Raw genomic sequence first — 60047 nt, 5'->3', positions numbered from 1 at the left:
AGAATGGCTGAGGGGGGTGGGGTGGGGGAGGGGGGTTCCCGTGGAGGCCAAAGTCAGGGGTTCCTTTCCAGGGAGATCATGGCCTGGGTACCCTTCTGGCATGGAGTGCCCTGGACAGGTAGGTGGTCACAATAGAGATGAGAGGAAAGACAGGAAATCAGGGGCCCCAGGGTTTTTGACAGATCCATTTTGGAGCAGTTCACATTCGTTTCCTCTTACCCAGACAGCATGGGTTGCACAGGGAGCAAAAAAGAGAGCCTGAAACTGAGCCAGCCGCCTGCAGGCCTCTGGAGCTGCTTAGGTGTCTACATCACTGCCCGGGTCAGGCGGGGGACCGTGTCACCTGCCAGGAGCCAAGCTGGGGTCTCCCTGCCTCGGACAACTCAGGAAATGAGGCTGGTTGGATGCAGAGTGTGTTAAAGGTCAGGTCAGTGATGCTGGGCCCATGGAGCTGCTTCTGGGGTGTCCCCTAGTGTCCCTGCGAGGGGTGCCAAGAGGACAGTCCTCGATGCCGCTGGGCTTTGTCTCTGAGTCTGGGTGCTATGCCCGTAGCTCACCCCTGCGTGACTTTCATGAGCAGAAATGACCTCTGCATTCTTGTTCTATCATGGCGCAGCTGGGGACTCGAGATGTTTCTTCGGATAACTGGTTGGAACTAGGCCTCTTTCACATCTGATGACACCCCCTTAAAGAAGTCAGAGGTTCCATGGGATTGGTGGGGACCCGACTTGGGGTGGGCATGGCCTTCTCCACACTCCAGAAAGCCCACTGGCTGGGCCAAAGCTCTCACTTCCCAGAGGTTCCTCCAGTCTAGCTCTCGGCCCAGCTGGAGGTTCAGCCAAAGAAGGCTGGACTCTCCTTTCAACGCCCTGGTCTGGGAGGTGCTGGGAAGGTGCCCTGGAGCCTGGAAAAGCACTGACAGCCAGGGACTCCCACAGAGGAGCGGGATGGCCCACTCAGGCGCTGGCTTCTCAAGTTCTTCCAGGGACACTTCTCTCTGGCCTCAGCTTGGATCCATGCTGTGACTTTGCTCCTGTATGTTCAGCCTGCTGTACCCAGGGGCCTTCGTCATCTACAAACGTCCCCATCCATGTTGGACATTTTAGAACTGCACAGGTCAGGTCCTGAACACCCTGAACAGACCTGTAACAACTAAAACAGAGCTGACTGCAGTGGGGGGACCACACACCAGGGCAAGCACCTTTTCATCCTTTTTGGGGCTATGTGTGGGGCTGACTATTCCTCTCCAAAGCCCATTTTCTGTACTGAGTTTCGGCTGGGCTCTTAAACAGGGTGGAATCCTGTGTGCTGGCACCCAAGGCCTCCCTTGTGTGGGGAGGGGGAAGTGTGTCCTCTCTCCTGGCTGAGCCTGGACGCCTGTGTGGACCTAACAGAACAAGGGGCTCTTTGAGGATGAAAGTCACACCCACACCAGCTTATTTCCCCTCAGGGCTGGATGCACAGGAGACTGAAAGTGAACTGCAGGCTCACTCAGGGCCTGGTGGAGGAGTTTCCTAGCACGTGACTTGTGTGTGTTGCAACAAGTTAGTCTACCATGTAGTTTCCAGTTTAAACAGACGAGTTACACCCCATTTCCAGGAATTGTTTTGAGGAGTAAATGAAATGCTGTAAAAAAAAGATGGACACGAAGTAAAGGTTCAGTCACAGTTAATAAAACAAATGGTCTCGCTCAGGCAAGGGTTATTGGGGCTCCTCTTAGATTCAACCATATCCATTCAGTCTCAGATCTCCCCTTGTAGACAGGTCACCACTTCTCATAATATGCGGGCCCCACCCAGTCCTCTGATTCTTTTTCTCCCTCCGAGACTGTATGAAAGGCACAAGTGCCGTGCGGTGAACACACTCGTGTGTTTTCAACAAGCTTGCTCCATCCAGCTCCATATTCATCATCCCCAAATCACAATGAGGCTGCCTGGATTCCAGCGATTAGACCGCATCCGCCTGGGAGGCGGGGTGTTCCCGGGGGGCGGGGACCGGGCGGGACTAGGACACAAGGCCCCGCCCCTCTCCGGCCACGCCCCTCCGCGGCCCCGCCCCTTCCCAGAGACTGCGCAGCCGCTGCAGGGAGGATATCGGAACCCAGCTGCCTGGGCTCCAGTTTCCGCCCGGGCATCTTCCTGCAGGCTCTCTCTCGTGCGCCCCGCGGCTTCCGGTCCATTGTGGGTCTCACCCAGAGACATGGGGAAAGTGAGGGGGCTGCGGGCCCGCGTGCACCAGGCTGCCGTGAGGCTTTCGGCCGAGTCCGTGCCCGGCCTCGCGCCTCCGGTCCAGGAGGGGGCTCCTCCGCAGGCTTCGGCTGGCGGAGTCGGGAGAAAGGTAAACTGGGAGCCAGGAGGCGGCCCTGGGCGGTTGGGGTGGGGGTAGGGTCTGCGGGGGTTGGTTGGGGCGCCACACTGTGTAGCTTTGGGGGTCCCGTGCTGGCTTCGGCCCTGTGGTTCCCCAGGCCGGTCACTTGCGACCCGGGGACTGCCCTCGCGGTGTTTGCTGTGTGACCTCCGACGGCGAGGTGTGGGGCCTCCAGGCTCTTCCCACGTGGCTGGTAGGGTTGACTTGCCCCAGCCTTGAGGTGTGCGAGAACCAGGCACCTCCCACTGAGACAGGCCAGTAAGCCAGGGCAAGTGGAACAGGAAAACGGAGACAGTTAGCACTTTGCAGCCATCTAGAAAGTCAAGGTGCCAAGCAGTTTCAGCTATCTAGTAAATTCTGTCTTCCCTCAACCAGGACACACTTATGAATAAACTAGAGGCCCAGTGTATGAAATTTGTGCACGGGTAGGGACCCCAGCAGCTGCCTGCTGCCACCTCCCTTCCTGCAGTTGGCTGGCCAGCCCAGCCTACCCCCTGGTGGAACTCCCTCTCAACTCCAGGGGACAATTTGCATATTAGGCTTTTATTATATGGGATTAGAGGCGCAAGTGCACGAAAATCGTGCACTTGGGGGGGGGGTCCCTCAGGCTGGCCTGCATCAGTCCGGGAGCCCTTGGGATGGCTAACTGATGGCTGGGCCCGCTCCCCACAGGGAGCCAGCCTAAGCCAGCAGTTGGACATCCTTAGTGCTGCTGGCTTCTGGCTGAGCCTGGCTTCTGGCTGAGCAGCGCTCCAACTGTGGGAGTGCATTGACCACCAGGGAGCAGCTCCTGCGTTGAGCGTCTGCCCCCTGATGGTCAGTGTGCGTCATAGCGACTGGTCGTTCCCCAGTTCGGTCAATTTGCATATTAACCTTTTATTATATAGGATAGGATGGTTTGCACTTCTCCCCAAGCAGAGGTAACTAGCTTAAATCACCTTAATCAGGGATACAGGTAACAGAAATCCAGTTAGTGCCATTAATGCCAACCATACCTAAGGACAGATGAAGTTAAGAGAATAAACCTCATTTTGGTATATCAGCATAAAACTGATGAATATTCTATTGAAATTCTCCTCTAAATTCCCAGTCTTAAAATCCCCTCAAAACAAAGGTCCCAGTGCCATGCTTTCCCTCTCAGGAACACACCCCCCCCCCCCCCCCCCCCCGTTTTTTTTACTCACAGGCGTGCATATCCTTAACTCTAAGGGACCCCATAAGGCTTGCAACCAGGGCGGCAATGGGCAGTGGCAGTTCATCTCAGGCAAACCCCCTGAACCTGTCCCCATGGCCCCCTTTCTCTTACTTCTTAGTAAGCCAAAGCAGACCAGCCTAGGCTCATTTCCCCAGTCCTTCCTTTGTTTCATTGTCCCCAGCTTTAATAAATGTCTTCTGAAATTCACCTGGACTCGTGTTGTGAAACTTTTCTTGCACGAAGTTAAGAACCCGCACACTACAGGCTGGCCCTAGGCAGACCTGCTCAGGACCAGGCCACTTCCTGGTAACACCACCACAACATAAATGCCACACAAATATGGCAGAACTTTTTTTTTAAGTCCCTACTGAGCTGGGAATAGGAAGGAAATTTCCAAAGTTAATGAAAAAGTGAGGAGGGGACTGAAAAGAGTCCCTTTGACATGTAGCAGTCACCCCTCCCCTCCCACTCTGCCCTGAGCAGCCACTGATCTACTTTCTGTCTCCTGTGAACATTTCACATGGATGGAGTCATCGATGTGGTTTTTGTGTTTGGGTTCTTGGACTTCTCATGTTTTCAATGTTTATCCAGATTGTACCTTGGGTATATGAGTGCGTCATCCTTTTGTGGCAGGATGACCCTCTATGGTATGGGTAGACTACATTTTGTTTATCAGTGGCTGACCCTTGGGCTGCCGTGGAAACATTTAGTGTGCAACCAAGGGGCTGGCAGGGGGAAAGCGACAAGACCAGGTGGACCAAGACTTTGAGACCAGCCATGTTTATTGAGCACTTTAGGTGCCAGTCACTATATCTTCCCCACTTCCCTAACCCTTGTTTTGCAGATGAAAAAGCTGAGTGTTTAAACTAACAAGGACATTCAACTGTTGATGGAGTAGCTGATGTTTGAACCTAGGGTCTGGTACCAGTGTTCTGGATTTTATAACAACTATTGATATATAATTAACATGTCATGAAATTCACCCATTTAAAGTGGACTATTCACTGGGTATTTTTTGGTATATTCACAGAGTTGTGATTTTTACAAATTTCAGAACATTTTCATCACCCTAAAAAGCAATCCCTATTATCAATAATTGAGGCAACCACGTTTCTACTTTCTGTCTCAATAGATTACCTGTTCTGCACATGTCATATAAATGGAATCCTATATAATAAAAGGCTAATATGCAAATCAACTGAACGTCAGAATGACGGGTCACTATGATGTGCACTGACCACCAGGGGGCAGACGCTCAATGCAGGAGCTGCCCTCTGGTGGTCAATGTGCTCCCACAGGGGGAGCATTGCTTAGCCAGAAGCTGGGCTCACGGCTGGCGAGCACAGTGGTGGTGGCAGGAGCCTCTCCTGCCTCCACTGTAGGTGAGTGGTGAGGAGCGAGGGGTTCCAGAGTGCGAGAGCCCTGGACTGCGAGAGGGATGTCTGACTGCCAGCTTGGGCCTGATCCCTGGGAGTTTCGGGCCTAAGCCAGCAGGTGGTCATCCCCCAAGGGGTCCTGGATTGCGAGAGGGCGCAGGCCGGGCTGAGGGGGCCCCCCCCCCTCCGTGCATGAATTTCGTGCACCGGACCTCTAGTATACAATATGTGGCCTTTTATATCTGGGTCTTTTCACTTAGCATATTTTTGAGGTGCCTCATAGTATTATTTTTGTAGCATTCATTTCTTTGTCTTTTTTTTTTAATGGCTGGAAAACATTCCATTGTATGGGTGTAGTGTACCATACCCACCACATTTTGTTTGTCCATTCATAAGTTGATGGATACTTAGGTTGTTTCTAAATGTTGGCTATTGGGAATAATGCTGTGAACATTCCTGTGCAGAGCTTTCAGTGGATTTATGGATTGGAATTGCTGGGTGGTACGGAATGTTGAGTTTTACTTTTAAAAGAATTGCTTGACTATTTCCCACAGTGACTGTACCGTTTTACATTCCCACCAGCAATACATGAGGGTTCCAATTCTTCCACCTCCTCACCAACTCTTGTTATTGTCCTTTTTTTATTATAGTCATCCTAGTGGGTGTGACGTGGTATTTCATTGATTTGCATTTGATGTTGAGTATCTTTTCATGAGCTTGTTGGTTATTTGTATATCTTTAGAGAAATGTGTGTTCATGTCCTTTGCCCATATTTAAATTGTGTTTATCTTTTTGTTGAGTTTTAACAGTTCTTTATATATTCTGGATGGCAAGCCCTTATCAGTTATGTATGGTTTGCAAATATTTTTTCAAATTTTGTGAATTGTCTTTTTACTTTCTTGATATTGTCCTTGGAAGCACAAAGGTTTTAATTTTGATGAGGTCTAATTTATCCTGTTTTCTTTGTTGCTTGTGCTTTTGCTGTTATGAAAGGTTGAGGAAATCGCAGGGGAGCTTGAGCAGTGTTTGGTCATGGAGAGACTCTTTGACAATGGTTATCCTTTAGGGGTTGATGTAGGGCCCTCGATATATTTCAGTATTTACATCTTAATTCCAGTAAAAGATAGAATCTGTACAGCTCCATTCCCTGTCACCCCTTGTCCTACTATATTGTTATGCAAATTGTATCTGTACAGGGGTGGAAAAAAGTAGGTTTACAGTTGTGAATACAGGGAACACAGTTATTCTTGTATTACTTATTTGTTAATTGTTGTATTATTTATTTGTATTATTTGTCTTCTTGATTTTATTTCGTATCCTTACTTATGATGCCTGGCAATTTAACCTACTTGTGCCCACTCCTCTATATGTGACAGCCCAGCCTGAAGTTATGATTATTCTTTTATAATTAGCTACGTGTTTACCTTTTCTAGACTCCCTGTTTTGTTTTTGTGGATTTGAACTGTTTGGTATCATTTGCTTTCAGCCTAAAAATCGTCCTTAGTATTTCTTAGAAGGCAAGTCTATGAACAACGCATTCTCTCAGCGTTGATTTATTTGGGACTGTATTTGTTTTACTTTCATTCTGGAAAGATAGTTTGAACACTTTGCCTATGCCATACCACTGCTCCTGACCTCTATTGTTCCTGATGAGGAGTCGGCTGTTAATCATATAGGGGTGCACTCCATTGTGATGAATCATCTTCTTCTGTTTTTGTTTGTTTGTTTGTTTTACTGCTTTCAAGGTTAGTATTTTGACTGTACTGTGCTTTGATGTAGATCTTTTTGTGTTTATTCTGTCTGGAGTTTGTTATCCATTTGGAGTTTATTGAGCTTCTTGGATGTGTAGGTTAGTGTTTTCCATCAAATTTGGCAAGTTTTCCACCATTGTTTCTATGAATATTTTATCTCCCTCTCTGTCCTTCATCTGGAACTGCCATTACTTATGTTGGCATGCTTAAAGGTACTCTAAGAAGCCATTCATTTTTCCACATTGCCCTTAAATATAAAAGTTATCTTACTGGCAAAAATCGTTTAATTTGGGAACAGCAAAAAATTGCAATTTGGAAAGCTAGCTACAGCAAAAACTGCAGGCAAGTCTAACAAAGTGGAAGAGTTATTTTATGGAGAAAAAGGAGAAAGCTAGAAGGGTTGTTTTGAACGAAAGGCCATGAGAGAAAAGGGGGAGTTCAGGGAGGTGACGTTTCTCATGGGCTGAGATGCTGGGGAGTCAGTTTAAGTTGACAATTTTGATGTTATAAATATCCAAATGACCCTTGGCAGAAAAAAGGTTCCCCACCCCTGTTGTAGGAGATGCCGTGTTCAGCGTGTACAGCGTTTCTTGTTGGGCCTGTAATTGGTGATTCCTTCCTGTGGAGGATTCTTCTGTTGGAGTCTGTAATTGACTATTTTCCTGTAATTGATGTCAGGTGGGTACTGGCTGGATCTCCCCTCCTGGCCTGGTCACTCCATTTCAGTCAGGTTTGCCTTTGTTTTCACTTCTGCAAGCCTATTCTATAAATTTGTTTCTATTGATTTTTCTGTCATGCTCTGTTCTTTTCCACTCTTTTCTTCAGATGGCATCATCCCTATCAATCTCTCTTTAAATTTGCTGATCCTTTCCTTTGCCAGCTCAAATCTAGTTTTGAATCTCTTGAGTGAAATTATTCATTTTGATCACTACTTTTTGACTCCAGGATTTTATTTTATGTTTTAATAGTTTCTCTCTTCCTGATAGTCTGTTTGATGAGATGTCATTGTACTCTCCTGTAGTTCTGTAGGCACGGTCTCTTTCAGTTCTGTGGCCTTACTTGCAATGGCTGCTTTGAAGTCTTAAGTCCAACATGTGGCCCCTCACTGCAGCTGCCACTACCTGGACCACACTTTTCTCTGCATGTATCAGACTTTGTTGTGGAAAACAGGATGTTTGGGAAGTGCATTGTAGCACCCCAGAGGGTTGATGTTTGCATTGGCCTAGCTCTCAACTAATTATGTGAAGTCTATTCTACTCTCCCTCTGGTGTGCAGCCTCGGATCTCTCTCTCTCTCTCTCTCTCTGTCTCTCTCTGTCTTTCTCTCTCTGTCTCTCTCTGTTTCTCTCTCTCTCTCTCTATACACACACACACACACACACACACACACACACTAGAGGCCCGGTGCACAACATTCGTGCACTGGGGGGTGTGGGAGTCCCTCAGCCTGACCTGTACCCTCCAATCTGGGAGCTCTCAGGGGAGCCCTCTCCAATGCGGGAATTTCTCTCTGTCTTTGCAATCATATGAGCGAATTTTCTGAGACCCCAACTCAGTTTGGTTTGTTGCTCACAGAATAATAGAGGCTTTTTTTTTTCTTTGCTTCTGGTGGAGATCTGATGAGTATAGACTGATGTTGACTTATTGTTTTCATTTTGGATGTTTTTCTCTTTTTTGCTGTTAGGATTTTCCTTTTATCCTTGCTGTTCCGACGTGTTATGGTCATGGGTTACGTGAGGTTTGTGGTGTTTTAATTCATTGTGCTGGACACTGCGTGCACATTTTCAGTCTAAGCATTAAGTCCTTTAGTTCCAGACAATGTCATGATGTCTTTGACGCTTCCCCTGCTATTTGCCTCTGGGTCAGCTGTTGAATGCTCCTGCGTTGACCCTCTGCATTGCTTTCTCACGCTTTCCATCTTGCTGTGTTTCTGTCTACTTCTGAAAAATCTCCCAGGTCTAATTTCCCAACTTTTCTATTGGGCTAATTTCTATTCTAACAAACAGGTCATTAACTGTCTAGGACAGTGATGGTGAACCTTTTGAGCTCGGCGTGTCAGCATTTTGAAAAACCCTAACTTAACTCTGGTGCCGTGTCACATATAGAAATTTTTTGATATTTGCAACCATAGTAAAACAAAGACTTATATTTTTGGTATTTATTTTATATATTTAAATGCCATTTAACAAAGAAAAATCAACCAAAAAAATGAGTGTCATAGGTTCACCATCACTGGTCTCTGAGATCCGTCTGCCACCAGAACTACCATTTCCAGCGTTCCTGGTGCTCCCTGTGCTCTGGGGTTCCACTTCCGGTCCTGGGGCTACCACCAGAACTACTATTCCCAGAATTCCTGGTGCTCCCGCGCCCTTGGTTTTCCCTTCCTGCTCTGTCTCCATCCCATGGCCTCCCACTCTGCCAAGTCCTCCAAGCTGCTGGCTCTCCCACTCTGCTCTCCACCCGGCACCTGTAGATGCAAATTAACCCACCATCTTTGTCGGGTTAATTTGTGTACTCACTCCTGATTGGCTGGTGACTGGAAAGACGGTCAATTTACATGTTTCTCTTTTATTATATAGGAGATACACACACACACACACACACACACACACACACACACACACACACACATATTGTTTTAATCTTTTTGCCTGGCTACCTGGATCAGCATAAATCACTTACTAGTCAGATTGTGTGAAAGCCCTTTTGGTCCCATTAGGTTTTGGCCCATCTCCACTGGATGTGCGTGGGGCCCATAGCTGCTATTACCTTTGGGAGTTTACATTTTTGACACCTTCAGTCAGGGACTAGCAGCTTTGAGTTTCCCTCTGATCGGTCCTGAACCATCATGGCCTAGAGCCCCTTGGCCTGCAGACTGCCATGGATGCACTCCTGGGGGTGCTCCTGGTCTAGAGCAGGTGACGTTCAGCCAGTGCTAGCTCAGAGCTGTACCTAAGCCCTTGCGCCCAGGGCCTTCCGCCCTGCATTGTGTTTGCTTGGGGCATGCTTTCCATCGTGCCCATCCAGAGGTGGTTGTGATGGGGAAGGGCTCGCAGTAGATTGCTACTGAGGGGGTTCAGTCTGGACCCCAGGGTTGACTCTGATCCCAGGAGGGCTCTTGGCTGTCTTTGTGGTGTTCTCTCTGTTACACTCTGCTTGCTCTGACGTATTGCTGCCAGTATTGTGGCACTATGAGCTGCACAGCTGCACAGATCCCTAGTGTCCCACTGCTAGGGCACAGCCAGAGCCCTGCACGGTGCTCTGAGTTGTTCTGAGTGGCTGTGAATCCATGTATTCTTCTAAATTCTCCTATCCAACTATGCCAGGGCTGGTTCTTCTCAAACCCTGCCCACTATACTAACTGTTGGGAACTTAGTCCAAGTTCCTCCTTTATCCTCTGCTCACTAGTCACAGGTGTTGGGTCTGAGCCCCTCTGCCTGGGGCTGGACCTCCTAGAATGCCGGGTCGTAGATGGAGAAACCATGAGAGGTTGTGAGTATATAAGAATGAGTCTTTATTGCTGAAGCCAGTGGCCATATACCCACCAGACAAGAACAGTCCTCACGGCCCTACCCAGTTTGGCTCAGCGGATAGAGCGTCGGCCTGAGGACTGAGGGGTCCTGGGTTCGATTCTGGTCAAGGGCATGTACCTTGGTTGCGGGCACATCCCCAGTGGGGGGTGTGCAGGAGGCAGCTGATCGATGTTTCTCTCTCATCAATGTTTCTAACTCTCTATCTATCTCCCTTCCTCTCTGTAAAAAATCAATAAAATATTAAAAAAAAAAAAGAACAGTCCTCGCTGCAAAGTCCATACAGGCATGCAGCCGGACACTGGCTGGGGAACATATATCTTTCCCATAAAGCAGCATCAGTCTCTGTACCCACAGCTATTATCTGAGCAGCCGCACGCTGCCTCCTAGACTCACTGTCTAACATCATAGCGGTACCTGAGCTCTCTGGCTCAGCAGCTTCTCCTGTCTCTTCTGCCCAGCTGCTCTCTCTAGCAGACTTCTTCACTCTCCATCCCAGCTGCTCTCTCTTCATCCTCCAACAGACTTCTTCTCACTCCCGCCTCAGCCGACTAGACTGGTCAGTAACCTACTTTTATGCCATTTAGACAAAGAAGGCTTCATGCCAATAGTTACATCAATCATATTGGCTACTGAAGGGCACAGTGTACCATGTGTACTTACACCCATCATGGCATCTTGGTCTGATTAGGATTCCCAGGCTCAGAGTCCTTGAACATTCCGTTTAGGCACATGCCCAGAGCGGCATTCGGTCATTCTGATGTACTGATAACAAGGCTTCTGTGCTCCCACTGGCCTTGACTATCCGGGGACCTGGCATGGTTCTCATGCCCACAACACCCTTAGGCATGGGCTTCTCATTCTGTCCTGATAGAGTCAGTCCCCTCCTGGAGCCTGACCCTCTGCGTGGTAGGACCTCTGTGCCCACACTAGAGAAGGGGGCAGGGACAATGCGGCTTCTCCCTGGTGACAGCCCCTCCGCGAGTGCAGCTGGAGGGTGGCCCCTAATCTCCTTGGCTTGTAAGTAGCTCCACCCTGCAGAGCTGGGTCAGGACCCAGTATTCTAGACCAAGCATGTCAAACTTGTGGCCCACGGGCCGCATGTGGCCCACAACGAGTATTTTTGTGGCCCAGCCAATATAATGGTATGTAAGAAACGTTTTAATAAAGATTTCATAACTTAATTTTTATAATAACCTGTTATACATAATTATTAATAATGAATTACAACGTTCGCTAATGACTGATTACTATAAGCGTGTTGCATTCATTACGCGCCTTACAAGCAGGCACACCATTTCTCTCCACTAATACTAGCAGCGAATATTTTAGCAGCCGATGGCCATGTCGTTAGTCTTGTACTGATTTGTTTGATGTGTGCAACAGGAAATATTTCGCTTTCGGAGAACAAGAAAGATAGGTTTATTTGCATTACCCTTATTAATTTGTGCAGTTATGTAGTGTCTGGTAAGTTAATGTTCAAGGAAAAAATATTAACTTTTATTAAAATGTTCTATTTTATGTTAACGATTACTCATTTATTTCAGCCCTTTGTATTCGGCATGTCTCTGTCGAAATAAATCTTTTATGAAAATTGAGGCTTTTGGTTTTTTTGCGGCCCACATAAACTTAAGCCTTGTTTATTTGGCCCGTGTTAGCCTTTGAGTTTGACATGGGTGTTCTAGACCTTCCCTGCTCTGCCCAGGGTGGAGTGTCTACCCAACAAGAGGGGTTGGGGGGCAGGGGAAGGAAGTCCTGGTTTTCTGCCCTCACCTTCTTGGAAGGTGGGGTGGGGTGGGGTGGGGGGAACTTGCTGGCAGCCTGCCTCCCCTCCCCTTTCCCCTGACCCCGGTGAAACCCTAGTCATGGACTGGGAGCTGGGGGAAGGGATAAAGCTTCTTTGGTAGTTTCTGATATGCCGTAAATTCTTTCTGTTCTTAATGAGACTTAAACTTTTCTCCAGTTAAATGGTTTTTGGGGAGATGGTCTGCCACACCCTCACTCTGCCCTGTGTTGGCCAGGTCTGGGATTCCCTCAGCAGATAAAATCCTGCCAGACTCAGACTGCAGCTGACATCATAAGGAAACAACCCACCAGAAGTGAGAGTCAGCAGACAGTGCAAGCATCAAAATCAGACTGCTGTGAAGTCAGAAAACGGAATTGTTAGAGACTACAAGATAGGTGTGCCTGAAATATGAAAGGCATGAAGGAACCAAATAGGAGAAAAGAGAATAAGACTCGCAATAAAAGCAGTACATAGACCTTGTATTAATAAGGGGGGCAGGGGAAGGAAGTCCTGGTTTTCTGCCCTCACCTTCTTGGAAGATGGGGTGGGGTGGGGGGTATGGTCATTGAACTTTAACATGGAATAGACAAACAATTCTGATTTCTAGTCACATAATGACATGGTTATTTGTGGAAAACAGTCAGTGTGTCATCAGTACCTTTTATATTAAGCTCCAAAATGTGAAGTTATGAGAGATAAGTTACCACTGCAGAAAATGTCCAAGTGACAGAGTAGAGAGAAGTTGAGCATCAGTGTGTACAGATTTATGTATGTGACCTGGGCTCCCCTTTGCTGGGAGGTGTCAGCTGATATGGCCTTCCTCGCCCGCCCTGCGTCCCCCATGCTCCAGCGCTGTTCCCCCGTTGGGTTCTCGGAGGTCTCTTGTTTACTGTTCCTGAGAAGTCCCGGAGAGCCAGCCAGAGCTTCTTTGTCAGGTGCTAGGTGGGCGCACTCAGCCCGACACCTTCTTGGCACTTAGACGAGTTTCTGCATCATCCCCATTCTGTCCTTTGGTGTGTGACTCCCCAGGAGTGGGTGCTGAGGTCCCTCCCGAGGCCCCTGTCCTGGAGATTGGCCCTGGAATGAGCCAGATGGGCATGGGGAGTGTGTGCTGGGTGAGCACGGTGTGATGGGCAGAGTGACGTGGAGGGTTTTAAAACTTTGATGTAGGGATGAATGCAGGTCAGAAACAGACCTAGGAGAGACAGTGTGAGGTGCAGGAAGGGATGTGACACAGGAGAGGGCTGTACAAGTAAGAAGGTGTGAGGTTTGGAAGGAGATCCTGAATCTGGTCCAAGATGGTTCTTAAACCAGGAGCACGGCCCACCTGGTGATGTGAGGCGGGCAGGGAGGTGCTGCCGTAGCGCTCTGGAGTCTGAGCTCCCGAGGGTCCTGGGGCCTCCTCGCTGGGGAGCGAGGCTGGTTTCTCCAGGTCCTCCTTCGTGGTACCAATCTTGTGCATCTGGAGGCTCTCACCCAGAGCTCTCCCTGCCGTGTGACGGGCCTTGCATTTCACCACAAAGCCATGGCGCAAGTCTTACCTGGTCTTCTTTCTTTCCTTCTTAGGAGTGGGCTTTTGTGAACACGGACATCTTTGCCAGGACCAAGATAGACCCCAGTGCCTTGGTGCAGAAGCTGGATTTGGACACAAGGAGTGTTGCTTCCGTCAGGAGAGGTGAGAGACCTTAGGGTTTGCATGCTCCAGTGCCTGGCTGGCTTTGAGTTGTTCAGATGCGTTGGCAAGAGCACATTTCAGTTAACTACTTGTTGTTGTTCTTTTTTTAATCCTCACTTGAGGATATTTTTCCATTGATTTTTAGGGAGAGTGGAAGAGAGAGGGAAAGACAGAAAGAAACATCGATGTGAGAGAAACACATCGATTGGTTGCCTCCTGCATGAGCCTGACCAGGGCCTGGGCCAGGGAGGAGCCTGCAACCAAGGTACACACACCCTTGACGGGAATCAAACCCGGGACCCTTTGGTCCGCAGGCCGACGCTCTATCCATTGAGCCAAACTGGCTATGGCTAACTATATTTTAAAAAGGTTTTTACTAATGGAAAAATTTAAAATATACTATAATAGAACGGTATAAAGAAATTCCCTGTGCCCAGCATCCATCTTCAACACACACATACTGCATTATTTTGAAGCAAACAGGTTCCCTCATGAATTCTTTAGTATCTATTCCTAAGGGCTCTTTTTTAAATAGCATATCTACAATGCTGTTATCACATCTAAACAGATTAGCAGTAATTTCTTATCAAATATACACGCAGTGCTCACACCTTTTTGATCGCCTCATCAAGTTGTTTGTAAGAATCAGGGTGCAAACAAGTGCCCCCTCCCAACCTTTTCCCTCATGTTTTTATGATGTGGGGAGGGCATTTTTCTGACTGCACTTCCCCCATTTTGGATTTTGCTGGTTGCCTTCTCCTGGTGTCTTTACCATGTTTCTCTGACCCAGCCCAGTTCTTGGCCAGAGCTTTTTGGCTGAGCTTCCCTGGAAGAGGAGAGCAGCTCTGGTCCCCGTCACACTGCCCTGGAGGTGGAGTGAGCTCCCAAGGCCTGGGTGGGTGCACCACCACCGTGCCTGGAGAGAAAATCCTACAAGAGTTTTTTGTATGAAATGACAAACAGCTAACCTCTATAACAGGTAAAGCACTCATCCAAGGTTAAGAAAGGTGATCAGAACTGCCCCAAATACACAGACGAGCCTTAAGAGAATTGGTGAGCTGCACATATGCAGCCGAGCATGTGAAATAAGAGAGGTGTGTAACCTTGTTAAGAGCACTCAGGCCTCAGTCTCTGTACTGTTTGCCTCAGTCTCTGTAATCCTACTGTACTTTACCTGCACAGCGATTTCCATTGGTTTAATTGACTGTACGTTCTCATCTTTAAAGTTGTAAGTAGCTGTCCTTTTTGTCTTACTGCTTTAACAGTCTTGGTGTTCCTGGGGCTCTCTAGTGAACTGATGTATGGATTTTTCTTAATTATTTCTTGTTGGAGGATTCAGCAGCATCCGGGTTTTTAGTATCATTTGCCAGGTTTCCGTCTGTCGTTTGCAAACAGCTCAGAGTTGTAAGATGTGATTATTTCACAGGTATGACATATCAAGCATCTTCTGTGGGGTTATGTTGTTTGCATCATTGCTCTGGATTTTTTCATGTCACTGGGGAGATACACGTGCTTCTCCTTGCCATTCTTTGTGCATTGAAACTGCAGGGAGCAAACACTTTCCCTCTCCCCTCCTAGGGATCCTGCAAATTAGATTCACTAAGGACAGATCAAGGGAAAGCAGTTTATTAATGTGTGCAGTGACTTCACCCAGGAGAAACGGGTGTGATGAGAAACTCAAAGGAGTGGTGAGAACTTGGCTTCTATAGCATCTTAGCAACAAACAGTATGTTTATAGCCTTGCAGGGCACAAACCGTGGGAAGGTAAATCATGGGGGAATGAATGAGGAAGGTGTTTGTGAGGCTCCATCTAGGCTGTGACCTTCCCTCACCTTCACAATCACAGAGTTTCCTCTGAGAGGGGATTCCTAGCAGTCCTCGTTTTTCAGAAGTTTCTTTTTTTAAAAAATAATTATTTATTGTTGAAAGTATTACATACGTCCCTTTTTTCCCCTCACTGACCCTCTCCAGCCCGACCCTGCCCCCCTGTTCAGAAATTTCTTTGGTGACCAATTCGATCAAGGGTTTTGTATGTTCACCAATTCTCTTAAGGCTCGTCTGTGTATTTGGGGCAGTTCTGATCACCTTTCTTAACCTTGGATGAGTGCTTTACCTGTTATAGAGGTTAGTTGTTTGCCATTTCATACAAAAAACTCTTCTAGGATTTAAAAAATCGCTGAGGAAGTTATTTCCCTAGAGAGCTGACAGTGCTGTTTCCTGACAGTTCCCTGTGGCGGCTATTCTTGCCCCTCCTGCCTGTCACCTCTGCGACCTTTCTCTCCTTGGTTGTAGGGCCAAGTTTGCTTTCTTTCCATAGAACGGGCTCTGCCTTCTTGGTCCAGGTTGGCATGCTGCCCTGGCTGTTGGTGGTGCATACACTCTGAAGGAGAAGCCATCTGTGCTACAGCCGGTATCCCCGAGCAGTTTGGAGGGAGTGGAGGGGACAAAGCATTAGCTTGCAGTCAAAGGAGCCAAGCTGAGGTCCCGATGCTCTGCTTTGTTGGCCGTTGGATTTGGGGGCATCTGTGTGGCTTCCCAGGACCGTTAATTCCTCATGCATCAAATGAGCATGGCATCTGCTGGGCAGTGTGCTTCGTGGGCCTGCCTGGAAGTCCTACTGGCCTTCAGTCATGCCCACTACTGGTGGTAGCTGGGGGTCATCTCCAGGGAGAGCTGGGCTGGTGGTGGCTGGGGTCATCCCAGCGGTACTCCCATGTCAGTGAGGGGCTGGCCCACTCTGTCCCCTTTCACAGACAAGGATGCAGTGCAGAAGGAGGCCAAGCCCCATCGTAGGTGCCGGCCCCTCCCTTTGCTGAGCTCAGAGCTTTGAAGCCCATCTGGGAATGGGGGTCCTGGTGGCCCTCCCTCCAGCACTGCTGGATGGTTCTCTGCGAGACATTGTCACAGCTGTTGCAGCTCCCGATGGAGCCCCCAAGGAGTCAAGATGCCCCAGGTTCCTGGTGGCAGGTGACTGACTGTCTCAGCCTCTCCCCTACCCGAGCCTCCCTCTTCAGCATCTCTTCCGATTTAGGTTGTTCCTCAGCCTTGCTTCCTCCTTATTGGCCAGTGCCTGGATCCTACGGGGGAACAGTGGGTCTTGTAGTCTCTAGGCCTGAGCTGGGCTGGTGGCCTGGGCAGGTGCAGGTCATGTGGAAAGGGGTATCGATGATCCATACCCTGGCTGCTCAGTGGCCTGCTGGGCTGTGAAGGTGAGGGCACCTGTCTGCCTGGATTAGCTCAGAGGCGTCCTTCCTTTGCATCTTTCCCTGGGCTGAGTCACAAATAGAACTATGCCTGTGTCTCGGCTGCTGTACAAGGCCACTGCCTTGTAGCCGGTATGGACTGGAAGAGGCTGAGCCCACTCACGTGAGCCTGGCCTGGTTGTGGGTCCATCACCCTGATGGGTGAATGTCCCTTGTGCGGCTCCCGTGTGCTTGTGTGTGTTCCTCTCCTTCAGGCAGATGTGCTCACACACTCCCTGCAGCCTTAGGACCCGGTGGACCTGCTTTGCTGGTGGCATTGTGCCAGGGTTTCTGCACAGAGCCTTGCGGCCTTTGGAGCCCAGTCTGCCCCCGGTTTCCCTTCTATCCCCCTTGCAGGCAGGGGCTCCATACTTCCTGTGGGGGAACCACTAAGCTAGAGGCTGACCCCCACCCAACTCCCCCTGCAGATGACCCTTTCCACCACCACTCAGCTCCCCCTGCAGATGACCCCTTCCACCACCACCCAGCTCCCCCTGCAGATGACCCCTTCCACCACCACCCAGCTCCCCCTGCAGATGACCCCTTCCACCACCACCCAGCTCCCCCTGCAGATGACCCCTTCCACCACCACCCAGCTCCCCCTGCAGATGACCCCTTCCACCACCACCCAGCTCCCCCTGCAGATGACCCCTTCCACCACCACCCAGCTCCCCCTGCAGATGACCCCTTCCACCACCACCCAGCTCCCCCTGCAGATGACCCCTTCCACCACCACCCAGCTCCCCCTGCAGATGACCCCTTCCACCACCACCCAGCTCCCCCTGCAGATGACCCCTTCCACCACCACCCAGCTCCCCCTGCAGATGACCCCTTCCACCACCACCCAGCTCCCCCTGCAGATGACCCCTTCCACCACCACCCAGCTCCCCCTGCAGATGACCCCTTCCACCACCACCCAGCTCCCCCTGCAGATGACCCCTTCCACCACCACCCAGCTCCCCCTGCAGATGACCCCTTCCACCACCACCCAGCTCCCCCTGCAGATGACCCCTTCCACCACCACCCAGCTCCCCCTGCAGATGACCCCTTCCACCACCACCCAGCTCCCCCTGCAGATGACCCCTTCCACCACCACCCAGCGATGACCCCATCCACCACCACCCAGCTCCCCCTGCAGATGACCCCAGCCACCAGCTCCCCCTGCAGATGACCCCAGCCACCACCAGCCCAGCTCCCCCTCCCCCCACTAGCCAGCTTGGCTTTGCCCTGAGTGTCAGGGTCCCGGGGCTCATGGACCTGCATTGTGAAGCAGCTTCCTCGCGCCTCTGTGTCCTCTCCTATGTGGGGACGTGTGGCTGTGTGTTTCTCCCACACACAGATTGCTGCTCTGCCCATCTACTTCTAGTCCTATATTCCTTTATGCTGGAAGGTTGCAGAGAGTAAGCCCATTCTGTTCTCAGATGAGCACCTGGGGTATTAGGCCAGCACTCCATCCTGCGGCCTCAACTGGGTATCACTAGTCCCAGACTTATGCCCAGAGAGGTGGGCAGGGTGGGGTGGGACTGGAGGAGGACAGGCCTGGTTAGGGAGGCAGGAGTAGAAGTATGGGAGGAGAGCCTCAGCATTGCCGCCATGCTGGGTGGGCAGTACGCTGGACGGTCAGCACGCTGGACAACTTGGAGGCCACCAGGGGGGCGGCAGTGGAAGCATGTCTGCTGGGCTCTGGCAGGAGAGCTCGGGGAAGTGGCAGTGGTGAGTGGCAGTGGTGCTGGACAAGGACAAGTGGTGAGGGACCTTGTTGCAGGGACACCTGGAGTGCGTGCACCCGCCTTCTCTGTCTCCAGGACCGCTGCTGAGACCCCTGTGTCCCCCTAGTGGAGAGAGCTCTGGGCCTCACGGCCGTGCAGACCACAGTGCCATGCAGACCACAGTGCTGCGCATGCATTTTCCCTGTGCACACGCTGGAGCTTCCCGCTGTGCCTGACCCACCACAGGGGTTCCTTCTGAAACCGAGTCCGAAGCAGGTGCAGGCCCAGGACTGCTCGGCAGAGGGCGGCAAAGCTGCATCCTCTCTACAGCCGAGCCCAGGTTGGAGAGTCTGGCCCTGCTCTGAGAGGAGCTGGGGAAGGCCGGGCTCCAGCACACGGGGAACCCTCAGGCTTTCCAGGGGTTGTTCAGGAGTTTTCCACCTTTCCTCCAGCCTTGCAGTCAGGGTAGTACAGACCCTTAGACCGCTTCCCTTCCTCGCACCCCCCCCCCCCCCCCCCCCCCCCCCCCCCAGCTGTAAAAGGGGAACCAACAAAGAGGGGCTGTGGAGGGGGAATGACTGCCTCAGAGTTGTTTGTAGCTGTGTGTGGGTCTCCTGAGGACAGGGGATGGGCATCCTGTGTGTGGGTCCCCGAGGACAGGGGATGGGCGTCGAGTGGGTGGCATTTACTGCATTTGGGAGCCTGTTTCTGCCATGTTTGTGCTGCTAGCCGTCGGAGAGGGCTACATCCTCTGTGGTTGCAGCTGCTGGCTGTGAGCTCTTGCATGCTTCCTGGGCCCTGGTGTCTGCTTTGGGGAGTAGGTCCTTGGTGGGAATGCCTCCACCAGGCCCTGGGGAGGTCATCCACTGTCTCCAAGGCCATCCTGGCCAGCAGGGCCTGAAGGCCTGTGTGCTTGGCCGAGGGCAGGACCAGAGGCGTGGACATGCTGTGGCTCTGACCCTGCAGTGGCATAGGGGGGAGGAGGGAGGGGCCCCGCTGCCGGGCTGCTCTCGCCTGGTCTGCGTGGAGCCCGTTCTTTTTAACAGACAGAAGCAGGGAAGGGCAAGGGCAAGGAAGGAACCCCGGGAGGACTGTGCCTGGGTGTTTTGAGAGGGAAGGGGTTGGAGCAGGATGAGTGGCTGTGGGGCTGGGCCCGAGGGTCCCTGCCTCCTCCTTGGTGGTGGAGGGGCCTGTTTCCTGGCTTTTCTGCATCAGGGCTCTGGGAGGTCAGTGTGCAGTATAAATAATGAAGAAAATTTGGAAAACAGAAAAACAAGGAACACAGACCATACACCTGCACCCTCTGCTGGTGATCACCTGTGTCCAGCCATGCCCATAGCGGGTAATGCTGTGCCCTCCTGTGTTCGGCTGCTTCTCTGGCTTCCTGATGCTGGGCTGTCCTCTCGCCCCGGGGTTTCCCTGTGGGGCTCACCCACTGATGGCTCCTGAGCTGGTACCCATACCACTGCCTTCTCGTTAGTAAGCTGGGATGTGGCCCACGTGAGCATGAAAACTCGGTGCAGGGCCTTGGTGCGGCCTTCACCACCATAGGGGTCTCGTCTCTGCCCCTCTCCCTGCACACGGGCATGCCTGCCCTCACCTCCCCACACATAGGCTTGGTGATGGTCAGCACACGAAGGCCTTGTTCCTTTTCCAGGTGTTGATGTTTGTGGGATGACGGGACCACACATCTGTCAACACGAGTGAATACATTTGCAGATAAAACCATAGGGGTGGAATTGCTGAGGCAAATGTGCGGCCATTGGAAATGCCAGTAGACGGTGCCAGTTTGCCTGGTGAAGGCACTGCCCATGGAGCTTCTGCCCAGTGCGCACAAGTCTGCCTCTGGTTTGTACCAGCGGTTCCAGACTCGGTTCTCTGCCATATGAAGGGTGGACAGTGGGGTCTGGTTTGTAAAATGTGCTCTTACTGGTAGAATGAGCTTTTTTGTTGTTAATCCTCACCCAGTGATATTTCTCCGTTGATTTTTAGAGAGAGTGGAAGGGACGGGGAGAGACAGAGAGGGAGAAACATCGATGTGAGAGAGACACATCAATTGGTGGCCTCCTGTACTCGCCCCGACCAGGGCCAGGCATCGAGCCTGCACATGTCCTTGACCAGGACCCTTCAGTTCATAGGCCGGCGCTTCATCCACTGAGCCGAACTGGCTAGGGGCTAGAATGAGTTTTCATTAGCTGTGTTTCTCTGTAAAGGGCCCATTTATGTCCTTTTCCTAGTTTTCATCTAGGCTTTTTCTTCCTGGTTTGGAAGAGCTATAGGAAAAACCTGTTTGTTATTTGCAGATGTTTGTCTCCCCTCCTCCCCTCCCCCTACCTCATTGGTAGTGCACATAATTTTTTGAATTTGTTCACATAATTTTTTTTCTCTGCAGAGGTTTTAAGTTTGCATGTGGTTGCCCAGGTGGTGTGGCTCAGTGATTGAGCATCTACCTATGAACCAGGAGGTCATGGTTCGAATCCCGGTCATACCCTATGAACCAGGAGGTCATGGTTCGATTCCCGGTCATAAGCCCAGGTTGTGGCTCTATCCCCAGTGGGGGGCATGTCGGAGGCAGCCAGTCAAAGATTCTCTCTCATCATTGATGTTTCAATCTCTCTCTCCTTCTCCTTTCCTCTCTGAAATCAACAAAAATATACATATGTTAAAAAAAAATTGTGTGTAGCCAAATCTGTGTTTTCTTTGTGTTTTGTAATCTGTGTTTTTTGTAGTACTTTTGTGTCTTTATTTTTTTATTTACGTATTAATCTGTTGGGACCTTACAGAGGGAGGTAAACGATTCCTGCTTTATTTTCCTCCCAAACCTGCGTGTTAGGTTGTGTTTACCATTGTGGTGAGGAGACAGTCGGTATCCCAGATGCCTTGTATTTTATGACTTCGGTCACATCAGCTATAACCTGTAGTTCTCTCTCATTGCCTGTGCCCAGGTCCTTTCCCACAATGTTGTTGATGTCGTTGATAGAAAGGCTGATTAAAAACTGATTTTCCTTATTGTTTCATTAGAATGTACTCATGTGATATCCCTTTAACCTAATCCTCCCGAAATGCAACACCTGTGTAACCGTATCCTGTCCTCGGACTATCCCCACTGGCGGCAGCTTGGTGACTGGACAAGGACTGGGAGTAGGGGTGGGCCTCCCGGGTACAGGGGTGGCACTGGGGCAGGCAGACGGGCATCTCCTTGCTTGAACTTTGCATTCCGTTCCTCGAGGCTCCTTTATGAGAGCAGAGCAGAGGGTTACTGACCTCATCAACACTGCTGTAGTTGCACTCCCGTTTTCTGGATGAGAAGACTGAGGCTCAGTTAGCTGCCCAAGTTGTGTCTCTACAATCAAAGCTCCAAAGTTCATTGTTCTGTTATATACAGCAGCGCCTTACCTTCTACTTTTCTTGTGAAAGCAACCTGTGCCTGAGTTTGCACCAGGCCTTCTCTGTTGGGCTGCTGGGTGCCTTTTGGGTCCACACCCAGGGTTACTGCTGGCACCCAAAGGCGTGGAGGCACCTCAGGGCGGGCTTAGTGCAGGCTCGGGCACTGAGAGAAGCCTGCTGTGCTGAGCAGGAGGCCCAGGGTGGCCAGCCCCACCCTCCCTGCCTGTGCTCAGCTTGGTTGGTTGATTGTTTTAAATGTTTTTATCTTAGGTTCTGGAGAATGTTACTCATCTTTAAGATAAGAACAAACCGCTCTCTGGGTCACATGGACACTCCAGGTTGGCCAGGCCTGCCCTGGGTTAGGCATTCCTGGTACCTGCCCAGGTTCAGGTTGAGCCCTCAGGCTGGGATGACCTGCCCAGAGTGTGGAGTCACTCTCACTTTGTCATTCGGATGCCTCGTCCCCCTCCCCCGTGGCCAGTATCGACTTGGGTGTGTCCAGACGGTATCATGGGGCCTGACACGTAGCGCCTCGTTCCTGGAAAAGTGCTGTCATTCCCATGAAGTCATGTGCCCCAGGCTTATTCATGAGCAGGATCTCCACCTGGCTCTCGACAGAACTTGTTCCTTCGTTGTTTTTTCCTAGATGTCATGGATCTGTTGTAACAGCCAAGAACATCTGCGGGAAGTAAAGATGTCAGGACGTGCATCTCATATAGAACGTCCTGGGCTTACGCCACCTTATCTCTGGGGACCCAGTTAAGGCCAAGGAAGTGCAGCAGCCTGGAGTTTGCTCCATTTTTAGAGCTGGAAGCAGAGAAGCTGTCAGTAGGTCCAGCGTCTCTGACCTACCGCCCTCCCACGTGCGTGCCCTCGTGCCATAGCCCTGACGTCGGGCAGACAGCCGTCGGACTACAAGAGTGGCGCACCTGCCAGCCTGGCACCGTCCGCTCCCCCTAGCACACATTCCCGCGGGTGGGGTGGGGGTGGGGGGCTCTGTCTGGGTGCTCCAGCCTGTCCAAATGGAATCCAGTGCCACCTGACATGCCAGCTGGCACTACCGAGCTTTCTTGAGGCCCCACGGCTTCAGACACACTGACTGTCTTTGTTCAGCTGGGACTCAGGTCTGGCCAGCATGGGGCAGTGGCTCGAACCGGTGCAGCGGGCACCATGCTGTGTGTTGGTGGGCCTCCCACCCCGAATGTGCCTGTTGGGGAAAAGGGTTCTGTATCTCGCTCCCCACCCCCTGCCTGCCAGGGAGGAGATGGCAGTCTGGGGACCAGCGAGGCAGACCCGAGACACTCTGTGTCCTGCAGTTGGGGCCGTGGGCATTATCTGGGTGCTCTGAGAAGCTGCACCTACGTACACACCTTGGTTCATAGTTTATTTGGGGGAATAAACCCCCGAATCTCATGTCCCCAGCACCCCTCCAGTGGCCTGGTCCCAGGGGTGCTTCAGCGGGGCCCAGCCAAGGACATGGTGCTGCGGAGGCCTGATGGCTGTGGGCCCACCTCACACTCTATTCCAGGCCTGAGCCACAGCAGTTCCCCGTGGCCTGGCCCCCTCTAAGCTTTGCTTTTCTCATCTGTAAAATGGGACTAGTCACGGGGTCACTGGCATAATGTGCCCAGTGCTCCTAACGGTCATCAGGTTCCTCCAGGTAGTTAGCAATGTCATATGCTAGTGAGTGTGACGGGCTCTTGGCGCCTGGCAACTGATTGCTGCATTTCCTCGTGGGGAGTGGGCAGATGAGGGTCACAGGTGGCTGCTTACAGGGAGGGGAGAGGAGGGGAGGGGAGGGGAGGGGAGAGGAGGAAAAGGGAGGGAAGGTGAAGCTCGGGCCTGCCTGAGTGCGGGAAGCACGATGCTCCGAGTTATTCAAGAAAAGATGGGTGTCTTAGTTAGCTCAGGTGGCCATAACAAAGCACCATAGCCCAGGTGGCTCAAACAGGAGGGCTGGTTCCTCCTGAGGCCTCTCTCCTTGGTGTGTAGACAGTCGCCTCCTCCCTGTGTCCTCACATGGTCATCGCTCTGTGCATGTCTGTGTTCTAATCTCCTCTTGTGATAGGGACACCAGTCTTACTGGATTGGAGCCCACCCATGTGACCTCATTTCAACTTAATGACCTCATTAAAGACCCTCTCCCCCAACACCGCCATGTTCTGGGGTACTGGGATGAGGTCTTCCACATGTGAATTCGGGGAACACAGTTTAGCCCATAACAGTAGAGATGTGCAAACAGGCCATGGTGGTGAGGACAGGGTCATGAAGGAAGGGGAGGCCCCAGACCTGGGCAGTTGAAATCACCACAAAGTCAGAGCAGACAGCGCTGGGGGATGGGACAGGAGCTGAGAGGAGAAGGGTGGGCAGTGGGAGGGTCAGCTAGGTGGCTGGTATTTAATAACAGAGCTGGGAACAAAGGAGAAGGTGTGTTGTACCCCACACCTGCTGGAGGTGAGGCTGGGGACATCCCCACGCGGCAGGCGAGGGTGGACAGAGGGCTCTGGGAGAAGGCACGTCTGAAGGGAGTGGGTTTTATTATCCTGGTTGATTCAGTGACAAGAGGTGGGACCACCACTTGCTCAGACTGGGCTCACCTGCATCCTCGTGGCTTCCGCCAGCACCTGTGCAGAGGAATTCCAAGCAGTCGGGGACTGTGAGCCTAGCCCAGTGTGCTCAGGTCTGGGCTCGGCAGAAGGAGAGCCTTGGTGCTCTGAGGTGCTCACCCGTTCTTGACAGCTGTGGCTCCTCCTTGAGTTGCGTGGCCCTCTTTTGTCAGCAAGCTTATGCAACAGCCCTCCTGAAGGTCACCCTGGGTTTGGGGTGGCGAGGATGGTAGGGGAAGGCCTGCCTGGCATCTTGGGGCAGCCCCGTGGTAAGTGCCAGGCTGTTGCCTCAGAGGGACCCTGTGCTTAGGGCTCCCTCCTGACATTGTGCTGACGTGCAGTGTCGTGTCCCCAGCACTGCAGGGCCGCTGCTCCATCTTTCCCTGGGGGCTGTGAGAGGCTGGGGCTGGCCTCGCCCCCAGGTGCAGCCCGGCTGCTGTGGGCACGGTGGCCATGGGGCGGCAGTGCTGCCTGGCACCGTCAGAACCTGCCCAGTTCTGTTCCCAGGCTTTGTGGGTGGGGAACTTTAGACTTTGTCCTGCGGGAACGGGACGCTCCACTCACTGCACGTGTGCTCTGTCCTCAGGTGCCGAGGCGAAGACGATTTTGCCCAAGAAGGAGAAACTGAAGCTGAGGCGTGAGCGGTGGCTGCAGAGTAAGTGCATCCCCTGTCTCCTGGTGGTGACATGGCTCACTCATAGCCAGGAGGGCACAGGCTTCCTCGTCCTCTGCACCTTTCGAGGACTGGGGTTGGGGCGCATGCTCAAGGGCTGGCTTGGAACCCCTTTCAAGGCCCCGCCATAGCTGGTGGGTGGGGGGACTGGGGCCTCGGCAGCATGCCTGCGATGGCCTGTGATGTGACAGGCAGATGGCCCCAGAGGAGGTGGCTCTGTATGAGTTTCTGCAAAGCCTTGGCTTACTTCTCCCTAAGAAAATGGTCTCAAGAAGATGCTGCACCCAGCTTCTTGCATCTAAAAATGATTGCTTTTAGTTCTATGATGAATTCATAATTACAGAAGGACACATGCTGGTCGTGAGTCCTTTAGGACACAGAACTGTCTAAAGTGGTAGATGAAGTCATGTCCCTTTGCCGAGTGTCCTTTCAGGCCTCCAGGCACGCACCCGCTCAGGGCATCTGGGCGGGGCATTCTGCCTGATCCCAGGACTCCTGGGTCCCGGGTCTTCTGGGGTCAGCAGGGCCTTTCTCTCCAAGTACCTGTCTCTAACGGTGGATTTCCTTCATGCATTGCTGGCTAAACGTCTTGTGACAGGTCGAATGCCACTCTTCCCACTACTTTTGTTTTGGAAAATACAGTAGTGATTTTTCATGATGCTGAGTATTTGCTAATGTTTTTCTAAATATTTTCTTGTGGAGATAGTTTTGTAATTTTTTTTCCTTACTGTTTTCAGTATGATTCTGTTGACTTTCTGTATCCATCCTTTGATTCAACCGACCTTGATTGAAAATGCAGTCACATGCCACTTGATGGGGACTGGTCGGAGAAAGGCCTCATTAGGGAGAACATCACAGAGGCAGTTATACATACCTGAATGGCACAGCCTATACTACACACCTAGGCTGCATGGTACAGCCTCTTGCTCCTGGGCTGCAAGCCTGTATAGGAGATTACTGTACAAAATGGTTAAATCAAGCACAGGAGAAATGACGCCGTCAGAGATGAGATAAACACCTCATGTATGAGGCTGCTGCAGTGTGACACAGCTACTGTTTTACAGGAAACTTGTTGTTAATCGTCACCCAAGAAAATTTTTTCCATTGATCTTGTTTTAGAGAGATTGGAAGAGAGGGAGAGAGAGAGAGAGAGAAACATCAATATGAGAGAGACACATTGATTGGTTGCCTCCTGCACGCACTGGGAATGGGGCCGGGGATCGAACCTGCAACCAGTATATGTTTCCTTGACCAGAAATTGAACCCGAGACCCTCTGGTGCCTGTGCTGATACTCTAACCACTGAATAACACTTTTTTAAAGTAGAAAGAGGATACTCTAAAGTAATGTAGTAGCCCTAGCTGGTTTGGCTCAGTGGAGAGAGTGTTGGCCTGCAGACCAAAGGGTCCTGGGTTTGATTCCGGTCAAGGGCACGTGCCTCGGTTGCAGGCTCTTCCCGGGCCTGGGCCCTGGTCGGGGCATATGCAGGAGGCAACCAATCGATGTGTTTCTCTCACATCGATATTTCTCTGTGTCTTTCCCTCTCTCTTCTACTTTCTCTGAAAATCAATGGAAAAATATCCTTGGGTGAGGATTAAAAACAAAACAATAAAATAATGTAGTAAATACATAAACTAGTAACATAGTTATTTATTATCATGATCAGGTATTATGTACTGTACGCAGTTGTATGTGCTGTAATTTTTTAAACACTTTGTTACACGTCTGTTCATCTGTTCATTCATGTCTGCCTATCCATCTTCCAATCCATGTTTTATCTTTGCATTCCTAAGTAAGTGCAGACAATGGTACACTTTCTCCCAAATAATTTGGCTAGAATTCAGTATTTGTTTATGGTTCTTTTTATTTTTAGATAAAATTTACATGCAATTAAATGCAGATCTTAAGTGTGCCATTGAGAGATTTATGACAATTGTACACACCTGTGCAGCCATAATCTCTTCCACTTCAGAACCTCCCCACCCAGAAATCCCATGACTGCCCAGGGGTGACCACTGCGGCTCTTTCTGGGTCGCAGTTTAGGTCCACTGCTCCCGACTTCCTGTGAGTGGGGTCATGTAGGATGTGCTCTTTCTGTGTTTTTAAAATTCATCCGTGCTGCATGTGGCTGTGGTCCATGCCGGTCTGTTGCTGAGAAGCGTTTCTTTATATGGACATAGTATTCAGTGCCCACTTTCCTGTTGATGGACACCTGGTCTTTTTTCTCTCTTAGCTGCTATGACTAAGGCTGCTATGAACATTCTTTACAAGTCTTTTTGTGGACATATGTTTTCATTTCTCTTGGGTAAATACTTGGGAATGGAACGCTGGGTCATAGGGTAGTTGTATGTTTAGTTTTACAAGCAACTACCAGATGTTTCTCTAAAGTGGTTGTGCATTTACACTTCTACCAACGACGTTGGGAGCTCTGGCTGTGGCATGGCTTTGCCGGCATGTGGTGGCCGTCTGCTCCGCACAAAGTGGTAGCTCATAGTGGGATTCACGTTCATTGCCATGAACCAGCCTCTTCATGTCTTAGCTGCCCGTTTGTGCATCCTCTTCCCTCGAGTGTTTCCTGGGGCTCTTTGCCTTTTGATCATTGAGCTCTAAGGATCCCAGTGTCCTGCACACCAGTCCTTGGTCAGCTGTGTGTTTCGCAAATAATTTTCTCTCTGACTGTGACTTCCTATTCTTCTAAAAACTTCATCATTTTGGCTTTTATATTTAGGTTTCTGATCCATCTTGAATGTTTGTCTGTGGTAGAGATACCCCCTCCTCCCCCCCATGTGGATATTCAATTGCTTTGGTGTCTTTGTGACACCAAATGGCCTCCTGCTGCTTGTTGTACTTTAGCAGGTCCTGGGCAGCCTGGACAGCTGTACCTCAGAGCAAGACTTGGACTCAGATATGGAAGTCCTTCTGTCTTAAGATTGCTTTGAATACTCCAGGTCCTCGGCATTTCCCTATAAATGTTAGCATCGGCTAGTCAATTTCAGAAACCACCATCCCCAACAAAAATCTAGTTGGTATTATGATTGAGATTGCTTTAAATCTATAGGTCAACTTTGGGAGAATTTTTGTTTTAACAATATTGACTCTTTGAGTCCATGGACATGGTATATCTCCCCTGTTACTGAGACTTTTCTTTAGTTTCTGTCATCAGTGTTATCTAGGTAAAGGTCTCACTTTTTTTTTTTAATATAACTTTTTTGCTGTTTTATAGTTTTAAAGCTATTATAAATGGAATCTACATTTTCCAGTTTTTGGTTAGTACGTAAAAGTATTTTTAAATATTAATCTAGTATCCTTTGACCTTGCTAAAATCATATTAGTTCTGGTAGTAGCGTCTTTAGAATTTTCTACACTAATACTCATGTGACTTAAAATAGAGACAGTTGTATATCTTCCTTCCAAGCTTTGTTTCAGAGTCTTCTTGTCATCTGACTGCAGTGACTCAAACCTTTGGTGCAGTGATAAAAGCTGTGAGGTTCGTTCCTAGTCTTGGGATCAGGGGCTGAGGCCGTGCTGTGTCCTACCAGCCTGCTTTGCTCAGGAGGAGGAATCCCAGGCACGTATTGCATAAGGCAACTTGAAGTCAAGTGCTTTGTTTCAGGCCCTATTTGCATGGAACTTCCCTTCAGTTATTTGTAGATGAGCAAACATGGGTGGGAAGTCAGGAGGAATGACAGCGATGTTCTCTTATCGCCTGTCTTCTGAATTCTGTTATGGGCATGGGTGGGCTTTCAGGGAGCTGGTGCCAGCCATCCTGGGCACCATATTGAAATGCAGGTTTCAGCCCATAAAAATTTTCCATGTTCAACATAGCCAGTGTGGTTGGTTTCAGAGACCTGATTTGCATATGTTTGCTTCCCCACCCCCCTTTGTTGTTGTTAATCCTTACCTGAGGGTAGTTTTCCATTGATTTTTAGAGAGAGTGGAAGGGAGGGAGGGAGAAAAGGGGAAGAAAGAGAGAGAGAGAGAAACATCTGTGTGGGAGAGACAACAATTGGTTGCCTCCCCAGGCCAGGGCCTGGGATAGAACTAGTGTCCCTGGTTGGGTAAGACTCCTGTGGGCTGACTGAGGCCGTGTCAGACTTGGGGTTGGTGGGTGGCCGAGCTGGCCCTGCAGGCTGTCGCGGCAGCTGGTGTGTCCTCAGGTGGAGGCCTGCTGTCCACCCCTTCCCTGGGACCGCACCGACTGCCGGGACTGGCACGGGGTCGCAGTCTCCTCTCCTTGCTCTGCTGCGTGACGAGTGTGGCTAGTGTTTCGCCAACACAGGTGATACTTACTGCCGGCCTGTCTGGGAGGTCATGTGTCAGATTAAGGCAGGTCCTCTTCTGTGGTTGTCATTGTCGTTATGAGTGGCACTTGTGGAGACTAATGGCCTTCCCCTCTGAAGCAGCCACTGCAGTGGACTGCTGGCAGCTGTCTCCAGGTCAGTCAGACTTGCCTGCCTCAGACACAACCCAGTTGGGCACCACACGTTAATTTAAAAAGCTTTGGCTTTCATTGGTTTAGCGTTTGCTTCCGTCCTCCTGAGAGCCACGGGCTCTGCTTGGTGCTGGTGTGGCGTTGGTGCCCTACCTGTGGTCCAGGGTGCCACCCTTCCTGTCTCCTTCCCATCTCCTTCCCCTGCCTGAGGCCACCACCCTGAGACCCTAAGGCTGCCCCCCCCACCCCCACCCTCCAGGGTGCTTGAGCTCTCGGGAAGAGGCATCTGGTGTGACAAGGTGCTGGGCAAACAGTTTGGCCTTGACTGGGAAGGATGGGAACACCTGGATTGTCCGCTCATAACTCCGGGCTCTGAGGGATGGTATGGGGCTTGGTGCACAAGGACCCAGGAGGGTGGGTCGTCTGTCCCCTGGACTCAGCTATTTGGGGCCAGGAGAAAACCCTTTCTACACAGGGCCCTTTGGGGAGGGGGGCGGGGATGTGTCCCTGATTGGGCTTGGTCAGGGTGGGCCGTCCAGAGCTTGTTCTGGCCATCCTGGGGCTCTAGGGCGGTCAGTGCTGCCTCGGCTGCAGGCTGGGAGAGGAGCTGGCCTTTGGGAAGCCTGCCAGGCACTTCTCCCTGGTAGATGAGTGGTGTCGGTTTCTGGAAAGTCGCCTCTTGAAAACGCCTGTTAAGGTCCTCACTTTCACACACTTGCCGGGGGCCCTGTGCCTGCACACTTTCTCTGCACTAATCAATGGGCTGTCCCTGTGCCTGCACACTTTCTCCGCACTAATCAATGGGCTGTCCCTGTGCCTGCACACTTTCTCTGCACTAATCAGTGGGCTGTCCCTGTGCCTGCACACTTTCTCTGCACTAATCAGTGGGCTGTCCTGAGTTTGTCCTTGTGCACGGGGTTTCCCAGCCAGGACCCTGTGCTGTGCCTGCTCTGTGCTGGTCGTTGCCCCCTGCATCCGCCCTGCAGGGCTGACGTCAGTCGCAGCGCTCTGAGGGCCCTGGCCATGGAGTCACAGGAATGCACAGAGGGAGCAGGCCGCTCCCTTCACTGGGCACTGGCTGCCTCCCTCCAGGGGCACCTGGTGCTCTGTGAGGAGCTGGCTGTGAATTGTCCTGGTCCTTTGTCAGGAAGGGGGTTTTAGTTCCCGGTTAGATGTGATTCAGTCTGCACCTCATTATTTATAGCCCAACAAACCAGGGTGAGATGAGTGTCAAGCTCAGGTCTCACCCCAAGCCCATCACTGTCCTCATTTCCAAGCGATTGCAGTAGCAGAGCCTTTTTATAAATGAGAGAAACCTGGTGCAGAGCCAGTTAAAGACCAGTTAGCACAGGTTCAGTTAGCAGAGCGGCCTCTAGCCCTCCTCAGGCCCATCTAGGCTGCCAGTCGCGGGGGCCTGGCCCCTGCATCCCTGGGGAAGGGAGGGCCTTTGTGCAAGATCAGCATGCCCACCAGCGAGCCAGCATTTTCCACAAGCCACACTGGAAATCACATGTTTTTTATTAGCAATTTTCAGCATGTATTTTATTAGCAATTTTGAAATAAATATATTTTTAAGTGGAAATCAAATTGCAAGGCCATGCTCCATTCAAGCCCTGCCCAAACCTCTTTCTAGGGCACAGGCCGCTGCATGCCACTGACCTCAGCCTCGCCCTCTAGCTCTTCTACACCCTGCTCTGCCCCGCCACCTTCTCCTCTGTCCCGCTGCCTCCCTCCCAGGGCTGTGAGACCCCCGCAGCACTCGGCCCCTCACCCATTTCAGTGTTAGGAAGCTGGCTCCCCTCTCCCCAAACTGTCACCTCTTCTCACGGGGACTCTCCCTTCATGTGCATCCCCAGGAGGTGCTCGGGGAGCGAGCAAGAATGGGATGCGCCCACCACCTCTCTGTGACTGTGTGGCTCTCCGCAGCCACTGCGCGCCTAGGCCCTGTGACCAAGCCCCTTTTCAAGAGGAAAAGTCCTCCATGTCTCATCATCAGCCCTGTGATTTAAAAGCATAACTCTGTGATTAGGGGAGAAATAGCTCAGAGCCAGCCCGCCCCCCAGTTCCCAGGCGGCTTGGAAGTGCCAGCCAGCCAGAAACGGGGGGCCTGCCATGGGCAGGAAGGGAGCAGCCCAGACCTGGGCTCAGACGGCTGGGCTCCTCAGCCTTCTGCTCCCTCGCTAACTCCTTGTTTCCCTTCCTCAGAAATCGAAGCCATAAAGCTGGCTGAGCAGAAGCTCAAGGCGGAGCGGAGGCGGCAGGCCACCGTGGTGGTGGGGGACCTGCAGCCCCTCCGGGACGCCCTCCCTGAGCTGCTGGAGCTTGAAGCTGGTGCCCGGCGGCCACACACCCGAGGGTGAGTGTCCATCTTAGCTACCTGGAGAGCTCCAAGCTGCGATGGCTCGGCTTCGAGGGAGTCAGCCCAGCCAGGGGTTCTCCACTGGAAAAACGTCCAAGGGCCGAAGCCCAGACCTGCCAGGACAGCGGGGCAGGACTGGGGCTGGCACCGTGGGTGAAAGCCCCGCCCCATGCTACCGAGTGAGGGATTTACCTGCCTGGCTTTGTCTGCAGTGTTCTTAACTCCTGGGAAGCCCGTTGGGGAGGAAGTCGTGCCTGTCTTGGGAGCTGCCTACCAGGCCCTGAGGCTGGGGAGGGTCCTGCTCCCTCTTGCCTCCCACTAATGAGACTCCTGGATTTGTCTATACCACGTTGGGGCTGGGAAGACCTGCGGGAGGCCTCAGCCCACCTCCCATTCTACCTTAGTAACGGGGGAGTGGAGATCCAGGGCCCTAAACCTCCGGCCAGCAGGGCTATGCTGGACCCTATTTTCTGGACCTCCCAGCGCATGGCCACCTTCTGGGGGCTCTGGCTGGGGGAAGGGAGCCCTGAGCCCAGTTCTGCACATGCAGGCCTGGGAGAGCTGTGGGTGTTCAGCAAGGGACCCACACCCAGGTGGACACAGGGACTGGGTCAGTGGCTGGAAGAGCAGAGCACCGTGCTGGACAGGCAGAGTTGGGACCACGTTGGGCTGAGCCAGGGTGACAGGAGCATGCGGTGCAGGTGCTGCCCTGGGTGGGCCAGAAATGTTTTTCATTCCTACTTTAAAAGAAATCCCAATTAAAGATGAGGGCCTCTAACCTGGAGCTGCCAAGACTGGGCAGTTTTTATCCCTCACCCCTCGCCTGGGTCCTTCGCCGCGAAGCCTCATGCTTCCAGAGTCTTCCTTAGGGGAGGGTGCTGGTCCCGCACCATCCCAAAGCCTTACTGTGGCTGCAGCCTCAGAGACTCGCTCTGGCAGACAGTCCAGGTGAACTGGGCGTGGCCCTGACTTGGTTCTCTGTCCACAGGACAAGCAGCAAGCCCCGGCCAGCGGAGCTCAGCCGGATGAGCGCGGCACAGAGGCTTCAGCTCCTGTGAGTACCGCCCCCACCGCAGTGAGGCTCTGGCCAGGGCCCCCAACCTCAGTCCACTCAGGTGCCGGGGGCAGCTCAGCCAAGGCCGCCTCTGGGGCACAGCGTGGTTGGCGTGAAGTAGCCTGTTTCCAGGGGGAGGTCAGGAAGCCCCTTCCCTTGGGTGGGGAGGGGAGCAGCTGCTGGCTCTCAGGGGCTGCCCTCGGGCCCCGGTCCTGGGTTTGGGGTGGGGAGGGCGTCCCAGATATTGTCACCTGGTTCAGGTAATTACTCATCCAGTGGGGTTCAAGTTCTCCTGTTAACAACCAGGAAAGCTGGGGCCTGGTGGCATGGTGTGGCCTTGCCCACAGTCACACATGCAGGGTAGAGCACAGGCTGCCCCCCCCCCCCCCCCCCCCCCACACACACACACCACATACAGGTCATTCCCACCACAGCAGGCCCATGTGGACTTGTCCTGGAGCTGCCACCTGAGGTTTCTGTCTGGGCCACCTCTGCTTTGGGGGCAGAGGTGTTGTCCCCCAGGAACCCCTAGCCAGGGCAGCAGGGACCATGTCTGGGCTTCAGGGCCTGCAGAGCTTGAGCTGCCCAGCGTTTCCAGGAAGTGGGATGACCGTGCGTGCACCCAGGGGCCGGCTGGGTTCAGAGACAGGCGTGTAGGGAAAGCAGCCTGCACTGTGGACTCGGGCTCAGGGCTCCTGCAGGAGGAAAGGATCACCTCCCTTCTCTGTTGTGAGGCAGCGGTGCCGCCTGGGGCTGTGGGCACACAGAACTCCTGGCCCTTCGTTCCTGCAGTGGCCACGTCTATTTTGGCAGCGCTAGAGGGAGGGCGCGCGCCTCTTATGTAAGGCTGTGTGTCTGCAGGGTGTGTGCAGGCTGCTGCCTCCCTGCATTTGGCAGCCTTTCGCTTTTAATAGCAGCTCCTTGTCAAGGTTGGGGACGAGCCTAGAGTCCCCTCCCTGAGGAAGGGGCCGGGATGCTAACACCCCAACCCCATGGGTGGGCCCAGTGGCTCCAGGGTCACTGTGACCATGAGGAGGCCCAGGGCAGCTTCTCCTCTCCTACCCAAAGCCCTGCTCAGCCCTTAGCCCCCTTCTTTGCTGGTGTCCCCCCTGTGGTGATTCGGCCTCTCCTGTCTAATCCAGGGTTCAGCCTGCCCTGCGGCGCCTGGGTGTGGGGTGGCCCAGCCGAGGTGGGTCCTGGGTGCTGAATATTCATCCCACCGCCCCAGGGGCGTGGAGTCTGCTGACCTCCAACCTCAATTTTTCAGTGAGGAAGAAAGGACTCGCTTCCGGGACCTACTGGCCAGTCCCACCTACAGAGCGAGCCCCTTGCAGACCATTGGGCAGCAGCTGGCCCGGCAGATGCAGCTGGACGGCGGTGGCCTGCTCTGACCTGGCCTGGGGTGTGCCGTGAGCTCCAAGGATGCACATGAGGTGCCAGAGAGGGCCGACTCCTCGCCATTATCACCTGGATCCTGGAGGCAGCCTCCTCGGCCCTCCTGCCCCCTCTGGAGGGTGAATAAACTCCGCATGAACTCAGGCAGTGGGACCACGCTTCCTTCTGTGCCTTGGCTGTCCCATGAGCAAGACAGTTATTGTTACAAGTCCCGGGTTTGAAGGTTGGGCTCTAGAAGCATTGACTTAAACCTTCACTCTGAGGATGTGGAAGGGGGTGGGTGCCTTTCTCAGACCTTCGGGAATGAGATGGGGTTTGTGTTGTGCAGGGACCAGCTGATCATGACCTCAGGGGCAGTGGAGGATGTGGCTCAGGAGGGTGGGCCCTGGGTCCTCTGCTCGAGGTCCCTGGTCACTGGTTGCTGGAATTGCCTCGGAGCCTTGGCTGGTGTGTGGGGCCCACCCTCACACGGCTGGATGATTGGACTGATGGCTGCGTCGGGGTTGCGTGTGGCCACCTTCCCAGCATCCAACATGCCGACCCATCATGTGCCAGCCCTCAGAGGGTCTCAGACCCCATGTGTGCTCCACGCACTGGCTTTCTCCAGGTTTGTCCTGGACAGGGGGGTGCACGGAGCCCATGCAACATCAGCCAGTGGGGTGCACCCCTCAAGGTCCTGTGCTGCTTGAAGCCAATTCTTGTACAAACGGCGGCTGTGCTGCTTCTGGAACGTTCCTTGTGCAGCGATAAAGCCGGTGCCGGCAGTCTGGGCTGAGGTCATTGTGCTGAGACGTGGGGGCTCAGCCCCTCCATGCTTCCATGGGCTCTCGCCTGATGACTGGGGTTTTCCAGGGTGCCTGCTTCCAGGATATCGGGAGAGCCAGCTGGCTGGCGGAGATAGCAGGACGCCGGCCTTCCGGGTCTTTCTCTGATGTATTCCTAGGGCAGCTGGTCCCCTGCTCCTGGACCTGAGACAGCGCGTCTGCATGAAGAAAGACTCGGCCAAACTGTTTTCTTCTAAAGATGTTCAAATAATGTTGGTTAAAATGACAATTACATGCATATTCCTGATGTTGGCCTGTGTTTCTTAAGTTTTTCTTAAGATTGGAGACATATTAATTGTAAGATTCTTGGTACCAAAACAGTGATTACTTGTGTTTCTGAGCCCAAGTGTTGTTCCTGGTGCCAGAGGCCTTGGACCATGGAGTCTCCGTGGGGCCTCACGACAGGCCTGGAGCCTTACCCTTACTGTCCCCTGTACCCGAGGGGTGGCCCTGGGAGCCAGGCGGGCTGGGCACTGGCTAGGATCTTCTCTCCGAGGGGAAACTGAGGCGCAGAGAGGAGGAGGCCCCCCACTCCCGTGACAGGCTGAGTGGTGGCCGGGCTCTGGGAGCTGTCAGTGCTTTCCCCGATGCCGCCCTCAGAGCTTCCTGATGCCCCTTGACCACCACTTGCACACTTGAGCTCCGCCCTCAGTTTAGGTCAGCACGGAGCTCAGGGTGCCCTGGGAGAAATGCCTTCTCCCTGCCTTTGTGCCTGGGCTTCTAGCACAGCGGTGATCACTCCCACCTCAGCGTCTCTCCTGGGCTGGGGAGCCGATTCTAATTACATCACAATGTTTAATTAGAGGACCCAGTACCATCAGCCCTCTGGCTGCTGGGCTCCCTCGGGACCAGCCAGCCTTCCCTCTGCCTCCTGCAGGTGCCCCCCCCTCCCCCACGGCTAATGTGCCCCTCGTCTTCTGGCCTGTCACCTGGCAGGACCCATCTTCAGCTCCGTCTCACTCATTCAGGGAGACCCGGGTCTATCCAAGTGTATTTTGGGCCCCAGCCCTGGGGCCAGGGTCAGCCCGGAGCTGCGCCTCCTTAACAGGCCTCAGGGGCTCCAGGATCACGTGCTGCCTGTTTGTGTCTTCTGCCTGATGAGAAGACACTAGCACAAAGGTAGCCCTGCTCCCCACTCCCCTCTCCAGTTTGGGGAGGGTCAATGTGTGGGGTCAGCTCTGCATCCCCCTGGCAGCCTTTAGACCGAGCCCAGAGCGCCTGATCCACATGCTCCCCAGAAAGCCTACCCTTTACCCATATGGACGTCTTTTCCAAAAATAGTCCTTTGCTCCTCAAAATACAGTGTGAGTGGCATCTTTTAGCTCTTTGTTGTATAGGTGTTAGGCACGTAGAAGCCAGAGAGGAGTTTAAGGCGGTCCTGCGAGTCCAAACCTTCAGGTCCCACCCCAGCCCCACCGAGGAGGCACAGGCATTCCCTCCGCCCCTGGAGTGTTTCCAGGCATCTCAGAGGCAGGGCTCCTAAGTGCGACCACAGGCCCCGTATCAAACCAAACAACACGAACGACAGTGTCTTATTGTCGGTCTTCTGCCTCCATGTCGTGTGAGTGTCCCATTTCTTGGCCGTTGTTGGGGTCACCTCTCCGTGTTCAAGACCCTCTGAGCACCCGACTCGGCCTGCCATCGGTCAGCTGGCTTTCTTCGTCTCATTTGATTTTTAGGGATTGCTTCTTATACATTCAGTTTTGTCCTATAATTATGTAAAGTGCTACATGGTATCAGAATGTCCAGCCTACAAAGTAAAATGCAAACCTCTCTAATAGCAGTGCTGGACAGTTAGGAATTATGGTTTTGTCCTATTCTGGGGGAGTTCCCATTTGAAAACAGCCCTTGTTGCACCTAAAGGGGGTGTCTAGGTTTGCTTCCGAAGCCTGGGGTTGCCCTCCTCACTGAATAAGGATGGCAGGCCATGGGTTGGGGCCAGAGAAACCGGGGTCCACCCCATGCCCCATCTGAGGGGCCTGGTCAGTCACTTGGGCACTGGATCCTCTGTTTGTGTAGCTGAAAAGAAATGCCCACTGTTGGATACAAGACTTGGGTGAGTGGTACTGGACACCCTGCCATGTCCAGCACCAGTCCCCACTCCTGGTGCCCAGGCAACCTCACACCCTTACACCAGCCCCTCGGGGATCCTGGGCAGCCTAGTCCCAAACAGGAATGAGGGGAAAAAATGTACTGGGATTAAATGAGGAAGAATGTGGAGGGGAGGGAGGGAAGACAGCACCCTGGGAAGGGTGGCTCCTGTGGGATGGGGCTGATGGCTGCCCTGAGGGGATCAGGTACCCCAACATGGCCATTCAGCGAACTCCCTCACTGCTCCTGCACACAGAGACCCCTGGTTTAGATGAGGGGGCTGTTCCGTGACACCAACCCACACTCCTGGGAACATAGCTGTGGTATGTGTGAGCATACATGTATGTATGTGCATACACACATGGGTATGTGGGTGTGGTTGTGTGTGCTCCCGAGTGTGCAGGTGTGTGTATGTGTACATGTGTATATGCGCCACACTCCTGGGAACATAGCTGTGGTATGTGTGAGCACGCATATATGATGTACATACACACATGGGTATGAGGGTGTGGTTGTGTGTGTATGTGTACATGTGTATATGCACACACATAAGGGTACCCATGTGTGTGGTTGTGTAAGCTCCCATTGTGTGCACACGTGTTTCATGCACGTGTGTGAGTGTGTGTGTTTTCAGGGGCCAACTCAAGCAGGTACTAGGAAGGCATTTGTGTCCAAGTGGGTGCTCTGTCTGAATAGGAGTGAAGCCTAAGTTTAAAGCACTTTTATCAAGAAGAGACGTTGAGCCCAGGGGAGGTGGGGGCTGGGGAGTGGTGGTGCCAATCGGCTTGGCATTCCTGGGCTCAGGGGCCTGCGCCCTCTGCTCCGCCTGGACTCAGGCACAGCCATGTGCTTGACCTGCCCACACAAGTGCATGTACATGACATATAACACTTTGGGGAAGCTTTCTGAGCACATGATGTCCCGTGCTCACGTGACTCACAGCCATGTGCTTGACCTGCCCACACAAGTGCATGTGCATGACATATGACACTTTGGGGAAGCTTCCTGAGTCAGCACATGATGCCCCGTGCTCACGTGACCGGCAATGCTTCACATGGTGATCTGCCCTGGGTCCTGGTATGAGGACCGCTCGGACCCCTTGGCTTGCCAGCCAACTCCCTGCCAGCAAGAAGTCAACATCAGCCGTGTGGTAGTGTTTGTTACGCAGCACATCCCAGCTGGTGGTGATAGAGACACATCCCCTCTGGTTCCCACTGAGATGGAGGAATAGTCACTCTATCCATTCTGAGGTCGGGGGAGGTGCCATCAGCAAGTCAGGCCAGAGGGCTGAGAAACAAGAACTTTTTGGAAGAAACGGTAAGTCAGGCTTCCCAGGAGCAGCAGAAGAGGAGCCTCCACTGGCTCCCACCCTGGCCTGGCGCATGCTGTCCTCTGCTGTCCCCTGTGGAGGCAGCTCAGAGACAGCCCTTGCTTGCAGGAACCTGTGCACGGGCAGACACTGGGCCCTGCTGCACCAAGGACGATGCTCTGCCCCTCCTGGTGGAGCCGACGTGACCTCAGCCTCCCTGAGGCCAGCAGACAGCTTGGGAGAGGAACATGCTTCCAGACGACAGTGGTCCAAGCAGAGGGAACACCGTGACAGCCTGTTCAGGAAACACTACTACAGAACCCGCTGGCCAGTGAGCCTTCAGGAGGGACCTTACATCTCAGATATTTTCATTATGTACAAGAGAGCATAAATAGCACGTGAGCTAAGCACTCACTCCCAGGCTGCCGAGAAGAAAAATGAGATAAAGCCCGCGGCCCAAGGAAGCAGGAGGAAGATGTGGGGGGAAAATGAGAGAAGTGGCCGGTTTGGCAAACAGGAAAACGGTAGAACTTAGAATCCATCAAGCCAAGACCTAACGGCCCCTGGGAGTTGCCTGTCGAGGAATCTCGTGACCTGATTTTTCTGACCTGGGGGCTGTGAGGAAAGTGGTCCTTGCTCTGCCGGGACCAGCCCTGGGGCTGGAGGACCATAGTCCAGTCTGTCCCTTACAGCCAGGCAACCCCTCGGTGCCTCGCTCAGCCCCCATACCCGTCACTGGGGGCAGTGACGGGTTCTACAAACGTCATTCCTAGCTGGACAGCGTTGGTTGTATGGCCGCTGTATGTTGCTAGGAGGAACGTCGTGGGCCTTCCCCTGACACTGCTTCGCTGGCCAGGAGCGCTCTGCTCCACTCGGTGATGCTGGGAGAGGGCAGGCAGTGGGCACCATTTCTACCAAGGAGAAGGGTTGGCAGGAAGCGGGGCTCCCAAGATGCTGCAGGGGTCAAGGGCCTACGCTGCCCAAAGGGGCTGTTTCTCATGGCCAAGTGGCCTCCCAGCGATGGACAGAGAGCCAGAGGCTCTGATGTCTGAGCATATGGATGTCTGAGGGCCACAGTGGGGCTGTGGAGCAGGAGGGTTCCCTGTGCACCCACATCCAGGGCCAGTTGGGGTGGGGGTCCGGCGGGGGGCTGGTGCCCAAGAGTGCCTGCGACAGCCATGCCAAGGTGAGTCCTGGGACCCCGTCTTCTCTGTTCAGTCCAGGAGAGCTGACCATAGACGTCTCGAGAGTCCGTAGGCTACCCAGCAGCTCCAAAAGCACAGGGACCCCCACACGGAAGGAAACAAGGCCCCTTCTCTCCTCCCTCCCAACACCAAGAACGGAACTTGCTCAGTAAGCACCACTCCCACTCCCCCTCAGGAGAAAGCTGGGGTCTCTCTCCGGCATTTTGGGGGCAACACTGGCTGGGGAACCCGGTGTCTGCTTGTGGCTTCTCTCCTAGCTGAGCAAGTGGCCTGAGCACCGCCATCCTTTGCCTGTGTCCAGCTCAAGGGCCTTGAGCGGAGAGACCAGCAGCTGCCCGGAGCGCAGGGAAAGTGTTTAGATGAAACTAAAACAAGACTGTCATGTATTAATGACGACTGTAAAACAGAACTTAGCCTTGTAATAATATTTTGGTTCTGTTTCCACTATGCGCACCTAGAAAAATGTGAGCGCGACCTCAGCCCAGTGAGCGTCACATTCCAGGAGCCTCTGCTGTCATTCAAGACCCGACTCCATGCGCCCCGTACTCCAAAGGCCGCCGGAGTCACTGCTCACCGCAGGACTGAAAGGAGGTGGGACGCAGTCCGGGATGTTAACTGAGTGTCAGAGTGATAAGTGGGTGCTGGGATCTTGACCGAGTATCTCAGAACCCTGTCGGCTCCACACAGGGGTGTCATTACTGCTGCATGTTACAGACAAGGAAACTGAGGCACAGGGAGCCTGGCGGCTGGCCCCGTTGCCCCCACCTCCTAGTGCAGTCCCTCCCATGTGGCAATGACGCAGGTCCTATGTGAGCCGTGGCCAGATCATGACTGGCCCAGGGGAGACCTGGTCCCTCCCAAGGAGCCCTTCCTGCCTGAGCGAGGTGGCTGTGGTCTTGGTCTGTGTCCCCGAGGCTATGGGCTGTGGGTTGGGGGCTGGGGCATCTGGAGAGAAGAAGGAATGTTTGGGGACAGCTGTCAAGCATTGCGGGTTGGTGATGGGGGAGGTGTTTGCCAGTGTAGCCTGCATTCCCACGCATCCTAAACACAATTCCCATTTGATTTCCGTTGATGAGGCTTTATTAACAACTTACATTTCTGTCCAATTATTTATTAGGTGTTTGGCCAATTTTTCTATACGTGCACTACAGTGCTGAGACAGTCCCACATGCATATGCCTGTATGCATACATGTGTATGTATGTCCCAACATGTGCACTGTTTGCATGTGCGGTGTACACATGTGCCCCTTGTATGCACATGTGTATGTGTGTGTGCACATCCACATGTGTGCAAACGGGACTCTTGTGGTTTTTTTTGTGTGTGCCAATTTTTCTATACGTGCACTACAGTGCTGAGACAGTCCCACATGCATATGCCTGTATGCATACATGTGTATGTATGTCCCAACATGTGCACTGTTTGCATGTGGGGTGCACACATGTGCCCCTTGTATGCACATGTGTATGTGTGTGTGCACATCCACATGTGTGCAAATGGGACTCTTGTGTTTTTTTTTGTGTGTGTGTTTTTTTTTAGAGAGAGGATGGGGGAGAGAAACATCAATTAGTTGCCTCCTGTATGTGCCCCGAAACCTTGGTATGAACCGGCAACCTTTCCATGTACTGGTTTTTAAACTTGAACTCCTGGGCTCTGGGCGCTCATTTGCTTAAGGATATGACCTGCTGAGTAAGCGTCTGCAGCAGGTTGATGGCGGGTAAGTCCCGGGCGGGTATTTTCTCTGAGAGACTCCCCAGTTCCTCCCTCTCCCTGTCAACAGCCCCGTCTCAGTCGGGAGGGAAGTCAGAGCGTAGTGGCCTCTCCTTCTGCCGCAGGCCCCAGGGCGCCTGCAGCCTCTGACTGGCAGGCCGGGGCGAGCCCATTGGATCAGATGGTGTTTCCAGGATCCAAATAACAAACAATTTCCGGAAGCAGTAGGAACAACCCGTCTTTCAGAAGAGGAAGGTAAACAAGAAGCTGCCGGCTGCCACACCTAGGATAGCCGGCGGCCACCTCGGTGACAGGGGCCTGGGCTTGGCAGCTCTGCACATGCAAAGGCCCTGCGAACGTCAGTGGCAGACTCAGGGCTGCTGCCTGGGCCCAGGGCCTAACCACAGCCGGGCCCAGGAGCAGGTGGGCACGAGGCCTGCTCCAGTCTCAGCTCCACCAGCCTGTCCCCTGGGGCCAGAGGAAGGACGAGCAGGAACCCAGATGACATCTGGAAAGAGGTGGCCTGGGCAGAGCTGGGGCCATGTGGAGACCAGAGGACATGCAGCCCCTGCCCCGGCACCTGCTCCTGCTCAGAGGGGACTCTGCCTCCACAGTCCCTCTGAGCACGGGCCCTGCTGCAGGGCCAGGGGGCCTGGCTCCTCAGATGGTACTGTGGCCTCCTCCCCGGACCTTGCCTTGCTGGTGGCCTCCCAGGGGAGGATGATGCCTGGGCCCTGTCAGGACGCACCTAGGACAGACATTCTTTAGAAAATGGATTTTTCTAACCCTCAGCCCTGCTGGGGAGACAGGAGGCCGGCCCACACACAGCTGTGCCTCTTCTTGGCATTCGATCTTTGCTCATTTTGCACATGAGCCACAGTTCTGACCAGCAGGCCCGCTCTGCTTCGGCCCGGGTCGAAGCCCTTGGCAGCTGGAAGCCAGATGTGGAAGCAGAGCCTGACCCAGCTCTTCCAGGACCTTCTCCTGTGTGGGCCCAGGTGGCAGCCATGGGGAGGGGTGAGTGAAGGGTCCGGGAAGGTTCTGCAAACTGCTGTGCACTGCACTGAGCCCCAGGCTGTGAGGACCTCCGTGTCCGGGGAGAGATTTGGTGAGGGGCTGCCCTGCCTGGTGCCAGTGCTGGATCAGCCTGTACCCCCACCCCCTCCTGGCCCTTGAAGTCCCACACTCATCTGGCCTCTGTCCAAGGCCCCAGCTCCCACTTAACTCTAGTGGTCCGACCCCTGAGGTCCTGACCCCCTGGCACTTGGGTGGGGACTAGAATCCAGATTTGAACCCCTCTTCCCAGTGAGACTCACGTGCAGTTGCATTTGAAGCCTCCTAAGCCAGGGGAGGGGAGGGAAACGCCCCCAAGTCGTGCTCCTGGAGGAGGTAACTGTGGGCCCGGAAGGGGCGATGCCAGAGCTGCTGGGCCGGGGTCTGTGGCCAGTCCCTCAGCCTCCAGTGGCACTCTGGGTTCCCTCTCTGTGGGTCACATGGTCCCCGGAGCCCCTTCCAGCACAGGCCCTGTGTAGCCAGCAGCTGGCCACGGTGGGGGCGGCATCACAAGTGTGGCGCCTCCAGGAGAAACACCTTTATTTTTAATCTGTGCTTGCAGCTCTGCGGGGTGTGAGAACTGAGCTGGGGTGTGCTGCAGGAGGCTGAGCGAGCTGTCCCTGCGCTACCCCCCCACCCCCCATGCTGACTGTCCCCTCCCTGCCCTTCCCCTCAGCCCAGGAATCCCCCTGGCGGCTCTGGGGTCATCTGCTCCCTGAGGACAGGCAGTCCCCTCAGCCTGGCCTAGCCCGTGGGGTGCAGGGCCATGTGACAATCACACAAAACCCCTCATTCCCTGCAGGACCCATCAGCACCCGCACTCCCTGCACAGGGCTGGGACATCAGGGAACTGCTGGCCTCTGCCTGTGCAGTCACCTCGCTTCTGCCATGCACCACCCTGGTGCCCTGGGACCCAGGGCCACTGGGCCTGCAGGGAGGGGCCAAGCCAACGAGGCCTGGGAAGCTGGGGAGAGAGGATGCCCACGCCATGAAGCCCGGCTCTAGGTCCTGTAGTGGCTCCCTGTGCTGGCGGCCCCTCCTCCTGCTGGTGGGGAGGGCTTGGGAACAGGGATGGGGTGAGCAGCTCGAGTGGCGTTTTGTACGAAGGTGGGTGCTTCTTGGAGACGCCTTTGGCTTATGGGCACCCAGGCTCTCTTAGGCGAGGGAGCTACTAAAGGTGATGTAGGAGCTCTGAGTGTGTGGAGGATGGCACAGCCTGGCGCTGGGGCCGGGCCAGGGTCTGTGGTGTCGCCCAGCTGTCCCCAAATTCCCAAATGGCTAAATGGTGAAGATACAGCAACCCCGAGTTCTTTCTGTTTATTAAGAAGAGAATCGGGCTCCTTGGCTCTTTCTGTCTGCCTTTTGCCAGAGTTCAAGGGTGTCTTCATCGGCGCAGGCGGCTGTAACAGATCCCACAGACCAGGCACGCAGACTGGGACTGCACAGCAGACGGCTCTTGTCTCCCAGTCTGGAGGCTGGACGTCTAAGATGCAGGTGTCAGCAGGGCTGGTTCCCCTGAGGCCTCTCCTTGGGGCGTAGGCGCGTCTTCTCCCTGTGTCCTCACGCGGTTGTCCTGTGTGTGTCTGTGCCCTGATCTCTGCTGCTGGTTCCCCTGAGGCCTCTCCTTGGGGCGTAGGCGGGTCTTCTCCCTGTGTCCTCAGGCGGTTGTCCTTCTGTGTGTGTCTGTGTCCCGGTCTCTGCTCCTAAGGACACCAGTCAGACTGGATCAGGTCTCGCCCTAAAGACCGCATTTTGCCTTAATCACCTCTGTAAGGACTGTGTCCAAATACAGTCACGTTCTGAGGTGCTGGGGCCTAGGGTTCCACATAGGATTTGGGGGGACACAGCTCAGCCCATAAGAGGGGCGTTAGCAGACTTATGTTTGGAGGTCTCTGGCGGCCCACCCACCTGGTCACTGGCATCTCTCTGTGGATGAAATGAGGGGAAGGAAGTGTCCCTTCTGGGCAGGGGCATGAGGGCCCTGGTTCCTTCTGGTTCTTTCTGCTGCCCCCATGTGTCAGGTGGTCGTGCTCTGGCCGCCTGGGCCTGGAGTGATTCCCCGGTCAGCCACGCAGGCAGGGAGCGAGTTTGAGAGCGACCCAGCCCACCGTGCTGTGCACTGCACTGAGCCCCAGGCTGTGAGGACCTCCATGTCCGGGGAGAGATTTGGTGAGGGGCTGTCCTGCCTGGTGCCAGTGCTGGATCAGCCTGTACCCAACCCCCACCTGGCCCTTGAGTCCCACACTCACGACTGCCTCAGGGATTGAGGCAGCGGGGTCAGGAGGATTGGGGCCGTGGCTCCGCCTGGCACTGGGGCCCAGAGGCACCGGGGTTTTTAAACTGAGGGAAATGAAACGAGATCTCCCCTGGCCTCTGTCCAAGGCCCCAGCTCCCACTTAACTCTGGTGGTCCGGGCCCTGGGGTCCTGACCCCCTGGCGCTTGGGTGGGGACTAGAATCCAGATTTGAACCGCTCTTCCCAGTGAGACTCACGTGCAGTTGCATTTGAAGCCTCCTAAGCCAGGGGAGGGGAGGGAAACGCCCCCAAGTTGTGCTCCTGGGGGAGGTGACTGTGGGCCCGCAGGGATGGGGTGAGCAGCTCGAGTGGCGTTTTGTACGAAGGTGGGTGCTTCTTGGAGACGCCTTTGGCTTATGGGCACCCAGGCTCTCTTAGGCGAGGGAGCTACTAAAGGTGATGTAGGAGCTCTGAGCGTGCGGAGGATGGCACAGCCTGGCGCTGGGGCCGGGCCAGGGTCTGTGGTGTCGCCCAGCTGTCCCCAAATTCCCAAATGGCTAAATGGTGAAGATACAGCAACCCCGAGTTCTTTCTGTTTATTAAGAAGAGAATCGGGCTCCTTGGCTCTTTCTGTCTGCCTTTTGCCAGAGTTCAAGGGTGTCTTCATCGGTGCAGGCGGCTGTAACAGATCCCACAGACCAGGCACGCAGACTGGGACTGCACAGCAGACGGCTCTTGTCTCCCAGTCTGGAGGCTGGACGTCTAAGATGCAGGTGTCAGCAGGGCTGGTTCCCCTGAGGCCTCTCCTTGGGGCGTAGGCGGGTCTTCTCCCTGTGTCCTCAGGCGGTTGTCCTTCTGTGTGTGTCTGTGTCCCGGTCTCTGCTCCTAAGGACACCAGTCAGACTGGATCAGGTCTCGCCCTAAAGACCGCATTTTGCCTTAATCACCTCTGTAAGGACTGTGTCCAAATACAGTCACGTTCTGAGGTGCTGGGGCCTAGGGTTCCACATAGGATTTGGGGGGACACAGCTCAGCCCATAAGAGGGGCGTTAGCAGACTTATGTTTGGAGGTCTCTGGCGGCCCACCCACCTGGTCACTGGCATCTCTCTGTGGATGAAATGAGGGGAAGGAAGTGTCCCTTCTGGGCAGGGGCATGAGGGCCCTGGTTCCTTCTGGTTCTTTCTGCTGCCCCCATGTGTCAGGTGGTTGTGCTCTGGCCACCTGGGCCTGGAGTGATTCCCCGGCAGCCACGCAGGCAGGGAGCGAGTTTGAGAGCGACCCAGCCCACCGTGACTGCCTCAGGGATTGAGGCAGCGGGGTCAGGAGGATGGGGGCCGTGGCTCCGCCTGGCACTGGGGCCCAAAGACACCGGGGTTTTCAAACTAAGGGAAATGAAACGAGATCTCTTCAGAGGTGTGGGGAACTTTGGACGAACATGGCCTGGACTTCACTCTGTCTTCTCTCTCCGAAAGTTTTTTGGCTGGTGGAGCAGTTGTGTGACATTTTTTCCAGGCCAGGATGATTCCAGTTATTCTGTGATATTTGCAAACTCTGCAGTAGCAAGCAGATCTTTGCTGTGATGTTTTCCAAGACACATTCTCTCCAAGCAGCCCAGCCACTTTCTTGCAAAGAGGGCAGGGGACCCTGTGTCCTGCTCACCTGGCATCAACACCGAGGGAGTGGAATGGCCAGGCGGGCGCAGTGCTGGGAACGTGAGCCCCCGGCACAACGCACCCACAGGCAGCCTAAGGGTGATTTTACAGTTCCCTCCAAAAAACTCAGTGGCATCAATCTCACGTTTGTGCAAATAAAGGCTTGTTCTGGTGATCATTCCCTAATAAAGAGACTCCCCGTCCTGATCATTTAATTCTGTATAACAAACATCTTAGAGAATTAGGCATGAGAGACACCCTTTAAGATAAGTGTGAAAATCCACCGTGAGCCGTTGGCCCGCATCGCAGCCAACAGTAAAACCGCCACGGAGTGCGTCCGGGTCAGACACAGCCCAGGAGTTGCAGCGATGCCACCAGCCAGGACAGATGACGGATGAGTCACTGCTGCAGGCTGGATCCCGGCTAACTCCAAACGCCCGAGAGAACTGGCTGAGAAATAGAACTAACACACAAGGTCAGTAAGATGCTGTTACAAAAGTTTAAGCAACCACTTTCCTCTCCAGTCGAGTGTCCCGGCCCCATCGGGCCACCGAGGCTGTCTCATCACCCACAGGTGGGATCGCCGGCCATCCCCGCCTCACTGTTGTGGGGTCACACAAGGTAACAGGTGAAAACCCTCCATTCTGCTGTAGCCCCCTGTGGACAAAATGAGAGACTGTGGTGGGGCCAAGCTTATAGGGCCGAGACCAGGCGGCCGGGTAGCCCTGGGGGCCCTGCCTGGAAGGGGCCCAGCTGAGGCTTCCCTCTGCATCCCCCTGCAACCAAAGAGATGCCCCTGAGGGCAGGTGGGAGCTTCCAGGGCACATCTTCAGCAAGACCAGAGGCGGAAAAGGAAGGGGTCAGAAGCAGGGCTGGCATGTGGAGGGTTCAGAAAGAATAGAATTTATAGAGATCAAGAGAGTCAGGCGTGACCCAGAAAGGAGATAAGACAACCAAGGAACTGTGTGCCCAGATACTTAAGAGTCAGAGAGATGATTTCTTAAAACGTGGGAATTTGAAGTCCTCTTGTACAGTTTCCCAGGAGCTTGGGTTCAAGGCCGACTGCCCAGCCCCGAGGACCCTGCCAAGTTCCTGCCTCTCGCCTTCGGTTCTTTCTTGGAAGGTGAAGGGATGAACCATGGTCCTGGGCTCCCAGCTCTCACGCCCCCCGATCTGGTACCCCAAAGCCTCTTGCACCAGGTGTCCAGGACTGAGGTCAGGTTCTCCAGGGATGGGCACAGTTACCAAGGGGCAGGGGGTACCCAGCCTACCACCTTCCTCACCCTGAGGACTGGCTTCTAGAATTTCCTGCAGGAATATACTCACCTCACCGCACTGTAAACACAGCATCCTTAGAATCAGAAATCGATAGCAGATGGAGGGCAGAGGAGAGGGCTGGGAGCCCGCCAGACACTGCCGCTGCTGTGGCAGGATGCCAGGGCTCTCGGCACAAGGGCGTCCGGGGTCAGGACGGGGCCAGCTGCTCCTTGAGAGCCACAGGAGAAGACCAGCTCTGTGGGCCCCTCTGTGCCCCTGGGCGAGCCCCCACGTGCTGCCTGTCGGCCTGGGTGCACAGGTGGATTGCTCCCCTGATGTCAGGCCCAGCACCCGCCCCCTGGGACCACAGAGCACAGAGGCATGGCCTGTCATTGGTGCATCCCTTTAATCATAGTTCCCTACTTAAAAAGAAAATCACCTCTTATGGCATTTTTAAAGATTGAAGTATAATTTACCTATCTTGAAATTCACCTGAAAGTATACGGTTCAGTGTCATTTAGAGCATTCACACACAGGTGTGCAGCCCTCGCCACTGTCTCATTCCAGAGCTTTTTCATCATCCCAAACAGAAGCCCTGTACACATTAGCAATCCCTCCCCCTTGTCTTCTTCCTCAAAGTCCCTCAACCACGAATCTCTTGTCTGTGTCTGCGGATTTCTCTCTTCTGGTTATTTTCCATGAATGCACTCATATAGCGTGTGATCTTTGGTGTATAGCTTCTTTCACTGAGCATCAAGTTTCTGAGGCTCACCCATGTGGTAACACGTCAGCACTTTCCTTTTCACGACTGAGTAAGATTCCATTGCATGGATAGACCACCTTTTGTTTATCCATTCATCAGTCGAGGGACACTTGGGTTGTTTTCACCTTTTCACCATTGTGAGTAACGCCATTCATCAGTCGAGGGACACTTGGGTTGTTTTCACCATTATGAGTAACACTGCAACAAAAATACAGAGCAAGGTTTTGTGAGGACATTTTCATTCTCTTGGGTATATGCCTCAGAGTGGAATTGCTGGCTCATATGGGAACTGTTAACTGTTTTTGAGTTTACAAATGAAAAAACACATTTACAGTGTCTTTTACCTTTACCTCTGGAGTAACCTGTACTAACAATGCTCTACATTTCTTCCTGTTGATTCTTGTTGCCTGGTGGTGTCCTTTCATTTCAGCTTAAAGGCCTCTCTTTAATATTTCTTGCAGGGCAGGTTTGCTAGCAACGAATTCTCTCAGGTTTTGTTTAATTTTGTTCATTTCATTAAAAGTTTTATATATTTTCATTTTATATATTTACAGTGAAAATATAAGTGAAATAATAATTTTATTGTTTTATTTTGTGATTTGTTTCCCCTTAATTTCTTTTTCATTTCTGAAGGACAGTTTTACTGCATATAGAAGTCTTAGTTGACTGTCTTTATCTTCCTGTACTTTGCATATGGCTTCCCACTGTCTTCTGGCCTCCATGGCTGATGAGAAATCAGCTTCTGATCTTATTCATGATCCCTTGTATGTAATGAGTCACTGCTCTCTTGCTATTTTAAGATCTCTGACTTTGACTTCTCATAGTTTGATTTAAATGTGTCCAGGTGTGAAGTAATTTGCATTTATCCTTCTTGGAGTTTGTTGAGCTTCTACAATGTGTAGATTAATGTTTTTCATCAAATTTGGGGGAAATTTGGCCATTATTTTTTCAAATATTCTTTGTGCTCCTTTTTTCTATTTCTGGGACCTGTTATGTGTACTTTGGTCTGCTTTGTGGTGTTCCACAGGTCTGGGCTCTGCTCATTGTTCCTCGTTATGTTTTTGTTCGGTTCCTCAGACTGGGTAGGCCGAGCTTTCTTCAAGTTGGCAGATTCTTTCTTCTGCTTGCTCAGATATGCTAGTGAGAACTCACTGAATTTTGCCACTGTTCTCTTTGCTTTTTGAATAAGAGGCTCTTTGGATGTTCTTATTCTGCCATTTTACGGATGTCATTATTCAGAATTTTAAAAACAGCTTTATAGATATAAAATTGACATACAAGGAACTACACACATTTAAAGTACACCATTTGACAAGTTTTGACGCATATATACACCTATAAAACCATCATCACAATCAAAATAATGACATATCCATCACCCCCAAAATCTCCTCATGCCCCTCTGTGATCCCTCCCTCTGCCTCTGTACTGCCCCCTATCTCCAGGCAACCACTGGTCTGCTTTCTGTCACAGATTAGTTTGCATTGCTACAGTCTGATCTAAGTGGAGTCATTCTGTCCCTCAGCATCACTACCTTGAGATCCCATCTGTGTTGCTGTGTGACTCCATGTTTCACTCCTATTTATTGCCGATTAGAATTCCATTGTATGGATACACTACAGTTTGGTTATCCATTGCCCTGTTGGTGGACATTGGGGTTGCTTTTAGTTTTTGGCTTTTACAGATAAAATTGCTATGGACATTTATGTACAAGTTTCTCTTTGGGTGTGTGCCTTCATTTACCTTAGGGAGTAAAATGGCTGGATCATATGGGAGATATATGTGTAACTTTTTAAAAAATATATATATTTTACAGAGAGGAAGGGAGAGGGATAGAGAGTTAGAAACATCGATGAGAGAGAAACATCGATCAGCCGCCTCCTGCACACTCCCCACTGGGTATGTGCCCGCAACCAAGGTACATGCCCTTGACCAGAATCGAACCTGGGACCCTTGAGTCCGCAGGCCGACGCTCTATCCACTGAGCCAAACCAGTTAGGGCAATATATGTGTAACTTTTTAAGAAACTGCCAAACTGTTTTTAAAAGATGTGCATTCTCACCAGCAGTGTATAAATTGCTCCACGTCCTCACCAACACTGAGACTCATTTCTAGCCATTCTAATAGGTAGATAGTGGTATCTTATTGTGGTTTTAATTTCCCTGATAACTAGTGATATTGAGCAATTTTTTTGTGTTTTAATTTACTACATGTGTACTAGTATCTTCTTTGGTGAATTGTATGTTCATATTCTTTGCTCATTTTTGAAAGGGGTTATTAATTTTCTTTTTATTACTGAGTTTTGAGAGTTCTTTATATATTTTGGATACAATTTTTATCAGATACATGGTTTCTAAATGTTTTCTTCCAGTTTGTGGTGTGTCTTTTATTCTCTCAATAGAGACTTTTGAAGAGCAGAAGTTTTAGCCCTGGCTGGGTGGCTCAGTTGGTTGGAGCTTCGTCCCATACATCAAAAGGCGTGGGTTCAATTCCGAGTCAGGGCACATACCTAGGTTGCAACTGATTGATGTTTCTCTCTGTGTCTCCATTCCCCTCTCTCTAAAAAAATCAATGAACATGTCTTTGGGGGAGGATTAAAACTTTTTGAAAAAGAGCAGAAGTTTCAAATTCAGATGAAATCTAGTTTATCAGTTTGTTCTTTTAAGGATCATGCTTTTGGTATTGAATCTAAGAAATCTTTGTCTAACCCAAAGTCACAAATATTTCTTCCTATTTTTTCTTCTAGAAAGAAGACAAAACTACAGTTACAGGTTTTACATTTAGACCCGTGGTCCATTTTGAGCTGATATTTGCATATGGTACAGGGTATAGATAAATGTTTATTTTTCCTCATATGGCTAGCCAGTTGCTACTACAGCATTTGTTAAAAAGACTCCTATGGCTGGTGTAGCTCAGTTGGTTGGAGCGTCGTCCCACACACCGAAAAGTTGCTGTTTTGATTCCCAGTTAGGGCACGGTTCGATCCCCCCGTTACAGTGCATTGGGGAGGCAACTGATCCATGTGTCTCTCTCACATTGATGTTTCTCTCTCTCTCTCTCTTCCTCTCTCGCCAAAGGAAAAATCAATTAGAAAATAAAAGACTCCCTTTTCTCCACTGGACTGACTTTGAAGCTACAGCTCAATTTGGGAAGAACTGATAGCTTAAGAATGTTGAGCCGAAACCGGTTTGGCTCAGTGGATAGAGCGTCGGCCTGCGGACTGAAGGGTCCCAGTTTCGATTCCGGTCAAGGGCATAATAAAAGACTCCCTTTTCTCCACTGGACTGACTTTGAAGCTACAGCTCAATTTGGGAAGAACTGATAGCTTAAGAATGTTGAGTGATCCAACCCATACAGACACAAAAATTTTCTATTTTTTTTTTAGGTTCTCTTTAATTTTTTTCAGCAGTGTTTTATTGTTTTATGTGTAGAAGTCTTATGCATCTTTTGTCTGATTTATCCTTCAACATTTCATTTTTTACTTAATTATAAATGGCATTGTTCTTTTCCATTTTCAGTTGTTCATTGCTAGTCTATAGGAATACAGTTGTTTTGTATATTGATCATGATCCTGGAAACCTGTTAAACTCACTCATTAGCTCTAGTAGCTTTTTTGTAGATCCCATTAATTTTTTTGCAGAGATGAACATGTCATCTGCAAATAGAGATCGTTTTATCTCTTCCTTTCCAATCACAGTGCTTTTTCTTTTCTCCTTGCTTATCGCCCTGGCTGGGATACTAAATGGAAGTGGAGAGAGCAGACATCCTTCCCTGGTTCCTGATCGTAGACAGAGAGCATTCAGTCTCACCAGTCGGGAGGTTTTGTTGTAAACACCCTTTATCAAGCGGAGGAAGTTCCCTTCTATTTCTAGTTTGCTGAGAATTCTTATCAGAATGAATGTTGGATTTTGTCATGTGCTTTTCCTGTGTCTACTGAGAGTATCGTATTGTTTTTCTTTTAGTTTGTTAATATGGTGAATTCTGTTGATTGAATTGTGAATGTTCAATCAACCCTGAAATTCTTGGGCTAAAACTTCACTTGGTTCTGATGTCTTATCTTGTTTGCATATTGTTGGATTCCATTTAACAAACGTCTATTTAAAATTTTATTTACGTCATGAGAGGTTTTGGTCTGCATTTTTCTCCTGTAATGTTGTGTCTGATTTTTGTGTCAGAAAAATGCTGGTCTCATAGGATGACGTGGGAATGCTTTCTTTCTTTCCAATTCGGTGAAAGTGTTTATGTGGAATTGCTACTAGTTCTTCCTTGACTGTCTGATGGAATTACCCAGGGCAGCCATCTAGGCCTGGGGTTGTCTTCCTGGGAAGGTTTTTAACTGAGTTTGCTGATGGTCCTCTGCTGCTTACTTGAGGAAACTCCACGTCTCCCTGAGTGCAGCACGCTTCTATCTGGTTCTCCATCTTGCAAACTGTAGCTGCCTGGGTATCCCCGATTCTCAGCATCCCCAGCTCAGCAAGTCCACCAGGCCCCCCTCCCTGCCCTGGGCCTGGAAACTCTCCCAGGCACAGCTGGGGCACTCACCTCCTCTGTTCCCTTCTCTCGGGCTTCCTGGCTCTTTGTCGCCTGGTGTCCAGCATCTTGAATACCCTCGTTTCACATATTTTGTCTGTTCTTTGGCAGGAAAGTAAATCCGATCCCTGCCACTCCATCTTGGCTGGAAGTAGGAGTGTTCCTGAACGCCGCAGTGATGCATTTGTCTGAGAGCTCTGAGGCAAAACGTACCTTTTCTTTGTCTTTTGTGGGCAGGTTGCATGAACTCAGCCTGTCTCCTAGGAGTTCGCTGTCACCCTGGGAGGCCAAGAGGCCAGATGTTAGGGATTGGCCACAGATGGCCTCACCCGCAGCGCAGCTGGGCTCAGGCCAGTGGCTCCCCAGTGCCAGCACATGCTCTCCGTCAAATTAAGTATCTCCATCCATTTGCTTGATGTGAATCTTAAATGTAAGCAGTGGGCCTGCTTTACAGTGAATTATTCATCAGGAAATGGACCGAGCCTCCCAGGAGATCAATACTTGGGTTCTGAGTTTTTATTTTCCTAAAAGGATCGCTAATTGCTGGCAAGCAGGGGCAGCGAGGAACCACTGAGTGATCCTGGGAGAGGCTTTGAGCAGCAGCCCGTGGCCAGCTAGGGTTTGGGGTGACTGTGCCCGTGGAACTGTGGGGCACCAGGGGCAGGTGGTGTGCGTAGTGGGGCGCATTTCTGGCGAGATAACCACATCTTCCACTGTTGGGGGCTGTCGGGGTCAGGATGGCTGGGCCCTGCTGACACAGCTCAGCAGCGGATGGGTGACAGTGGGAGGGACAGTCATGGGGACCTGCCCGCAGGTTCAGGTGGGCCCGCTGGACCTGCCAGGTGAATCAGGGAGCGGGGAGCCCCATGGCCAGGGGAGGGCCTGGGCTCACCGTTGGTGGAGATGGGCCTTTGTGAGGCCCTTTGGCCTTGGCTGGAGGCCTCGCCTTGTCTGTGTGGGAGGATGGCCAGTAGCGGGCAAGTAGCTCCAGCGTCCACTGCAGCCTGCACGTCACGGGTGAAGACAGAGCCACGGGTTTCCCAGAGGGGCACCCAGTCCTGTGAAAGCCAGGGGAGGACCAGGATCCTCCCCGCCCCCCGCAGAGGTGTTATCAAGTTATCAGTAGCCTTGCTCCCCCTTTTTATTACAAAATGTGTGCGCATTCCTTTTAGAAACTTGAGAAAGTACAGATTGGCCAAAGGAAGACAATAAAACGCTTTGGTATTCCAACCACTCAGACAGAATCCCTGGATATTTGCTTTATCACACAGCATTTCAGACATGTGTGGACCCCACTGTTATATCATCTGGCACCATCTCCTCCTTCATGAAATGAGCATCTGTCCATCTGCGCTCCGGCCGTTGTAACAGGAGGCCCCACTCTCCATTGGGTGCATGTCCCCGAGTCAGTGTGACCCAGCCCCATGGCCACACACTTGGTTTCTCCCAGATTTCACTCTGTGAATCCTGCAGGTCTTGTATCTGCTCGACCTGTACCTGGGGATCCCCATTCTCAGATGTGGGTGTGCTGGACCACTCCTCCCAGGCGGAGATGGGTCAGGGATGCTCATGTGGCCTGAGCCCAGCCATCAGAACCCTCCTGGGAAAGAGGTGCCCGCTGTTCCTGAAGCATGCCAACCGTGGGGGCACCTCTGGGCCACCGTGGAGGGAGGAACAGACCCTGAGTGTGAGGGGACAGGGCCTGGTGACTTAGCAGGGCCCGAATCCGAGTCCCCGTTGTGTCGCTGTGGCAGCTGTCAAGGGCACTTGCTTGTGTCTGAGCCGGCAGGAGACACACCCAGGGTGGACCTGGGTTTGCAGTTGGAAGCATGGGGACACAGGTAAGTGGTACCAGGAGTGGGGTGTTGCATATGGCAGCGCCAGAGGGGGCCGGCAAGGGGGGCTCCTTGGCCCCAGGCAGGGCAGCCCCGCCAGGCCGTGGCAGAGTGCGCCTCCTGCCTCGTCGCTGGGCCTTGGACTGGGCCCAGGGGCTTACCAAGGAATGTTCTCTTGGCCATTTCCCGGAGCCTCGCACTCCTATCGGCCCAGCTCTGCTCAGGCGCTTGCGGGGGGAGAGAACACGGCCACGAGGGAGAAGCCCCTTCAGGGGGCGGCGGGGGTCCCAGCTGACGGGCGGGAGGCTGTGCCCCTCAGGGTGGGAAAGCAGGTGCTCTTCCCCAAAGCAAGGCCAGGGCAGGAAGCCTGAGCCCAGAATGAGGCCGGACCCACCCCTTGGACAGCCTCCTCCCCCAGCTCCCTCACTGTTACCCCTTGTGGGCCGCCCTCTAGAGGGGACAGCAAGAATGGGGCCTCCCCTCCCTTCCCAGCCTGTGGCCCCCATCTCTGGGCCGAAGGACATGGGCAGGGCCTCAGGCAGAGTCTCGGCCAGAGGTCAAATGCCATTTTCTCTTTTTGGTAATGCCCCCATCCCCTACTGAGTCAATGCAGTCAAACCACAGGAACCCCAAGTTCTACAAACAAAAGGCTGTGAAGCTCCAGCCCTGGGTGGCCTTGGACCCCTGCCCCCAGTGTGAGAAGTGGACAGCTAACTTTGCACATGGCCCCTGAGAGGATGAGGCAGAAATGTTGGGGGCCCCTCCTCTAACCATCCAGCTGGGCTATTGGCAGCTTCTGGCCGGGCTGTGGCCCCGACCCCTTCCTGGCAACGCTGGGCCTGAGTTGCTCCATCTTGACCGCCCTTGGGGTCGCAGGTCACCAGGGCCAGCCCTGTGTTAGTGGGGGCTCAGCCTTCCTTCGTGTGGCAACAGGGGCTGCCCTGGGCAGTCACTGCACTGTGGCCTGGTGAAACCTGGAGCCGGGAGGAAGACAGCGTGGGCCTGGGGAGCACGGACCATGGATGGAGACACTAAGCTGCTGGGTTGGAGGGAGGCAGGGGACGGTGGCCTCCTGCACTCGGTGGTGCCTTTATGAAAAGGAGTCCGAGGTCCTAGTGGGACTAGGATGACCTCAGGAAAAATACAGCCTTGTGATGTGCTCTGGACAGGAAGACCTAGTAAAATAGAAATACGTTCTCCAGCGTGGCAGGAGAGGCGGAGGGAAGGCAGCTGCCGGTGGCGGGGCCAGGCCGGCACGTGGGTTTTCTCCTTAGTGCTGTTCCGACTTTTACGCCCATGTGCTGGTGTGGCTTTGACAAACTAAAAGCACAGTAAAAGCAAACACCACAGAAGGCCCACCGCCAGGAGCTGTGCTCAGCCCGAGACCCAGCCCAGGGTCCCCGGGCCCAGTGAGCCTCCGTCCTGTCCTCCACTGGTGCGCAGGCTGCGGCTCGTCAGCAGACCCTTTGTGGCCAGATAAGGGTCAGTGGCTCCCATGGGACGTGGTGGGAACACAGAGCAGCGCGTGAGGTGTGGGTTGGGCAGGGCCCAGCCCCCCATGGGACCCCCTTCCTCCTGTGAGTTGGACCTGGACGTGGAAGGTTCGAGCTCCCTCCAGCCTCCAGTCCCCACTGTCCCCAGCGCCGGGGCCCTGAGTGGGCGCTGGCGGTGCCAAAGTCAGCAGCAGGGCCCGGAAGGCAAGCGCGCCGGCCTTATCTGTGACTGTTTTCCTGGAGGCTCGCTGCGCCCCGGGCGGCTGGAAACTCTCGCCCCGGCCGATACTGGACATTCCCAGACATGTTTGGGCCCCTGGCCCCTGGCATCCTGGTGGGCGGTGCTGGGAAGAGGGCCCAGCTCCGGCTCCCACAGGCCCGGCTCTGTCACCACGGCTGCCATTGGTCACCGCTCTGTTTTTGTGGGCAGCACAGCCAGGGGCTCCGTTCCCACCCTGCGCCCCGGCCGCCCGGCTGGCCTGAGGAGCCCTGTGCATGGGCCACCGCTGCCTGGACAGGCAGGGAACGGCTCTGAGGAGGGAGCAGCTGGCTGGGAGCTCCGCGGGCCTCGGCAGTGGGGTTGGCCGGCCCCAGCGCCCAGGCAGCTGGGCAGTTGGCAGAGGCTGGGCAGTGCTCTGCAGCTGCTTCCCCTCCCTGGATTCCTTGGATGGAGAGAATAAGCTGCTGGGTTGGAGGGAGGCAGGGGACGGTGGCCTCCTGCACTCGGTGGTGCCTTTATGAAAAGGAGTCTGAGGTCCTAGTGGGACTAGGATGACCTCAGGGAAAATACAGCCTTGTGATGTGCTCTGGACAGGAAGACCTTGTAAAATAGAAATAGAAATACGTTCTCTTCCAAAGAGCAGTTCAGCCGCTTGCCGGGGCTGGTCTGTGCCCCACTTCCCAGGACCAGCCTTCATCCTCATCCCTACGTGGCCGGCAGCGGCCACCCAGCCCAGGCCAGTCTGTGGACAGTCGTCCTGTGACGTCAGCAGGGCTGTGGGTGTGGTCGAGGGACCGAGGGTGCTGCAGACATGCTGCCACCGTCCATCCGGGCAGGCTGTCTCCCTACGGGGCGGGTGTGGTCACCGGGGTGTTTCTAGCCCGGTAGCCCTATTCCTGAAGGTTTGAATCTCTGAGGGCGGGGGCACCCAGGGCTTAAAAGGCCACCATTCCTGCCAGTCCCTGCCCTTGGAGCTGGTGCTTTCTATGGTCCCGTTTGTGGGTCACTGGCAGGAAACCTGGGGGGTCCCGGCCAGGGGCTGGGGGCTGCCCTGCCCCATGGCTCTAGGCAGGCATGTTGGGGCTGGGCTGCAGGGGGGAGACAGAAAGTAGCCTGGGGCTCAGGGAAGGGGTCCCGGGCGAGCAGAGAGTCCCCAAGCAGAGGTCAGCTGGGGAGCCTCCCGCGGGTCGGTCCCGACTCCAGATCGACTCTGCGTTTCCTGCTGCACCGAACGAGCCAGAGCCAGCAGCTCAGACAGTCCCCTGGGCTGACAAGGAGGTGTGGGCAGGCGGCTCCTCTGGCCGCTCCAGGCAGAACCACTTCCCTGCCTCCTCCAGCTGCTGAGGCTGCGGTGTTCCTTGGCTCGTGCCCCCTCCTCCATCTCACAGCTGCCACCTGGGCGAGTCCTCGGCTCGGCTCAGGTCACTGTCCTCTCCCGCCTCCCCCCTCCTCCACGCTCAGCACCTCCATCATCGCGGACAGGCTCCGTCAAGGGCTGCTGATGGCAGCCTGCACTCCCCTTTGCCGTGGAACCTAACAGGCTCACAGCTTCCAGGAATTGGGACGTGGCTGTCTTGGGGCCGCTATTCTGCTGACGACCTTCATCAGGGCTCTGCCCTGGGACTGCCTGGGACCCAGGAGTGCCGGCCTTGGGACCTGGCAGAGGACACTGGCCATCAGGAGGGGCTGAGACCTCACCCGTGGGCCCCAGGGTGCTGGGCAAAAGGAGGGGCCTTAACAAGAGCGCAGGGGGCTGCACCTGCGCCCCTGGGAGGAGGTCCTCTCCACCCTGCATCAGATCACCCGAGTACTTGTCAATGATGCGGGCGACGCTTAGTGTCGGGGTGGAGCACAGCTTCTCAAAGGTAGCGTGCGCGTCTCCTGGGCTCCATGCGGATCTGACGCAGGGACAGGCTGCCGGGAGGCGGCGTTTCTAAGCAGCTACCAGTGGTGCAGGTGATGTTGCAGGAAACCTCGCTGTGAGCAGGACGGGGTGGAGCAGGGGAGGTAGCAGGTGCGCCCAGAAAGGTCGGTAGTCAGAACCAGGGACAGCCTCCACGTGGTCCAGAGCGTGTCTGAGACTTGGCGTCAAGCCCAGCTGGTCGCTCTGAGCCTGCACATCCGACATCAGCAGTTCTGCTCTGGGTGCCTCTCCTGAAGCTGGGACAAGGACGCGCTCCACGGCCGTGCCACTGGCAGTAGCTGGACCTTGGAAACAGCCTCACAACAGAGAAATGAAACACTGGTGGCAGAACCCTCCCCACTGCCACCACCCCCTCCCCACTGCCACCCGTCCTCCCAGGCCAAGCCACCTCTGCTCTGTCCTTGCACCCCCCCCCCTGCCCCCCGCCATCCTGGGTACAACAGCTGGAGAGGCCCCTTCCCAGGGCTGCTACTTCCCAGGAGAACCTGCCTCCTCACCTGCCAACCCTTTCGACCTCGCACCCCCACTCCGGCCTCACTCTCACCCGCCTGCTGAGCACCTGCTGGGAGAACCTGCCTCCTCACCTGCCAACCCTTTCGACCTTGAACCCCCACTCCGGCCTCACTCCCGCTGGCCAGGCACCTGCCACACCTGGTAATCCTCCTTCAGCTGCCTGCTCACATGTGGACTCACAGGTGCTCTTACAGCACAGGCCCCAGCCCGGCCCACCCGGCACCCCTGGCTGTCTCACCCGGCTCCATCTTTCTCCAAACGCTTTCCTCCAACAACCTGTCTGCTCACTCATTGTCTGTCTCCGGCCCCTGAAGTCCTCCGGGCGGGAACTTGGACGACTTGGCTCGTTGCGGCCAGCATCCTGCGGAGCGTTATCCAGAAGCCCAGAGCACCGCCTGGACGCTGCGTGTTCCAGCAGAGCCGATGACGAAACATGATGCTGATGGGATGTGGCACCGGCCCCGACCGTTATGTGGATGCCAACCTTGGCATGGAGAGAAGGCCACACACCCGTGGCTCATGGAGACACACGTGTGCAAAGGAAACAGCGAGGGGCTGGCAGGTCATCGTGGGGCCACAGAACACGTGCCCAGCAAGAGGGGACAGGAGAAAGGGACCATGAGACAACGAGGCAGGGACCCGAGGCTGGCCTGTGTGAGCAACTGGGCTCCTGCGGTTAAAGGTGAGAAGGCAGCGTAAGGGATGGAACAGGCAGCACTGCCCACTGGGGACAGCAAGTGCCCAGACAGGAGAGACGCAGGGGTCACCGCGATGGCCCCAAGGCCCTGATAGGTCAGGTCCATCTGCACCGCCTCACAGTCTCTGAAGTACAAGGAGAGCCAGGCCTACTCCCCCACCCCGTCCTCATGGGAGGGAGGGCTCCATCTCCTCCTCCTGC

At 53.4% G+C, this 60047-nt stretch overlaps 1 protein-coding gene across 1 annotated transcript; it reads left to right on the top strand.

Annotated features, from left to right (window-relative positions):
• The first annotated feature begins 2096 nt into the window (after positions 1-2096).
• Positions 2097-35606, top strand: FAM207A (family with sequence similarity 207, member A). Its single transcript, XM_005878928.2, has 6 exons — positions 2097-2337; positions 13571-13679; positions 25210-25278; positions 31933-32083; positions 33075-33140; positions 34408-35606. Exons 1-6 carry the CDS (start codon positions 2200-2202, stop codon positions 34529-34531), a joined length of 657 nt encoding a protein of 218 aa, XP_005878990.1. The 5' UTR covers positions 2097-2199; the 3' UTR covers positions 34532-35606.
• The last annotated feature ends 24441 nt before the right edge of the window (positions 35607-60047 follow it).

Source organism: Myotis brandtii, unplaced genomic scaffold (genome assembly GCF_000412655.1).
Source record: "Myotis brandtii unplaced genomic scaffold, ASM41265v1 scaffold577, whole genome shotgun sequence".
In the NCBI taxonomy this organism is placed as follows: domain Eukaryota; kingdom Metazoa; phylum Chordata; class Mammalia; order Chiroptera; family Vespertilionidae; genus Myotis; species Myotis brandtii.
The sequence above is the reverse complement of the archived record's forward strand: the minus strand, read 5'-3'. Positions and strand labels throughout refer to the sequence as shown.

Excerpts from the sequence above, each read along its gene's own strand:
- FAM207A (XM_005878928.2), top strand. The coding sequence starts at position 2,200 with ATGGGGAAAGTGAGGGGGCTGCGGGCCCGCGTGCACCAGGCTGCCGTG. Across the intron at positions 25,279-31,932 it reads GCGTGAGCGGTGGCTGCAGA|AAATCGAAGCCATAAAGCTG; the intron begins GTAAGTGCATCC and ends TCCCTTCCTCAG. Across the intron at positions 33,141-34,407 it reads GCACAGAGGCTTCAGCTCCT|TGAGGAAGAAAGGACTCGCT; the intron begins GTGAGTACCGCC and ends TCAATTTTTCAG.